This window comes from Sabethes cyaneus, chromosome 1, assembly GCF_943734655.1.
Source record: "Sabethes cyaneus chromosome 1, idSabCyanKW18_F2, whole genome shotgun sequence".
In the NCBI taxonomy this organism is placed as follows: domain Eukaryota; kingdom Metazoa; phylum Arthropoda; class Insecta; order Diptera; family Culicidae; genus Sabethes; species Sabethes cyaneus.
The window spans coordinates 61630721-61683998 of record NC_071353.1 but is presented as its reverse complement, the minus strand read 5'-3'; the positions used below and the strand labels follow the sequence as shown (position 1 = coordinate 61683998).

General features: G+C 39.1%; 2 protein-coding genes across 2 annotated transcripts in view; one reads left to right on the top strand and one right to left on the bottom strand.

Annotated features, from left to right (window-relative positions):
• Positions 1–1748: 1748 nt before the first annotated feature.
• On the bottom strand, positions 1749–38398 carry LOC128735896 (protein Peter pan). Its single transcript, XM_053830377.1, has 3 exons — positions 37950–38398; positions 2862–3041; positions 1749–2793 (listed from the first exon to the last, which is right to left on the bottom strand). The coding sequence occupies exons 1-3, from the start codon at positions 38283–38285 to the stop codon at positions 1849–1851; spliced, it is 1461 nt and encodes a 486-aa protein (XP_053686352.1). The 5' UTR covers positions 38286–38398; the 3' UTR covers positions 1749–1848.
• Positions 38399–50699: 12301 nt separating this feature from the next.
• Positions 50700–53278, top strand: part of LOC128740528 (WD repeat-containing protein 36) — a 3256-nt gene continuing 677 nt past the window's right edge. The window contains exons 1-2 of the mRNA XM_053836076.1: positions 50700–52379; positions 52793–53278. The exon at positions 52793–53278 is cut by the window's right edge and continues 677 nt beyond it. Of these exons, the coding sequence (XP_053692051.1) occupies positions 50834–52379; positions 52793–53278 (2032 nt within the window). The 5' untranslated portion in view covers positions 50700–50833. The remainder of the gene's footprint in view (positions 52380–52792) is intronic.

Genomic DNA, 53278 nt, shown 5'->3' with positions numbered 1-53278 from the left:
CGACGTAGTCGGATACCGAAGATTCCCCTGCGGATGCGCTGGTGCTATCACTGTCGGTTGTGACACTGTGGTGTAGAGTGGGAGAGGTGGTAAATTAAAGGTCACTCCTGCTGAGTTACCGAACGATGGTTGATAACGAGAAACAGGCACTGGCAATCCACTACCGTACAAGTCATGATCGAGGTACACGTCACTCGGAACGCAACTTCTTTAAACTGGTTGCGTAACCGCCGGTGGGAAAGAATGTTGATCCTGGAAAGGACGCTGCGGCTGGCATGGCACTTCTGGATATTGTCTGCTAGAAACTTTCTGATGATTCGACACCATTACCGGTTCTTGTGTAACTTTGTCGTACACCGGTAGGGGCGTTTCATCCAAAGGTTCTTGTAATTCCCGGCCCATTTGGTCTGTTCGTTCAAGCCATCTTCTCCATCCATCTTCTCGACACTTCCAATAGTCTCTAGATCGGAATCGCTCATTTCCAACATTTCCTTTTCTAACGCCAACCGCTCTTCCAGCTGTTTCCTTTCTAACGCTTGTCTCGCTTCTAACGCTTTTGTCTGCTGTTCACGGAGCTTCGCTGAACGTTTTGATTGCTTCGACGATGCCACGGAAGCCCTGTCACCTTTACCGATATTAACACCATCTGCCGCTGAACTCGCTAACGGCACGGAATCTCGTCGATCTTCTATCGATGGTACCGGAACAGTACATTTCGCACCTACCTCTACTGACTGCTGTCGTAGTTTTGGAGTCGCGCCCAATCCACTACTCTGCAGATTTTGGAGTTCACTGGGTTTACTTGTAGCACCTCTCGCTTGCATACTTTGCTGCTGCAACTGCAACTTCGCTTATATAATCGAAAACTACTGAACCGATCGGCGTGAAAATTTGCAGCTCCCATACAAATGCGAATACAGAAATTTGTGTTTCATTTGTATGGGAGCCCCCCCTCTTAATGGGGGGAGGGGTTTCTAACCATTATAAGAACCTTCCCTAGTCCCAACAATCCCTACATGCAAATTTTCACGCCGATCGGTTCAGTAGTTTTCGATTCTATAAGGAACATACGGACAGATAGACAACCAGACAGAAATCCATTTTTATAGGTATAGATGATACACTGGAGTTCAAAATTTCTTTTAACTTCATCGAAGTAGAGTGACTATATATAGAGTTGCGACAATGTCAAAATTGGAATGATAATTGATGATGTCATTCCAATCAAGCAGACGACCAATCCAACGCGAATGCAGGAAAGAGAAAGAAAATACGCATTGCATACTTTTGGGATGACACGTCGCCACTCTGTATATAGTCACTCTACATCGAAGCTGCAATAATTTCAATTTGGAATACTTAGGCATACAGGTACACTATAATCTCTTTTATGTCCATTCATTTTACGTGATTTGTTCATACACTTTTAAAAATTTGAATTGACGTCCTCTTTGAATTTACATCCTCTCTTTCACGTCCAAAATTTGAATTTATGTCCTCGCCAAATACCATGAGGTGATTTCAGCAAATTCGAAATAATATTTTTTTCTTCCGTCCAAAATACGAATTAACGACCTCTTTTTCTGCGACCGATTTTTTTATGTACCCTCAATAATTAACGTAAAACGAGATTCAAGAACGAGAAACGAGAAGTGTAGTTTAAATCGGAATGTAATTAACATGATTGTGGCGTAGAATGAGCGTTGACTGAGTAGGTATATATTATGGTATACTAAACATAATGGTTAGTCATTTTATTGAGAAAAATAATCCAATTTTCGTTCAACAGTGATATTTATCATAAATGAATTTATGTCTATATATTTTACCAAATATATCAATTAAAGCTTATGCTTTCCTTTTACCTGTTTTAAATTTAGATTTTACAGCACCAGTTTTCTCCTTTTTCCGTCCAGTATAGTTAAACTTTTCTTTGTAATGTTTCAGCAAATGTTTACCAGGTTTCTTCGCTTTGTTAACCTTTTGTTTTCTATCTTTTGGATGACCACTTCGATAATGCTGTTCTGATTCGTCTTCGTTATATTTATTCCCTTTGTCCATCCGTGGTTTTTTTGGTTTTAATGAAAATTGGCAGGCCTTTGGAATAAATGGCCTTTTTCGAGTACCGCTTTGTCCTTCAAAAAGTTCTTTGTCAGGAGCTTCTCCGACTGCCTCTTGATAGTACCGGCTATCATCTTCTTCTGATTCGTTACCAATAGCTTCTTCAGCATCTTTGAGCAATTGTCGATCATGATCAGTAAGCTTTCCACCCGATGTCTTTGCCTTATGTTCGATCTTTTCCGCTTCTTTCTTTTTCTTATTTTTCTCTTGTTGTAATTTACGTTGTTCCTTAAGGCGTTTTTTCATTGCTCGTTTTTTACGTACCTCCTCTACCTCAACCGCGCTTTTCTCGATATAATCATGGTATAGTACTTCTCCGGTTAACAAATCTTCTTCGATTTTCATGAGTCGCATTGTTAAGCGAGGGCCAATTTCCTGAAGTCTCAAGGAGGATTTATTATCTGCTAAATTACCGCGGCGCAAATTTTGTGGTAAAACAACATGCGTCTCATTATCATCGAATTCCGAATCAGACAGCAAATAACCTTTCTCAACAAAGTCAGCGATGTCTTCGAATTTGGCCATGTTTGGTATGTTACGAGTAACCACTTTCTTAACGCCTTTGTTGAGGTTAACAGGAACTACAGTGACTGCATAATGGCGAAGATCAATCAGTTTTGAGACAGGATTATATGATAGCAGAACACAGCGCTTAAGCGAAGCTAATTTAACCTGTATTAAAAATATATGAGCAATTGTTAAAAAAGTTTTTATAAAGTTTTGTTGCAATCATGCCTTACAGTGGATAGATTGATCGGAGGAAACATATTTTGAAACGTAGATGCCATTAGCTTAAGATGGTTCCCTTCTCCACTAAAACTGTTTAGAATAACCAAAGGTGCTGTTTGAAAACTCTCTGCATCTACAAACTGCTTTTTAGAGAGACTGATAACATCCTTGGCCAAAGTATATTGGGTGACCTGAAAAGTAGAGTTAACAGATAATAGACAATTTTTAATTTTTTTGTTGTTGGACTATAACTTAGAGGAAGTTATGGCAGACATTGAATATGAAAAGTCTAAAATTCAATTCTCTTGATACTTCCTACATTCGAAAAAGCTTTTTATTTAAATTTTATCTTTTTTGGCTATTGGCGTCTGACTCCTCACTGATTCTTTACTGCTCGGGAAAAATAAAAAACCTGTTTTTTTTTTTGAATAAGTTTAAAATTATTATTTTTTATAAACCGGTACTAAGCCGTCCAGGCATTCCGGAGTTATGGCGGAACATACATTTATACCCTCGTTTCTCGTTCCACGTTGGTTGTTGAACAAGGGCTGCTATACGCACTTCGACGCAAATTAGGAATTCGATACTATTTATAAGTAAGTCAAATCAATCCCAGGTACTCAAAAATATCATTGTTTATTCCTATTTCAACCAATCAAATGGCATCAAAATTATTTTCTAGTACCAATGAAGTACCCAAAATATATAATCTATTCAAAAAATATAACCTGTAATAAATCTATGTATTAAAGAAAGAAAAATTAATAATCTATCATTGTTTTTTTATCGGTGCGGTTAAAAAGAATTGAATAAGTCCGGAAGATTTCATTTCTGAGAATGAAGTGCCGATTATTAAAGAAACATTTAAATTTGCGATAACTTGAGAACGGCTGGAATTAAGAAAAAAGTTTATATGTGAAAATTTATTCAAAATTATGCGTAGAATTTAATTTTGTTTGAGTTTTACAAAAAAAAAATTGGATACTTTTGAAAAATTTGTCTAACTTAAAAATTAAAAAATTACAAGGTATACAGACCTAAGGGTTGTACGAAAGGGTGACGTAGGACTATAACATCATTAGATCAAAGACTAATGTAAACTGCATTGTCATATGTATTTTTATAAGAGAATCTGTGAGTGCCATTGTTTAAGTGAATGTTTAAAAGAGGAGAGCGAAATATTCAGATTCAATTCTTCATTGGTGGCAATGGTGGCTTTGAAAATACGTGGACGGGAGTTCATAAGTACAACGCCTGCAACCATTGAGACATAGAGATTTCTTTTAAAAATCACTTGTATGCATCATAAAGATTGAAACCGTAATGAATGACCAGCCCACAGTTTATTGTATTAAATATGATTATGCGTAGCTTGACATGTTTCAATCATCTTACTTTAACTCGCTTGTGGCCTTTAAAAGTTACAAATAACATTGAAGCCAAAGCACGTTCATCGCAAATATGACGTGCCATTCGAATGTCCTTCTCTTTTGACATGAATGGCAACAGGCACGTAAGTTAGCGGCGTTGATTCACTGTCTTTTGCTTCGAGAAGGTTTTACTAGTTTACTTTCACAGCTATCGCTTGTTACAAATCAGAAAATATGGCACATACGCAAAAATTTCTATTTATTTGTATGAGAATCCTTATCCTCCTACCGCAGGGGTGAGGGGTCTCAAACCAAAATCCAAACTCAAAAACCCCCACATGCCAAATTTGGTTCCATTTCCTTAAAATTAGTTCTCGAGTTATGAGAAAATTTGTGTTTCATTTGTGTAGGAATCGCTCCTGTAAAAAGACAGATGAATCTCAGTACACCATAGAAAAAAATCCTGCCGCCGTCTAAAACCCCCAAATTTGTTGAGGAAATTTGTTTTTCATTTGTATGGTAGCCCCCCCCCCCCCTCTTAGAAGAGGAAGGGGTCTAAGTACACCATAGAAAAAATTCCTACCTTCTAAAAGCCCTACATGCCCAATTTGTGTTTCATTTGTATGGGAGCCCCCCCTCCATAAAATTGCTGGTCATTTTTATCTCTCCAACGACATATAAATTGTTCAGTGTCGTTCAGTAGTTATTAATATTACCATTTGAAATCTTTCATCCAAATGTTACACTTCTATTTTCGTTTTTACAAAGTGCTACCCAGTCCCAGTATAGTAAACATAGACGTAGTCCTACGTCAAAAAAAAAATTGAAAGAATGTCCATCGATAACTCTTCACCAGATTTTGGGGCATAATTTAAGCTATTTTTTTAAAAAATATGCAAATCGGAGAGAAAGGCTTTGAGATAATTGACATTTTATTATTTTTATTATAAAAAGTTTGTTTTGTTTAACCCTCTAGTTCCCAACCCTGCCAATTGGCGGGCTTCAGCAAAATCGTTGTAAATCTACTATGCTTATTCGTTTTATGTTGAGATCCACCCATATCTTCTCATTATAGTCTAATCTAACTATTCGAGTGGTTTGTTTGTTTTATTACGTTAATTTGAAACAGATATTTCGTGCAAAACTTGAAAAATGCCAGAAAACTGAGAAAAAAATTATTTTGCTCTGCAGAGTGAAATTCAAATTGTTGTAAATTGCTTATTTCTTGGAATAAACAAACAAAAAAATTATTGGTGAGTAGCTGATAAGTTGTACTTCATGGTAAAAAAGGAAATTTGCGATAAAAAGTTTAGGAACTGGTCGAGTTTTATCAAGGAACTGACCCCGCCAATTGGCGGGGTTGGGCAGTAACGTCAACTTTTTTTTGGTAATTTGACAATGTGTTGTTTTCGTTGTATTTATTGATTTTTTTCGAGTTTAAGCTTCAAATTATTGTTATAGGCCTTGTTAACTTCTTTTATATGCCTTGAAAAATACACAAGCATGCAGTGGCATCAATATGAAAGGGGAATTTAGAGGACTTATCACCTAATTTTCAGTGCGCCTTTTTGACGAACTGCAATATAACGCTTTATAGCTATATCACAAAACATTTTTGCATTTTATGGTATTTGAAAATCATAACCCTATAACCAAGAAACAGATTCATTGAAACCCGGCGAATTTTACTGCTTAACGACAAAATCTTGATAAGCAAGACAATATTATTCAAAATGGGATCTATCATAGACCATTTTAAAACCGCAAATTTTAGTCTATACCGCTTAATCAGTTTGTGTTAATGAACAAATTGAATGAATTACCAGTCGATAAACGATTATAGTGAACAAATGTGTACTACAAAAATGTAAAACCCAATTTATCAAATAAACCACATAAATGAGGATTTAAGTTTCATGTACTATCAGACTCTAAAGGTTTTTCAAAGGTTACAGTTTCAAAGCATATTATGATGTAGGCAATCCTGACTTGGGAGCAGCTACTAATGTTGTTGTTCGCCTTTCTAAAATTTTGCCAGATTTTAAAAATCATATTTTTCGATTATTATTACACGACATTACCATTGATTTTATATCTCAACTCGAGAGGAACGAGAGGAATATACGACTGGGTACTATTCGGAGTAATAGAATCCCCAAAAGCAAGCTGCTTACTGATAAGGACATCAATAGGCAAGATCGTGGTCATTCTGCTGAATTCATTGCCAAATTTGAAAATACAACTGTTTCTGTGTCTGTTTGGAAAGATTCGCTTCCCACGGGCAATGACTATAGACAACGATGAACTAGAAGCGGTTGATGAGTTCATATATTTGGGATCTCTGGTCACCGCCGACAATGTTACGGGTAAGGAGATTCAATGATGCATTCAAGCTGGAAGTCAAGTCTAGTTTTCCTCCGCAAGACACTTCGATTAACCCCTCTAGGGTCTACTTCATTTTTAGCACTGCAAAATTCACTAAAATGGCCGTAACTTTTTTATCTTTCAATATTTTTTCACCAAATTTGGGAGTTTTTCCGGAAATATTTTCTATTTTCATAATATCTATAGATAATAGCCATATATCTTATGGTCCCGGAGTTATTCCGGAGTTCCTTGGGCGACCGTGAGATAAAGTTGCCAAATATTTAAAACTTGTTTGAAATCTGTTGATTTTTGTAAACATATCATCGACTGTGGACATATCAGTTACTTTGCCGCAGTTATGAGGTGCGCGCAATCCGAATCCGGGGGGACATTATAAATCCGGAACCGGTTCCCATAAAGGGACATTTCAGCATCAGTAAATTATGTCGTGTCGCATATCAAAAAACATCAGCACTCGACAAAATAGCGATTGGCGATAATCTCATGTCTCTCAGAGGCCGTATGACCGGTTCCGGGCCCGGGGAGGGTTTCTTTTCTGATTCAAGCACGGAACGGATTTTCGAAGGAACTTGTCCGGGACCTGGAATCGGCCATATGGTCAAAAATTTCAGTTGAAGCTCATTATAACTAGTTTCATAAATACTAGCACTGTTATAGATGTTCTATTTTGCAACTTTTTTGCGCCCAGGTGCCCAACCCCGCCAATTGGCGGGTTACGAATTTTTATAAATAATCAAACTATTCCTGAACTTAGTAACTAGAGAATTTTTTTTCCATTATTCTGGCCACGAAATGAGCATTTTAAAATTTTTTCAAGCAAATCAAAAATTTGGGCACTAGAGGGTTAAGTGCAATTTTTTCTTGAAAATGGGTATTTTCAAGAAATTAATTTCTTACAACTTTTCCTTTAACGTCATTTTGATCAAATAAGTAGTTTTCAAGATATGATTTTTTGAAAATAAGTAATCTCATTCCTAAATACGCCCTTTTGAAAAGTTGCTCTTGACGAAAAAATCAAGTTTAGTGAAAAATGCATTCTTGCGTGGTATTCCACATATCTGGAATATTTCATTCCTTAAAATGATTTTATCCGTAAATACGTCTGATTTAGCTAAAGCTATAGGTCGAAACTACTCAAGATGTCCTTGTGTACGAACTCAAATTTTGGGTAAAAAATTCAACCAATTTTCGCTATTTGCTACTGATAATTGAATTATTCTCTGTGACAAATAAAGCACTTTCAAGTTCCTACTACCAATTTTTGGGTTGAAAAAAATCTGAGGGGTTGTGCACAAGACACGACCGCATAGCTGACGTAGGACTACGTAAGTCTCTTTGTAGCGATAGTAGGATGTATCCATGTATGTAATAATACGATTCTTTATGTATAGAAACTACATACACGACGTTTATCAAAGTAGTAACATTGTATACGTTCAATCCTCCATCGATTTTGGAGTTATATCCATGAATTGATTGAACCTATTTTATTAAAACGAATCGAAGTCACACTAAACCAAACAGTAAATAAATTATCATGATCTGTTTCTACGTTGAATAGTGCTTTTCCTCTGGTAATCGGTAGACGGTACGCGCGAGTTTTCAAAAAGCTGAAAACGTTGCGCAATACTTTTCTGTAGTTTACAAAAGATGAACACTGATAATGAAGCATTTACAAGCTGCAGACGTTTTGAAAGTGGCAGAAAATGTCGCTCGTGACCAAAAAACTTATTCCCGTCATTTGTTGGTCGTCCGCAACGGCGAAAATGGTATTATGGTATTAACTGGGCAAGAAAATATAATAAACTCTTAAATCGTTGTGTGATCCTTAAAAGGACCCATTGTTTGATTATCATAACTCTAGCTTGCAATAAACTTGCACTAACGCACCTAACGTAATTCTCTTTTTGGTAAATTGGAGTACCGATAACCGCTAACCAGGCGCGGCTTGTTGCAACGAACCAGTAGGAACGTCTCAGCAGCTATGCGATCGATGAAGCCGTTCGTGTATGGTCATGAGTCACGATGAAATACCAGTCCAGGCCAGGTGGCCAAGTGACATGGATGGCATAATTCTGGTCTCAGCATACTTTATTTTCTTCAGCAGCCGATGAACACGACCAACTGACGACGATGTGCACGGTAAGGCAAACAATGTTTGAAATACAACCTCTAAAATTATGCCACGGATGTGACTTGAAAGCTGCCTACCCGATGTGTCGCCAACGAAAGCCGCTGACCGAATGAAGATGCGCAGTAAAAGGCATAGCAGCCAAAGCCCTATCGTTCACTAGCGGATTCGCGTTGACGGCATTAAACGATCTCTTGCACTCTCATAGAAATGCCCGTATGTACGTGTGGGTGAAAATCTGCCAGAATGTTTCGATCTCTTGCGCTCTTTAAGAAATTCCTATTCCGCTTCACCCCTATAGTAAACTTTTGGAGGTGGCAGCAGCTTACGTTCGTCAACGCGAATAAGTCGATGGATTCTTCGGTTTGTTGGCGCTTGGTTTCGCTTGGTAAATTTTGATGTCTTCGTTGCCTTATCCGGGGAAGCAGCAACAGCTGAAGCTCAACAATTTTTGATCGGACGTAAATTAAATACAATCATAAGGAAGCTTAAGCCAAAGCTCATATCGTATATATTTCTATCATCCGTGCTAGGAAAGCACTGACGAGGGGAATATGAAAATAATTCAATTTTTCAATGACGCGTATTAAAAATCAATAGTTTTTTATATTTTGAATATTTTCCAAATCGATTTTCCGATCAATTGGTGTAAATATCTTGGAAATCTATTGAAAATTGACTGAATTATAAACCGAAACATGAAAGCGCATTTCCACTTTGATGACGTCATTTCCAACAATCAATCACGAAGCGAGAGTTCTGGTAAAACATACTTTTCTTCAGTCAATTCTTAGAAAATTTTCCAATCGATTGGTGTAAGAATATTGAAAATCGATTCGGGAAACCACTAAGCTTCAAAACCTGACCACTTTTCGAGAAAGATTTTTTGGAATTATCCCGTATACCAGCTACCTTCCTGGAAAACGTAAAACGTAGTCTTACGTCAAAACTACTCAAAATCTGAGTTTGTACACTTTAAGGGCATTTTGAGTTTTAGCTAAATTCAACCAATTTATGGATAAACTCATTTAAGACTGTAGAGAATTCAGGTTAGACATGAAGCATGACAACTTTCATTGACTTTTTGAACTTGAAAAGCAGTTTTGACTCTTAGATTTGTATAATAATTAATAATTCTGTTTGTTTTTTTTTTCTAATTTCTAATTCAAGCACTTATCCGCGAATTATCCTTCCGGCTCAATTATCACAAGTCAGACGTACCTACATACAGTCATCAGAAAAAGGATTCGGATGGCAGCGCAAAAAAATTTCTTCCGATAATATTACTTAGTATTTGTGCAAAAAATGGTAACACATATTTTTTAAAACAATGTTTAACTAAAGCATATTTAGAAGCATGGCAATAATTAGGGGAAAACCTTGTCGTTTTGAGGGTGGTGGAGTTCATATAGTTTGAATTGCTTAAAAATGCGGTCAACAGTCAGTCGGACAGTTAACTATTAGTAGAAATATATGTCCTTTCTCGCATAGCTACTCCCTTGTAGAGCCTGACTCTACTTGATGATAGCGTTGGCACAATTATACGGCACCCATCGCTTACAATTGATCAGCAGAAGCAGGCTAAGCATTGTGAGTGATGGCCAAGCTGTGCAGCCAGCAACACAGGAAGAGGCTAAGAAGGCAATCGGTGAACTGAAAAAACGTTAAGGCTGTTGGGAAGAACGGTATCCCGGTTGAACTTCTAAAAGCAGGGTGCGAGCGGCTGTACGAAGCAATGCACCGAATTATTGTCAAGATCTGGAAAGAAGCACAAATGCTAGAGTGGTTGGATGGCCTCATTTGCCCTATTTTTAAAAAAAGGACATTGACTCAAGTGTAAAATCTATCGAGACATTACATTGCTCAATTCTGCCTATAAGGTGCTTTCCTGTATCCTGTATGTATTTTCTGTAGACTGAGACCGTTAACGGAGTTCTTCGTCGACGAGTACAAAGCTGGTTTTTGTGAGGGTCGCTCCACGTTGGATCAGATGTTTACCCTGCGTCAGTTACTAGGTTAGTTCCGAGAGTACAACTTGCAGACTCATTATCTGTTTGTGGATTTTAAGGCGGCGTACGATTCAATTAAACGAAATGAGTTGTGGCAAATAATGCTAGCACATGGCTTTCCGACTAAATACGCTAATTCGTGCGATGCTAGATGAGTCCAAATCATGCGTCAGAATAGAGGGCAAGAACTGAGCCGCTTTCATGACGTTGGATAGACTGAAGCAAGGGGATGCACTATCTTACCTGCTATTGAATATTGACTTGGAAGGCAGGCTTCATTTTCGGTTTTTTGCTAAGTAGATGCTCACTTGACTACAGTGCACGGTGGTCCGGATTCGAAAAAATGCGAACATTAGCAATTGGGTAAAAAATGCGTAATTTTTCAAGGGTGGTGTCTTCGGAGAAGTTTAATAAAATATAGCGCATCTTTCTGCACTATTAGGGTGACCGTGAATTCACCTATTAGGGTGATATGAACTTGTGTTTAATTTAAAAAAATTCTCCAAAAAGTTGCAGAACATACTAAAATAAGCAACTTTGCTGAATATAGTAACTATCTATCTCTAACCGGTTGCGAAATATAATGATGTATTAAAAAGGAGCACTTAAAAATCAATTATGCTCGATAACTTTGCACACGATTTTTGACGTAGGACTACGTCTTACGGCAAGTTTTGAGATAGGGTGTCATTCCAAAAAATCGAAAAATGCGAGCGTCACGCAAAATGAAAGGTTTTGAGCGCTAATAGCTCAGCGGTTTTCCGTTCGATTTTCAATATTCTTACACCAATCGATCGGAAAATCTTCTAAGAATTAACCCAAATGAAGAAAAGTATGGATTCTTGATGTTGAACTATTGAAAAATTGAAAATCATGAACCTATGTTTTACCAGAATTCTCGCTTCGTGATTGGTTGGAAGATTCTTTACGATGATCTAAACCTATACCAATTTGATATCTGTGCTTGGAAAGTAAGCCAAAACAAGTGACAAAGTTTCCTCATTTCAACAAGATTTCTTAACACCGCGGTTCAACCTAGACCATTTTGATATCCTTGCTTGGGAAGTATGTCAGAGAGAGTGACAAAGCCCCCTCGTGCCAACAGATTTCTTACGAACGCGATTAAACCTAGTCCAATCTGATGTCTGTGTTAGGGAAGTGTGCCAGAAAAAATGACACAAGCTCGTTGTCCCAACAGATCGCAAATTCTTTACTGCGTGACGATTAAACCTCGGCGAATTTGATATCTGTGTTGGAAAAATGTGCTACAGCTGTACTGTTCGGTTATAATACGACTCTGTATGAATACGCATGCTTGCCGTTTCATTAGAAGTGTAGTGAAAAGATGTGCTGTTGATAAAATAGGATTGAATTGGTACAATCCCTTCAACGTGGGATGGATAATAAAAACAAACTTTAATTTCAGTAAGGTAGCAGGAAAGCAATAGTTTGTGTTCTTGATTTTGTTAAATTGTTTTCAAATGCAATGCAATGTTACTACTTTGATAAATGTTACATACAACGCATGTAACATGTATATATGTTGCATATAGCATGTATATATGTTGCATATAGCATGTATACATGAAGAATCGAATGATTACAAGCATGAATACATGCTACTATCACTACAAAGAGACTTACGTAGTCCTGCGTCACCTATATATGCGGTCGTGTCTTGTACACAACCCCTATGATTTTTTATTGCTTTCAAGGGTTCTCAAAGTTATTCAGTATGCTAAAATACACATTTTCTCTGTAGACTGTTTGTCGCTAGGACACATAATAAGTTTATAAAATAAATGAAAAAAATTGCAATACTCAAAAAAAATTTAATTTCGGGCAACTTCGCGCAAACCAGACAACCATTAGATGAAAGTACTATATTTTATCTATAAGAAAAAAATTCCATCAGGAGATCTCAGAAAAAATCAATTGAAAAATGTGTTATTTCTTGCTAAAATTTGCATCACTAAGATGCATATTTCATCTTAACTCATGAAATATGCATCTTAGTGCATCTTCAGAGAAAATATGTATATTAGCATACTGAATAACTTTGTAGAACATTTGAAAGCAATGAAAACCCAATTTAATCCACCCAAAGGAACCTTTGTTATACCATCTTATTTGTAATTTGATATGCGCATTTAGACGTCAAATAGCAAATCAGTTTGTCTCGATTATTTTTTATTAGAGTGAAGTTTTGTTTATATGTTAGATACCACGAAAGGATTCATTTTCCATTAAACATAATATTTTTTGCCAAGAGTAACTTTTCAAATGGACGTACCGAAGACACACCTAAATCTGCGCACCGCATATTTTCATTAAAAATCATAGCATTCTCAAATGTATAGATCTTTATACACATATTTTCTTATATATGTTAATTAAGATAAAAATTTGGGTGAATCGGACAGCTTTGACTGAAATGTGGGGTGCGCAGAATTAAGTGCATTTACGGTATTTAGAAATGAGATTACTATTAGAAATCTTAAGTTTGGTGCCGGATAATCCTCCCCACGATTAATGATAGTACCTCCTTTTTGAAGAAAAGACTCGGTTTGTCAAACTCTTTTATTTACTTTTACTTATAGGTATATCTGGAAATAGATTTAGAAAGAAACTGTTTTCACATTTTCACATGTCAATTCCAATTCCAATCAAATATAATAGAATCAAAAATTGCTTTTTTAGCGTTTTGACCTGGAAATTCTCATATAGAAATCGATATGTCTTCGGGGTTTAATTCAATTGTTTGTTAACGCTGTGCTAGTGATCATTTGATCAACCATATGAAACCTAGTCAATAGGATCGTTGCAACTGGTCCTGCAATCGTCCTGTACTCTAGCAGCTGACTGCGAAGCCTGTCGTATGGAAACAGAAGGTCAAGTTTCGATAACGGAATGTAGCACCTAGTAGGAAGGTAGGTAGGATGAAACCTAGCGATAAACACTCTTCAGAGTGTATTTTAACGTAATCAATAACTTTGTAGAATATTTGATAATTATAAAAAAATCGTGAGCAAAGTTTTTGAGCAGAATTGAGCTTAAAGTGGTTTCCTTAAACAAATCATTTCACAACCAGTAAGAGACAGATAGTTACAATATGCAACAATGCTGCTTATTTTAGCGTGTTCTACAATTTTTATGAAGACACTGGACGCATTCAAAACAATAAAAACATTATCACCCTATTAGGCGGATTCACGGATCCTAATAGTTACGCTTTTATCGCATTTTTGAGTTTTGGTCCCCCTGATTCACATCAGTAAAGTTTTCTTGAATAAATTTCATCAATTATTAATACATATCTTTTGACGGGTAAAACTAAATTCTTATGAAATTTTGCAATGCTATATTAGCAGTATTAAAACCTCTCGTTTAGTACTAAAATATAGAGGTCAGTCCCGGCGTAGTGGTTAGCAATCACGCCTCTCACGCCGAGGACCTGGTTTTCATAAAAAATCTTGCAATGGAGTTTACAGCTCCTTTGTTTTGGCTTTTTAACTTATCACTGGAATCCGGAATCTTTCCAAAAATATGGAAAAGCTCTTTTCTAGTACCTGTCTTTAAATCAGGTAGGAAATCTGACGTACGTAATTATCGTGGTATTGTCATAATCTCTTGCATTCCAAAACTTTTCGAAGCAATTATTAATGAAAAATTATTCCTGCAAATTAAAAACAGAATTACAGAAATGCAACACGGTTTCTTCAAAGGACGCTCGACTACGACAAATTTACTGGAATTTATTGACTATTCATTGAATGCAATGGATAATGGAAACCATGTAGAAGCACTTTATACGGACTTTAGCAAAGCATTTGATCGCATTGACATACCAATGCTGCTTTTCAAATTGCAAAAAATTGGAATTCAACCAGGGATCCTGAAATGGCTTGAATCGTATTTATCTAATCGCCAACAAATAATTAAATTTAACGGAAAGAACTCGAATCCAATTCAAGTCACTTCTGGGGTCCCTCAAGGCTCTCATTTGGGACCTCTTCTTTTCATTTTGTATGTAAACGACATTTCCTTCATTCTCAAGAAACTTAAAGTGCTAATATATGCCGATGACATGAAGCTCTTTTTGGAAGTAAAAAATGAAGGGTTGGCAAATGAGTGAACATGTGCAAATATATCACCTCTGTTTTCTAACTCCTATCTCTACCTCCACGAGGTGCCGGCTGGGGTACGGTAGCCAAAGTTGCGCACCTGGTGGTACGCAACCTTGGTTGTCGTATGCAGACAGAGAAGGTGGAACACTCGCCGTGTGGTTTCCGGCTACCTAATCATGCAGTTCGGCGCAGGTTTTTCGGAGGGCGCGGCTGCGGGGTGTGGGCACACCGGGAGAGAGTTATTTTCTCAGCTGGCTTAGCACAGAGAGAGAGAGACTCTAAATCGGTCTGTTTTACACAATCTGCAGTTAGGCCCTTTGGCGGTTGGTGCCGAATTGTACGTTTGGGCAAAAATTGAGCCACGGGACCTGATCCTGCCGGGAGTCGGCAAATCAGGAGCCCCTAAGTCAAGGTCTACCTCCGTGCCGATGACTGAATGGCTGGAGGGGTGAAAACATGCCAGTCGCGAACGGAGTGCTTTGGGCATCTTGCCCCTACTGTGCCATGCGGGGCTCTGGTACGGTCGATCTTTGTTGTCCCTTGCGTTTCGTGGGAACAGCATAGTAGTCCTGCCCAATTTCCCTTATGGGTTTTACGCCAAGTGCGTTCTGGCCAATATAATTGGCTTCGCTTACAATTTGCTGTCTGATCTGTGTTGGAGATTGTTTGTGCATATACTCCGCTAGTCAAATAGTTAGGGTCGCACAAATAAATCTTCAACACAAACGGGCAGCAAATTTGTATTTATGCGAAAAACTTTTTAATGGCTCTGTCACCATCGCATTGGTTCAGGAGCCATATTTTCGCAAGGGGTACTTTCATTCGACGGATATTGGAAACCAGAACTTTGCTGCTTTCAGCAAAACTGGTATGACAAATCCTCGTTTGATGCCCAGGGCATGCATATTGTTGCATAGGTCAATAAGTGCATGCCTTATCTCTGAGTTGACTACTCGAGATATTTGTGCAGTCACAGTAGAACTCGTCGTGGATGATGTCCATAGGCGCTATGTCTACTGTTCTGCATACTTACCACACGATGAACCGTCTCCCAGCGACGATTTCAGAAATGTGGTGAGATACTGCCAATCTAATGGGCTTCCGCTCATTGTAGGCAGTGATGCCAATGCCCATCACATCATTTGGGGCAGCTCGGATATCAATCCGAGAGGCTCTGATTTGATGGAATATTTGAGTAGTACCAACCTTGGAATACTCAACATTGGCAATTGTCCAACTTTCATACGAGCTGGTAGAGAGGAAGTGTTAGATATAACACTCTGCTCTAACAGGATCAGTCATGAGTTGGCACAATGGCATGTTTCAAATGAGACACCAATATCTGATCATTGCTTTATATATTTTGATCATTTGGGTGTCTCCTTGAACGCTGCAACATTTCGCAATCCGAGATTTTCTGACTGGGAACTCTTTGAGGAGGAACTGGCGACGAAATTTCAAGGATTCGAACCGACGATTGAGTCATCGATCGACTTGGATGTGGCTGTAGATGTCACAACATCTTTTATTGCGGAATCTTTTGAAGTAGCTTGCCCGCTAAAAACTATTAAAACGACTAGAGGAACACCATGGTGGAACTCTCATCTCGCGGAACTAAAGAAACGATGCAGGAGAGCCTGGAATAGACGTCGGAGGGATGGCGTGGAGCCTTTCAAGCAGGCCCGGAAAGCCTATGCAAAGGCTCTACGGTCTTCAGCACGCACGAGCTGGCACAGGTTCTGTAGCAACGTTTCCAGTTTCGGCGAGGCAAGTCGGCTTAATAAAATACTGTCAAAATCGAAAGATTATCAGGTTAATAACATTCGAAGTTCGAACGGTGAATACTGTTCGAATGACAATGAAATCCTGGAATGTCTCTTTTATAGTCACTTTCCGGGCTGTGTGGAACCTGAAGTTCGAAACGATCCAGAAATCGTTTTAGGTGGCTTAGACTCATGGGCTTTTGCTCGGAGACTTGTCACAACTGAAGCGATTGAGTGGGCCGTGAACAGCTTCTCTCCATACAAATCTCCTGGAACAGATGGAATATATCCTATTCTACTGCAGAAAGGATTCAAGTACTTCAAACACATTCTGAGAAGGATGTTTGTGTGTAGTATTGCTATTGGGTACATCCCAACTCAATGGCGTGAAATAACCATTAAGTTCATTCCTAAAGGTGGACGCGCGACATACGAGCAAGCAAAAAGTTTTAGACCAATCAGTCTAACGTCATTCTTGCTTAAATCACTTGAGCGGATTGTTGATCACCACATCCGCGAAACAAGCTTAGTAGAAGTTCCTCTTCATTCAGCACAACATGCTTATCAAAGTGGCAAATCTACAACCACTTTATTACATGATGTGGTGGATAAAATTGAGGTTGCTTTTTCACAAAAGGAATCTTGCTTAGGAACTTTTTTGGATATTGAAGGCGCGTTTGATAACGTATCTTTCGCTTCCATTTTGGAGGCTGCTCGTTATCATAATGTGCCTTCAATAATCATAAAGTGGATAGAACAAATGCTTAGTAACCGATTGCTTTTTTCGTCCTTACGGCAAGCAAGCATTTGGAAGCAAAGTGTTTGTGGATGTCCACAAGGTGGCGTTCTCTCGCCTCTTTTATGGAACCTTGTGGCGGACGGCCTATTGAGGAAACTCAATGGTCTAGGCTATCCGTCATATGGTTTTGCGGATGACTATCTCATCCTAGTAGTTGGAAAGTGCATAAGCACATTATTTGACTTAATGCAGCAGGCACTACGTGTCGTAGAAACGTGGTGCCGAGAAACTGCACTTTCGGTAAATCCGAGCAAAACATCTATCGTCTTATTTTCAAGACGTAGAAATACCAATGGAGCTCGCGCTCTGCGCTTTTACGATTCGGATGTTGATGTTGTGAACGAAGTGAAGTACGTGGGGTTGATTCTCAACTCCAAGCTTGACTGGTCCACAAATATTGACTTCCGAATTAAAAAAGCGTGCATGGCCTTTGGGCAATGTAGACGAGCAATTGGCAACTCTTGGGGGCTTAAACCCAAATACATACACTGGTTATACACGGTCGTTGTCAGACCAATACTGGCGTATGGTTGTCTTGTATGGTGGCAGAGAGGGGAAGTTGTGACTGTCCAGACAAAGCTAAACCATCTTCAAAGGATGTGTTTAATGGCAATGTCTGGTGCATTTACTACAACTCCTACTGCCGCCCTAGAAGCTATTTTCAATATTAAACCTCTACACTTCCACCTGAAGCAAGAGGCACTAATATGTGCTTATCGACTACACGCGATTGGCCTTTGGCAGTCTGTGGACGGTTCCACTGGTCATACTCGATTGTGGTCGCAAATTGTTGCTGAGGACAAGTTTGCCCTTGCTCCTAGCGATGTAACGCTCATGCGTACTTTCCCGTATAGGACTTTCTCAAGTGACTTTCCTCCTAGAGAGGATTGGATGTCAGGCTACATGGAAAGGAAAATTTCTGACTATGTAGTCTGTTATACCGATGGTTCCTTGTACGAAGGTCGCGCGGGTGCTGGTGTTTACTGCCGTGAGCTAGAATTGGAGGAATCCTATTCGTTGGGTAGTTACTGCACCGTTTTTCAAGCTGAAATCTTTGCAATTATGTGCGGAGCTCAGTTTGCACTTCAGAAAGAACTGATAGGCAAGATTATCTACTTCTGTTCTGACAGTCAAGCCGCTATAAAAGCCCTTTGTGCGGCTAATTCTAAATCTAAAACAGTCATCGCCTGCCACACCCAATTAGAAGAACTAAGCATTCTAAATGCCGTTCATCTGGTTTGGGTTCCTGGCCATTCTGGTATAACCGGAAATGAATGGGCTGATGAACTAGCAAGATCTGGAGCAGAAAAGTCGGTTTTCGGACCGGAACCTGCTTTACCAATTGCGGCATGTTGGATAAAACAAAAGATTCGATCTTGGTTTTCATCTGAACATGTACGTTATTGGGAAAATCTTGAAACTTGTCGTCAAACGAAAAGTTTCATTGTTAAGCCTTGTGAGAAGGTTGCGAAATTTCTTTTGCAACACTCAAAGGTAAATTGCAGTATTCTTGTCAGATCACTGACTGGTCACTGCAGACTAAATTATCATATGGCTACGATTCAGCGAGCTGAATCGTTTCATTGTAATTTATGTGAATCCGACTACGGTACACCATATCACGTAATTTGCAACTGTCCTGCAGTAGCACAATTGCGTCATAGGATCTTTGGATCCTACGTCTTAAATGAATCGGATTTTAGGAAACTAAAATTACGAGACATTTTGATGTTCCTTACCGAAAGCGGTATTGAGCTATAAGCTCTTATTTATCATGAGTATACCCCCCAGGGGGTGTACTTTTGATAAGTTAACTACCAAGGATTGCAGTATCCCTTCGGGGGTACAAAAATCTCTCGGTATATATATGTTTGTGTTTGTCCAAATTCCTCATCCACCCCTTCCTATTCCTCCTGTTTTCCTTCCCGTCCTCATCAGGTAAATGATGACACGGGCAAGATGGGCAAGGCACAAATCTTCCACATGATTGTGAGGAACGTGCTGCTCGAGCCAAAGATGCTGATACCTGATACCTGATTATCTAATCGCCAACAAATAATTAAATTTAACGGAAAGAACTCGAATCCAATTCAAGTCACTTCTGGGGTCCCTCAAGGCTCTCATTTGGGACCTCTTCTTTTCATTTTGTATGTAAACGACATTTCCTTCATTCTCAAGAAACTTAAAGTGCTAATATATGCCGATGACATGAAGCTCTTTTTGGAAGTAAAAAATGAAGAAGACATCAATGTATTCCAGAATGAAATACACATATTCTACACATGGTGTAAAAAAGCCTATTAGAACTCAATGTAAAAAAATGCAATCTAATAACATTTACCAGAAAAAGAACTACACCAGAACTCTCAATCAGATTAGGAAATCAAACAGTAGAAAAATGTGAAAAAGTTAGGGATTTAGGAATTATCTTAGACTCCAAGCTAAATTTTATCGACCATTATAACGCAATAATACTCAAGGCAAATAACATGCTAGGTTTCATTAAACGTTTTAGCTACAATTTTTTGGATCCATACACAATCAAAACATTATACATTGCCTATGTAAGGTCAATACTGGAATACTGCAGCATTGTATGGTCACTGTTTTCCATCACGCACGAAGAGAGAATAGAATCAGTACAAAAACAATTTCTCTTATATGCCCTTCGTAAATTAGCACGCACGCACGCTGCATGCTTATAAATATACAATCATTAAAAGAGCGTCGTAAATATGCAATGGTCTTATTTGTAAACGATATCGTTTCGCAGCATATTGACTCAGCAACACTTTTATCAAAACTGAACTTTTATACACCTACTCGGCAACTTCGTAATCGAAATTTATTTGCCATAAGCCATTATCGTACAAATTATGCAAAATTCGGTCCATTAAATCGTATGATGGCCTCGTACAATCAATACTGCGAAACCATTGACTTTACAATGTCTCGGCATAGACTTAAACATCACTTTCAGTCAACACGTAATCGTAACGCGTAGCGAACGATACAAAAGAATAAGTACACTTTTTAATCTTCATTTAATTATAAGACTTTTATATGAGAAAATTGTATATATTATACTAGTCTACATCGGTTGACGAAATAAATAAACAAATCCCAACTGGTTAAAGTGACTATAATCTAAACAAAAAAAAGTACTAAACTAATTGAAACTAGTTAAATTATCTTGGTTAAAATCATTATAATTTATTGTTAATTTTGATGTGTTGTACACGATTGCTCATAACTTTCAAATTAAACGTCCAATCAAAAAACAAATCAATAGTGATCTATCCAAGGGGTCGGCACTCAGCACATTGTGCCGCGGCACTCCAGAGATATCAAGCGGCACATCTCCGGTTCAATTTTACATATGAAATGGGAGCACTGTGAGTTGTCAAAATCCTACGGGGTGAAGTGGCTGCCAAATTCATACATTTTCGATGTCCCAGGCATAGGTACCAAACTGTTAATTTTGATAGGAACCAAAAAATTTGTTGGAAATTCCCCTTTACCGAGGACCATTTGAAAGTTGCTCTCTTCACTCCTACATGAGAAAGAGATAGCAACACACCATGCCCTTGTCAAAATCATCTCGCACGGTTGCCAGATCTATCAGATTATAACGAATTTAATAAATCTTGCAGTTCGGCACTTTCGGTACAGCATCGGCACAGTTCGGCTCGTTTCAAGTCGCCTAACATAAAAATGGCTGTGCCGAGTGACCGACCCCTTGGATCTATCCGGTTATATTACTTTTCAAATGAGACTAAAAGCGTTTAAATCGGTTTAGCCATCTCTGAGAAACAGGCGTTCATTTGAACCTAGTCACAACTGGTTTTTCAAGGGTAACTTTTAAACTGCTTGTTTGTTTTCAATAAAACTTGGTTAAAAGTTTACTAATAGCAAGAGCTTTCATTTGGTACTAAGATCGTTGAAATCGATTGTGTGGTTTCGGAGAAAATCGTGACACGTAATTTTCACATTTTTGCTTATAACTTTTGAACGAAAAGTCGGACCACGAAACAATTCAATAGTAATATAGGTACTAGGCAATAATATCTTTAAAACAAAAGTAAAACTAAACGAATCAGCTCAGCCATCTCCGAGAAATAGGCTTTAGAAAATCTAAGCATCACACACACATACACATACACACACACACACACGCACACACACACATACACACACATACATCCATACATACATACACATACATACATACATACACACACATACATACACACACACATTGCTCAGTTCGTCGGACCTGATCGATTGGTATATGTGACTCGGCCCTCCGGGCCTCCGATCAATATCGTGTTGTTCCACCAATTTCTAAACCTTTGTTATATAGTATAACAAAGGTAAAACGTGTGCAATGTTATTGAGCATAACTGATTTTTAAGCGTTCCTTTTTAGCACATCATTATATGTATTTCGCAACCGGTTAGAGATAGATACACACTTAAAAAAAAGTACCGAGTTCGGTAAATTATCGTAAATTTTACCGAACTCTGAGCAGCAGAACGTTCAGTAAAAATTTTTTATGATGCCAAACATTACTAATGATCCGTAAACGTCGATTGGCACCATCGAATTTTACCGAACGTTCGGCTGCTCAGAGTTCGGTAAAAGAAATTTAGTGTGTAGTTACTATATTCAGCAAAGTTGCTTATTTTAGTATGTTCTGCAACTTTTTGGAGAATTTGTTTTTAATTCATTTAAAAAAACATAAGTTCGCACCCTGATAGGTAAATTTACGGTCATATTTTATTATTTTATACGGCTATATTTTATTATTAAACTTTCAAAGACACTTGAGCAGAGGGTAGAGAATTCGCAAATTGAATATACATTACCAAGCATCAGCAAGCAGCTTTATCTCGAGTAAAATGAATGGTTCAATTCGCCACATCGAATGAGCCGCATACATTCACGCTTCATAGCATCGCGGAATATACGATTATCGTATACAACGCAAAAGTGCGAAGTCAAACGTTTTGTTGCTTCAAAAGCCACTAACACTACTTTAAACTATTCTCTATTCACGGTAATACTATTTAGGAGACTTTCTGGCATTCTCTGGTATATTATATCCATTAAATCGGCCGCGTTCGAAGTTCAATATTCAATATGTTCATGAGGGACGTTCATCAATTCAAATGTTCATTTTTTCGTGAGTTTTCCAACCACTGCACTTGAGGCGTAGTAACTTATAGGCAAATAACTCATTTTTACGCTATAGTAGGCTGACCAGACGTCCCGGATTGTGCGGGACTGTCCCGGATTTGGATGGCTTGTCCCGGATTACCAAGCGTCCCGGAAAGTGACCCGCATTGATTAATTTTTAATCGTGCCAGTTGAATGTTGAAACGCTCATAGGAACGCTACAGATGAGTTTTAAGGGGTTTTCAAGAAGTATCCTATTTATGAATTATTGTTGAAACAAGTGCATTCAACTGAAAAATTTATGTATATTTTGTATTAATTCGCGTCTAAATAACTTTGTTATACCGTGGACAGTCGTTCTGGCGACCTTAAATATGCTGCACTTGTATGAATTGACCGTCCTGCTGTTTGGTATAGTTTAGGCGTGTTTTGATTTAGTTGGGAATTACAAACGGCGAATATTTCGTTCTCCTATCAAACTTTTATCAGAATTATCGAGAAAACGAATATGGAACACGCTAAATCAGAACAAACAAATTTTTAATTGGCACGTCGTGCAAATTAGCAGAGTCCAAATTAAAAAATGTTGAGAATTAATACGGTCAAGCGAACGGAGGTCCATATGGTATACTATAGTAGAAGCAATTTTTCAAATAAGTCATTCAATATGTCCTGCAGTCGGTCGTCGTCAGCATAACGTTGGAGTGGTTCGTGCTGTTTTAAACAATCATCACCATATAATTTGATGTTGAGCCTCTCGACGCCAGTTTCCCAGGCGTCTTAGAAGTTTAAAGTCGTTTTCGACCAGGTCGAGACCTCTGGCACGTATGTCCCCCTTGTCGCCCGGCATCCTTACGTGTCCGGCTCACCGTAGCCTACTGACGTTCGTCAAATGTACGATGGGAATCTCCCCAAGCAATGCCTCATGATTTATACGCATTCGCCACTCTCCGCTTTCACTTTGTACTCCACCGAATATTGTCCGCAGCACATGCCACTCAAAAACAGCAAGGGTGCGTATATTCTCTGTGAATAGCATCACAGATTCAAGTCCGTAAAGAACTACTGGTCTAATAAGGGTTTTGTACATAGTCAGTTTCATACGGCGTCATATGCTTCTTGATCGTAGCGTTTTGCAAAGAACAAATTAAGCCCGCTTTCCCGCGTGCATGCAGTGCTGGATCTTTTGACTAGTGTTGTTGTCCGTTGTCACCCGTTATCCCAACTATGCGAACTCACTACCACTGCTAGTGTGACGCCGTACCGGGCTGCCGTTCGTCGGAGTCGCGCACTTGTCAACTAGAATCTTTTCTTTTCATGTATTTGGCCTTCGATGCATTTATTTTTAACCTAAAATCCTCGCTTTCAGTCTGGGGTAGATTGCCTCTGCCGTCCCGCAATCGTCCAAAAATCTGGTCACTTTACGCTATATTATTACCTATCTATACCTATAAAGAAGGATTTCTGTCTGTCTGTCTGTCTGTCCGTATGTTCCTTATAGAATCGAAAACTACTGAACCAATCGGCATGAAAATATGCATGTAGAGGTTTTTTGGGGCCAGAAAAGGTTTTAGTGATGGTTAGAAACCCCTCCCCCCACTAATAGGGGGGGCTCCCATACAAATGAAACACAAATTTCTGCATAACTCGACAACTAATCAAGCAAATAGAACAAAATTTGGCATGTGGGTGTTTTCGGTGACAAGAATTTATTCTATGGTAAATTGAGACCCCTCCCCTCTTTATAAGGGGAATTATAACTCCTCTCCTCTTTAAAAGGGGGGGCTTCCATACAAATTTCCTCACAACTCGAGAACTAATCAAGCAAATGGAATCAAATTTGGCATGTGAAGGTTTTCGAGTGCAAGAATATTTTCTATAGTAAATTAGGACCCCTCCCCACTTTAATAGGGGGGGGGGGCTCCTGTACCAAAGAAACACAATTTTCCTCATAACTCGAGAAGTAATAGAGCAAATGGAACCAAATTTGGCATGTGGGTGTTTTTGGAGACAAAATTTTTTTCTATGATGAATTGGGACCCCTCCCCGTTTTAGGAGGGGAGATCCTATACACATGAAATACAAATTTCCTCATAACTGAAGAACTAATCAAGCAAATGGAACAAAATTTGGCATGTGAAAGTTTTCGAGGGCAAGAATATTTTCTATGGTAAATTAGGAACCCTCCCCACTTTAAGAGGGGGGGGCTCCTATACAAACGAAATACAAATTTCCTCATAATTCGAGAACTAATCAAGCAAATGGAACCAAATTTGACACGTAGGTGTTTTTGGAGACAAAAATTTTTTCTATGATGAACTGGGACCCCTCCTCACTTTAGGAGGGGGGGCTCCTATACAAATAAAATACAAATTTCCTCATAACTCGAGAGCTAATCAAGTAAATTAAACCAAATTTGACATGTGAAAGTTTTCGAGGGCAAAAATATTTTCTATGATGAATTAAGACCCCTCCCAACTTTAAGAGGGGGGGCTCCTATACAAACGAAATACAAATTTCCTCATAACTCGAGAACTAATCAAGCAAATGGAACCAAATTTGGCATGTGGGTGTTTTTGGAGACAAAAATTTTTTCTATGATGAATTGGGACCCCTACCCACTTTAGGAGGGGGGGCTCCTATACAAATGAAATACAAATTTCCTCATAACTCGAACTAATCAAGCAAATAGAACCAAATTTGGCATGTGGAGGTTTCTGGAGGGAAAAATATTTTCTATGGTGAATTAGGACCCCTCCCAACTTTAAGAGGGGGTGCTTCTACACAAATTAAATACAAATTTCCTCATAATTCGAGAACTAATCAAGCAAATGGAACCATATTTGGCATGTGGGTGTTTTTGGAGGCAACCATTTTTTCTGTGATGAATTAGGACCCCTTACCTTTTTAAGAGGGGGGCTCTCATACAAACGAAATACAAATTTCCTCATAACTCTAGAACTAATCAAGCAAATGGAACCAAATTTATCATGTGAGTGTTTTTGTAGGCAAGAATATTTTCTATGGTATATTTTCTATGGATTTCCCCACTTTAAGACGGGGGGGCTCCTATACAAATGAAAAACAAATTTCCTCTTATCTCGAGAACTAATCAATCAAATGGAACCAAATTAGGCATGTGGGAGTTTTAGATGGCAGAAATTTTTTCTATGGTGAATTACGACCCCTTCCCCTTTTATGAGGGGAGCTCCCATACAAATGAAATTCAAATTTCCTTATAACTTGAGAACTAATCAAGCAAATGGAACCAAATTTGGCATGTGGGAGATTTTGGAGTCTTGAGAATTTATTTTACGATAGTTAGAGACCTCTCACCCCTGTGGTAGGGGGATATGGACTCATACAAATAAAACAGAAATTTTTGCGAAACTCAAAAACTAATCGAACTCGAGAAATTCGAGACTCTTCCATAAAACATTAGTCAATACAAGACCACTGTTCCGGGACGGAACCAAACTTTCTGAAGCAGTCAACTATTTTTTGTTAACGACGCTCAAACTGTAATATTTATTTTGGTTAATATACAGATTTTCTTAAACTCTACTTCACTTACAATAAAGTGGTTTCTTCTCCCACTTGCAACTTCCTTTTGTTTCGCTTTAATCGCACTTAATCCTATTTTGTAATTATAATTTTAATTCAGTTTACATTTCAGATCATTCTTTGGTATTTTAAACTTACGGTTTATTTAGGAATTGTTTAGTTGCCCAACTTCGGTTCAGCTACCCTAACGTCGGATTTATGTATTTCTCCCGCTTCGTTTGGTATTTTGCTGTTGCTATCGGAAAGTCTCCGGTTAATTTGCATGGTTTTGATTAACTACATTTCTTACTTACAATCTAAATTCCTATACTTTTGGAACTTTTGGCGAGAATTTTCCTTTTCAGGTTTGCACCGCGATTCACCGTTTCTGCAGGTAAGTAAATACAATGGTAAGTATCTTTCTTCGACTTTCATCACTAAATAGCTGTTTCTTTTCACTATCTTCTACTTACAGGCTTCCAAACAGAATTACGGAACGATTTTGTCCCTCCTACAACCAAGCGCAACACTATTTTATTCGAAAAAGGCTTTGAAAACTTTTACTTTCGGCAAACTACACTTTGTTTACTTTTAGTAGTAATCTAGCTAATTCACGATGGCGATTTTATGCTCCACTTCTAGTCTATATTGCTTTACTACTACCACTACATCTACACCTACTCCGTCCTCTCGTTTATTTACATCGTCTCTCTATCCCTTTCGTATCATCAGTACTCATTTGACGTACCGCAGCGCAGTGTTGCCAGAAATGCTTCTGCGGTGTTGCAACACCCCCGCCCGTAACATCCGGTACTTCCGGAAATCCGGATTTACTGAACCTCTAACACCGCCAAGGTCACCACACCACGTCTTTGAATCTTACGGTCTGCAGTTCTTACGTCCACCTGTCGTACTCTTCCATCTGATCCCTTGATCACTGCCTCCACGATGCCACGCTTCCAGCTCTTCCGGTTTTTACCGTCGACCACGAACACTAAGTCGCCCTCTTTTAGCGGTTTCTGGTCGTCGAACCACTTTGATCGGCTGTTGATGGTCGGCAGGTACTCCTTGATCCATCTAGCCCACATTTTGTCAGCGAGATACTGCGATCGCTGGTAGTCATTTCGCAGTACCTCCGCAAGTTCCGTTGGCCCACCTTCCGTGTTTGTATCGGCACAGGTCACTGTTCCCCTGAGAAAGTGATTTGGGGTCAGCGCCTCCGTTTCTGTCGAATCTTGCGGCAAGTAGGTCAGCGGACGCATATTTATCATTTCGGCCGCTTCCGCAAGGATTGTCGCCAGAATCTCGTCCGTCAGCTTCCTTCCATCATCCAGTGCTCGCATTGCTGTCTTCACCGATCGCACCATGCGTTCCCAGATGCCGCCCATATGCGGCGTTCCAGGAGGATTGAAGTGCCAGGCGGTAGAGGGACTGGCCATACTTTCAGCACATTGTTGATTGATGCTCGCCATCCGGATCATTTCGTTGTTTGCACCCTGGAAACACGTAGCATTGTCGGAATATATATGACTTGGCGCCCCGAACTTGTTACGGAAACGAGTGATGGCCATCCGACAAGACTCCGTCGTCAAACTATGCACAACTTCCAGGTGCACTGCTCTCACGGCTAAACAGGTGAATACGGCCACCCAACGCTTCTCCTTTCGCCGTCCGACTACTACTTCCACCGGGCCCAGATAATCGATACCTACGGAGCTGAAAGGCCGTCGATTCGGCGTAACCCGATCAACTGGCAATGGAGACATCCTCGGCGATCTTGGAAGGCATTTATGCACTTTGCACCATATGCACTTGTCAGCTACCTTCTGAATCTCCACACGCAGATTTGGAATTTGAAACCGCTGTCTCATTTCGTTGAAAACCGTCTCGGAGTTTGCGTGCCCGAACTCCTCATGGTAGTGTTGAATCAACCGCTGTGTGATCTCGTGCGATCGCGATAGGATGACCGGGTACTTTTTGTCGAATGGGAGTTCCTCGGAATTCGCTAGCCTCCCGTCCATACGCAACACGCCTTCGTCGTCTATCACTGGTGAACACTTGTAGATGCGGCTATTCTTCTTGACCTTCTCTAACGACTGCCCAGGTTGGCGTTGCAAATTGTTCGTGAGAATGCTCATCTCATCCGGAAAATTGTCCCACTGCACATGACGCCACAGGTTTTTTTCTGCTCGCTTGAGTTCATCTTGCTTGAGGGGAGTTTGCAAAGTTCCAGCTGATGAACCTGCCGTATCTTTCGCCGCCGCTTTCACGAGTATTCGATACTGTTTCGTCGTAGCTCGTGTCGTTAAAGTCGACTCGCCACGTCGTTTACGACGGCAATTGTCGATGAAGCGCACCACCGTAGCCGTCACTCGTAGAAGTCTTGTCCACGAAGAAATTGCTTCTACATTCACCACTTCGTGGAACAAAACTGCCCCTCGTACTTCTTCCTCCGTTCCTTCAACAATCGACTCTTTCGATGGCCACGTATCTTCTGGCCGGTACAGGAATTCCGGTCCTTTGAACCATACGCCATCGCTTTGAAGCGGCGGGCCTTGTCCCCACTTCGTCAGTACGTCCGCTATGTTGAGTTTCGTCGGTATCCATCGCCAATCTGACACCTTAGTGAGCTCTAGGATTTCTCCAACGCGGAATGCTACGAATTGCTTGTAGCGATGTTGATCGGAATTGATCCAGCTACAAACTGTACGAGAATCTGTCGAGAAGACGGTGCGAGAGATGTCGTACGCATGGTTTTCCAAAACCGACTGACTCAAGCGGGCCCCGAGAACCGCGCCCATTAACTCTAGACGAGGGATTGATTGCCGCTTTATCGCTGCAACCTTCGCTCGCGACATCATCAGATTGCAATGTACCATGCCCCTCACCACCGCTCGTAGGTACGCCACGCATCCGTACGTATGTTCGCTGGCATCAGTAAAGATGTGCACTTCCAATGACTCGACTTCAGCGCGCTTCGCATCGCCGATGTAGCAACGTGGAATTCGTATGGCTTCCACTTCTGGCAACAGCTCGGTCCACTGCTTCCACAACTCCCAGCACTTGGTATCGATCTCCTGATCCCAATCGCAGCTGGAACGCCACAGGTGTTGGATGATGATTTTGCCGTGGATGGTGAATGGTGACAACAAACCGAGCGGATCGAAGAACCCCATTACGCAGCTTGCTACAATCCGTTTTGTCGGCCTCTTTTCTTCGAACAGGTACGGAAGTAACCCTTCGCGGTGCGTCGTGGAGAATGCGAATTCATCTGTGTTCGGATCCCAGATCACTCCTAGAACTCGCTCCTTCGACGTTTGTTTGTTCTGGTTAAAGTGTACTGGTGCGACTGGTTTCGTCTCTCCCAGACTCTGGAGCACTTCTGGCGAGTTAGACACCCAGTTCCGGATTTCGAAGCCTCCCTTTCGGTGTACCAGACGCACCTCTCGCGCCAGCTTTACTGCTTCTTCGACGGATTCAACGCTGTCGAAATAGTCGTCTACGTAGTGCCGTTTAATGATGGCCGCGGCTGCTTCCGGGTATCGACCAGCGAATTCGTCTGCGTTTTTATTTTTTACAAATTGGGCCGAACATGGGGAACATGTCGACCCAAAGGTTGCTACGTCCATGACGTAGATACTCGGTGGATCGTTTGGATCCTTCCTATAGAGAAACCGCTGCTTTTGTCTGTCCTCGACGCGAATCTTCATCTGGTGGAACATTTCCTTCACATCTCCGCCGAAAGCGAGTCGCCATTCTCGGAACCCACATAGAACCTTTACCAACGGTACAAGCATGTCTGGCCCTTTCAGCAGCAGCGAGTTCAGCGAAACTCCTAACACAGTGGCTGCGGCATCCCACACCAAGGTACACTATCAGGTTTTTTCGGGTTTTGTACCACATTGAGTGGCAGATACCAGACCTCGTCGGGTGAAAATCCGGACAGCTCTTCCACTGTAGCCAAATGAGCGTACCCCTTCTCCTGATACTCGTCGATTTGCCTATTCACGTTATTCTGCAGCTCCGGGTTCTTCTGTAGTCGCTTTTCCAGTTGCTTCATTCTCTTGACAGCCATGGGATAACTGTCCGGGAATCGGGGTTCATCTGATTTGAACAGTAGGCCGGTTTCGAAACGGTCACCTATTCGTTTGGTTGTCCGCTCGAGGATCTCCCGGGCTCGTCTGTCCTCCGATGATTCCTGTGGTATCTCTACCACCGACTGTTCCAGAGCGTAGTGGCTTTTGAGGAGCTCATGTAGGTCCTCGTTCGTTATGGCTTGGTGATGGCCGATGAAGTTGCCAGTTCCAACCGTAGTAGAGTGCCGTGGGCCGTATACGGTCCACCCAAGTTTGCAGCGAACCGCAATAGGTTCAACTGGTGCCCCTACCTTGGCTTCTATCGGAGCAAACGAGTGGATATTGTTCAATCCGATTAACAATTCCGGCTGACCGTCGTATGACTCGATTGGCAGGTCCCGCATATGAGGATATTGCGCGGCAAGGTCCTGGACATCCAGTCTTTGATGGGGAAGCATCAACTTTCCAACCGTCCGGACACTGTGCAGTAACAGCTTACCGTTGGTACCGCCACTGACTCCCGACGCCCAAACATTCATTCGCCGAGATTCCCTTTCCTCGCGTGTGACATCGGCCGTCCACCTAATCGTCAGTCGCTCTTGTACACCAACGACACCTAGTCGGTCGGCTAGCTTCCGCTTCAACAGCGTTACAGAGGCACCCTCGTCAAGGAATGCCAGTACTGTGATCGAGGTTCCACCGCAGTGAAGCTGTACCGGTACCATCCGAAACATAGCAGTACAATTAGATCGGATGTGTGCACTTAAGCCGACTGTGTTTCCGACGGGATGCATTAGAGAGTTGTGGTGCTCCCTACAATCTCCGATACTACAGCGAATTTTGAACCTACAGGTACCGCTGTGCTCGTTGAGGCAGACGTGGCACAGTTTATCACGGGTCACTATCTTCAAAAGATCCGCGTACGACAGCTTCTTGAAATCGGCACAATGACGAAGACGGTGTTCTGTGTTTTGGCACATTTTGCATGGCTTCAACCTTTTTTGATCGCTGGGACTGGGCGCTGGACTCTCCTCTGCATGGCAGTACAGCGCACCCTTTTCCTTCGGTTTTTTCTTTGCGAATGACGACGACCCAGTTTTGGACTGGTACGCTGGCATGAGATTTACGTCGACATCTGCCTCACAGGCATCTTCGACAATCTCCATAAGGAAATCCGTCAGAGTGCGAAGTGTCGGCTCTCCTTTGGTCTTCCGGTAGCGCACCCACTCTCGTTTTTCCCGATCAGGAAGCTTGGCGACCAAAGACTTGATAAGCAACGGGTTGATGAGATGTTGCCGAAGATCCGCGGCTTCTAAGTGTCCGCAGAGTTGTTCCACGGCATTCCCGAAAGGAACGAAACTACGCAGGTTATCTGGCTTAGGTGGCTCCAGTTGGTTAACTTTGTCCAGAAGACTCTGTAGTAGTTGTTCTGGACGACCGTAATGGCGACGCAGCTTCTCGATAACTCTCGGAATCGACTCAGGGAGGAGTAGTTGACCGGCTACCAATTCGAGAGCTTCGCCTTCGAGTGATTCCTGCAATCTCATTAGGTTCTCGTGGTTCATATAGCCACAGGTCTCGTTTGACGTTTTGTAGGCCGCATAGAAAAGAGGCCATTGCGAAGGTTTGCCAGAGCTTCGGAAATTTAAAGGTCAACCCCTTTCTCGCAGCTAGCTGAGCCTTTGTCGGTCCTACCCGCTTTTGACTCACTGCTTTCCCACTTTTCTTCTTTCCCGGTTTGCTCTTCACCGACGGACTGGACATTTCAGACTCTTTGTCCTCCTCTTCATCGTCTTTCGCTATCAGCATCTTCCTCGTCCTCGGTTTCACTCTGCTCCCCGTCCTCTTCACTGTCCGCACCGTCTGCACCACCGTTCTCGAATTCTTCGGCAAGCTTCTTTACGTTTGCTTTGGTCAGCTTCAACGACTTGTTTCCTGCACCGGACGATCGTGCTTTACCTTCATCGGCCTTCTTCGGCGTGGATTTCGGCACCTTGCTTGTCGACAACTTCACCAACTCTTTATCCAGATCCGCCATCTTCTTTTCGAACGCCCTTTGATTCGCTTTCATTCGATCGATCTGCTCTTGCTTTTTCCGAAGCATCTCCTCCTGGAACACCATCTGCTGTTCTTCTTCTTCGGCGCGCATTTTCAACTCCATTTCCATCTTCTTCTGTTCAAACGCGCGCTGCAACTGTTTCTCCTTCCTCTTTAGCGTTATTTCCGCCTCTAGCTCCTGAAGCTGTTTCTTCTGCTTCTCTTCCAGTGCTTTCACCCTCGCATCTACGAGAGGATCCCTTCTTCGATTTGTCCGACTCTTCGGTTGTTTTCCGACTTCGAGACGACTTCTTGGCATCCTTCATCTGCTGGGCTTTCTCCTGACAATCCTTGTTTTGACAGTACCACTTTTTCGGGGCATGCTCTACCTGGATTTCCACACAACGGCAATGGAACCAGAGGAAGCATCCATCGCATCCGATCATCGGCTCGTCGCATGTCGATGGACCGCATATTTCACATGGAGTTTGCGTCAAGTCGACGCTCTTCTCCGTTTCACTTTCGATGTCGGAAGGCATTTCGTGGGGAAGGTCCTTACTTCTCACTGTACACCTCACGTGTCACTTTATTTTTGAGAATGTTCCGGGACGGAACCAAACTTTCTGAAGCAGTCAACTATTTTTGTTAACGACGCTCAAACTGTAATATTTATTTTGGTTAATATACAGATTTTCTTAAACTCTACTTCACTTACAATAAAGTGGTTTCTTCTCCCACTTGCAACTTCCTTTTGTTTCGCTTTAATCGCACTTAATCCTATTTTGTAATTATAATTTTAATTCAGTTTACATTTCAGATCATTCTTTGGTATTTTAAACTTACGGTTTATTTAGGAATTGTTTAGTTGCCCAACTTCGGTTCAGCTACCCTAACGTCGGATTTATGTATTTCTCCCGCTTCGTTTGGTATTTTGCTGTTGCTATCGGAAAGTCTCCGGTTAATTTGCATGGTTTTGATTAACTACATTTCTTACTTACAATCTAAATTCCTATACTTTTGGAACTTTTGGCGAGAATTTTCCTTTTCAGGTTTGCACCGCGATTCACCGTTTCTGCAGGTAAGTAAATACAATGGTAAGTATCTTTCTTCGACTTTCATCACTAAATAGCTGTTTCTTTTCACTATCTTCTACTTACAGGCTCCCAAACAGAATTACGGAACGATTTTGTCCCTCCTACAACCAAGCGCAACACTATTTTATTCGAAAAAGGCTTTGAAAACTTTTACTTTCGGCAAACTACACTTTGTTTACTTTTAGTAGTAATCTAGCTAATTCACGATGGCGATTTTATGCTCCACTTCTAGTCTATATTGCTTTACTACTACCACTACATCTACACCTACTCCGTCCTCTCGTTTATTTACATCGTCTCTCTATCCCTTTCGTATCATCAGTACTCATTTGACGTACCGCAGCGCAGTGTTGCCAGAAATGTTTCTGCGGTGTTGCAACAACCACAAAAACTATCTATAGTAACACTAGATCATTCAGGACGAGACGGTCGCGAGTGTTGCCGGTGACCCGCCGTCGGAAGCGCCGCCCACTGGGGGGCTTGCAAAACTCGAGATTGTGACAAAGATCATCCGAGATTCATGATTTATGTACAACACAGGTTAATTTGTGGCAATACGAAGTTTGTCGGGTCAGCTAGTAGCCAAATATTGTGATTTTAGTGGTTTCATTAAAGTGATACAAATTTTCGTTTATTTAGCATTTAGCGTTCAAAAAGGTATGGTTTCTTCAGCAAAGTTGTAGAACACATTAAAATCAACAACATTGCTAAATACTGTAACTCGCTATCTCTTTTGCTTTTAACGAGCTATAAAAAATTTTATCAAAAAATAACACATTTTTCAATCGATTTTTTCCTTTAGAGATCTCCTGATAGAAATATTTTTTTTATAGATAAAATATAGTACATATTTTCACTTAATGGTTATCTGGTTTGCGCGAAGTTGCCCGAAATTGAATAGCGAAATTTTCGCTAATATAAATTTATCGATTAGCGTTTAGTGAGCACGGTATCCTATGCTTAGTTTTTTTTTACATTTCAAGTGTTGTACCTTTCGAGCAACTTCTTCAATAGGCATAAAAACCCTTTTCACTTTATAAACATTATTACAGTACCTGAGGCACCTTCCAGTGAGTGAAGCTCTTTTAAGTTTGCTGAAATCCTATGCTTATGCTTTGCGTTTAGCGATTAGCGAGCTAACATTTTCGGTTGGCGGATTAGCGGTTAGCGGTGCCCACACTTTGAAAAAATCTTGTAATTTTAAGTCTTCTGACATGCACGTAAATGGAACATCGCAAATCATACAAAACTACGTGTTATTTCACTTAAAGGCTTGTTTATTACGTTTACTTTGATGTAAAATATATATATCTTTAAAACCGTTCTAGGCTGTTTACGTTTTATTAAATGGAAAAATATAACGGATGTCAGTTTACGTCGAATGTGAGATTCATTTTTTCGTTCTGTGCAGCACTGTGTAGTGCAATTTGTGGCAGTCCTACGAAAGTTTGCCGGGTAAGCTAGTTTTAAATAATTCTGTTTACGAAAATGCGTGCCCAGTTAGATTCGGGGTGCGATACTGGCCTTAACTAGCCTTTGTCGTATGTTCGAATCTCGACTGGGCTATGCCGCTATAGAATCAATAATAGGATCTTTGCACTAGCCCCGTAATTTTCCTGTACTCTAATAAACGACAGCGAAGTCTGTCGATAAAGAAGGGTCAAGGTCAAGGACGTTTATATCCATGGCTTTGCTTTTTTGTTTATGCAAATGCATTCAATATGTTTAATAGACAGAAAAAATGGAGTGAAAAAAATTTCATGAGCAAAATTTAAATTGCTTTCGCAATTTAGAAAGTCGGTAATGACGATGTCAATTGACAGTTCTGATCATCAAGCGAAATCGATAACTCCGTGGACGCACTTTTTAGAAATTTTCTATAATAACTTATCTTGATTTATATGATTAATATTTAGCAAAAGTGTACCTTTGCCACTTTGTTTATTCTTATGAAAAGCATTTGTGCCATAAAAAGCTTTTGATTGGTCATTTATAGTTGTAAATAAAAAATAAACAGAAAGGGTGTTTGTCAAATGCGCCATTTTTTTCCTACCTTAGCACAAACGCTTAAGAAACACTCAACTATGTTTTATATTTTTTACGCGTAAAAGTGCTTTTTTGTTATAACATCTTAGAAAACTGTTAAAACTCAAGCGTGTAGGGCCCTATAGCTCTGCATATTAGCATTGATAGGAGGAAATGCTTATCAACTTAGGGACTACATATATTGGCTTGGTTCATTATGCCTGATTTTTGTTTTCAGGTATAATAAATTCAAATTTGTCACGAGGTTTTCGAGTCAATTTAAATCTTGCATGTGCATAGTATTTTTGGATATAAATTGGTAAATTATGATTGATTGTGTAGTACCGTTACTATTATACTAAATTTAAAAAAAATTAATGTGATCTTCGTTTTCGTGGTACTGGCTTTACAAGAAAATTTTCGAATATCTAGGTTAGTCTCATACTTACATCTCAAGCTTCTTTATACACTTTTTTAAGATTTTCGAATTATCGCGGGTTCTTATGACAATTTTGGAGTTAACACGGTTTTTTATGACCATTTTTGAATTAACGCGGTTTATTTACATCATCGAATTGACGCGGTTTTTTCTGCGATTTTTGAATTTGAGCGGTTTTTCGACGACTTTTAATCAACCCGGTCTATTTTGTTACGATTTTTGAATTAACGCGGTTTGTTTTTACAACATATTTTGTATTACGGTTTTTTGTAAATATTATAGGACAAGGGTGAACAGAATCATCACGCTATGGGAAATGAATGATGCGCGGTAGAAAGGTTAAAATAGTAATGCGCATAAAAAAACCAAGAAAGCGAGGGTAAGAAGTCAGACACGGACAAAAAAGGAGACGACTGATTACGATGACTGTGACATGACAATTCACCGACAAAAGCTCGAGCTTAACTCAGGCAAATTAAGTCCTCTTGGTCCGAGGAACGGCGTTCAATTGACCCGCTATGGTTAGTTCGGCTGGCTTAGTTTGTATGGTTAACTCGCGAGTCGAACCGAGAACCAATTAGCAATACGCTGCAGCACATCAACTCGCTAAAAGAACATCTTCGAAAACTGTTAAAACTTAAGTATTATTAATATATTGTACACGTTATTCGAACTCTAAAAGCTTTTTAGCTTATATCTGGACAAAAATGTTTTGCGTCAAATTAGGCCCTTAGTGTTTCTTATTATTTCAGAGTAAGATATAACAAGTATATTAACTCTTCTGACACTAAAAATCTTGTAAGTCACCAAAAAAGGTATTGGTTTAACAGTTTACCGTCTCATTAGGTGTTACAGAGGTCACAGTTCGTCGGAAGAAGCTGCAGAAAACACTTTCTCAGGGCAAACATATGGTTTTAGCGTTGGATAGGAGGTCCTATAAATTGTAAATGACTTGTTTGGTTATGGGTAAAATCAAATTCCCCAAACGGGCAGGGCAATCAAAAATATTGGTTTAGGCTAAATTAGGATACTTTTTTCGTTTGTGTGGCCGATCAAATCCTGCAGTTTCCGGTAAGCGGTTAATTTAGTTTTTCCTGCGACACCCTGAATCTTGACACTTTCCTAGCTGTCGTTCAAAACAGTGTACACAGCTGTTTTATAAAAGTCATTTCCAGAATTTTCATTGTTAAACACAAATTACGTTAAACACAAAATTTTCAAGTGCGTCAAATAAGGAACATTTCGCGTCAAATAAGGCGCGTTCCAAAATTCATGCGTCAATTTAGGAACCCCGAGCGTCTCACAAAAACTTGACAAAATATGAAGAATTCAATGCATATTACCTGTTTGTTTATTTATTTTTTATATATTCTTTGCTAACTATTACTGTGCAAAACCTTGACTTTATTGGCCAAACCGTCATTTTGTAATTAATGTTTCAAATTGAAAATTTCTTAACTGCGTCAAATTTGGTGCTTCAACGGATAAGATAAGAGGTTTGGGGACTGCGTCAAACAGGATTCAAATATTTCTAATTTGTTTGTTATTTTTTTAAATAATTTGTTATAGGTACGATAGTTTACAACTTTGCATCGGGTCATGAATTTATTATACAGCTAAATACAAGCACTTTTATTGTATACCTATACTATATACTCTATACTCATTATACTATAGTATTCTATACTCATTCTGCATTCCGACAGATCTTAAGTTCACTTGCGTTAATTCGAACGAGTTGTTTCGCCGAATTCATTTTGCTGGCAAAATAAAAAATACTATACACATTCGTTTGACATACTGATCCGTCGGAATGTGGAATAAGGCTAAACCAACCTCGTGTTTTTGTCTTGACCTTTATAATGTCAGGCAATAAATTATTGAAGCAATGCTTAATTAAGTATGTGTACCACTCCTCTTTACCCAAGCTGGGAGATCCACTGATCGAGCCAGTTAAAACCCGATTCGATCTGAACTATTCCTCACAGGTCTTGTAGATGGAAGATATTGTTAAACTTTTAAAGCACAGCGGACTGGATCCAGATCGATCCAGAGGAACGGTACTCATACCCAAAATAAGGCTGCTAGTCTGCATGGTTTGCAGGAGAATAGTTGCTTACCTTGAAAGTTAGGGTTGGTCCCTTCGGCATCCGTATAACTTTAAACGATAAAGTTTGCGGTGTTAATGAGAAGATACACATGTGGGATACATGAAAAAATCCAGACAAATGAACGAAATCCTTTATTTTGTTAACTCGCCGCTCACGTAGCGACGTAGCTGTGAAAGGTTCCATAATGTGACGGAAATCCCTTGACAATGCGGTAACAGACGAACATTTGTCTCCTCGATGGATTACAAAAGTATGAGGAGCATTTTTTAGCGCGGTCGGTTCCTCCAATACCGGAGTAACACTCTTTACTTTACTTTTTCTACTGCGACTACCTTTTTTCCTCATTGTGTTTAGGGGTTTAGCACAGATTTTGTTTGACTACAAATTTTAATACTTAGGCAATTATTAAATAAATTTTATAACGTTACAATTAACTTCTAAACACGTTCCAATCACCCATTCACGTATCAGTACATATCACGCTTACCCACTTACGCAGTGACAATTGAATTGACAATTGACTTCAGAGATGCCATATTTTCTAAAAAAATTTCTGCAACTGCTCGAAAACCGAAAAAATCGAGCAGTTTTCCGGCTACTCGAATTTTCTGGTTTAAAAACAGGGGCTTGCGATGGGTGCCATGTTTTTGTTGCCAACATCTCAGCACATCTCGACCAAGGTTGGCAGCAAATTTACCTGTCAGACGGGCGCTTTTCTTGCAATAGCGCCGCCTTCGTTAAGTCGACTGTCAAACACCGTTCGTTAAGATAGGGATAGCACCCCGCTGTTTAAAAATAATCTGCGAAAATCTGCACACTTTTTTAGGAAGTCTGTGAAAGTTTAAAGAGCTTCGAACAAAAATCTGCACCAAAACAATAAAAGTCAGAAAAACTGCAAATATCTGCAAATTTATAATGATCTGCAAGACCGCTCCAAAAATCTGGAATTTGCAGACAAATCTGCATGTCTGGTATCCCTGATTGACTTGACAATCAGAGAAGCAGAGATGCCATATTTTCTAAAAAAAAGTCTGCAGCTGCTCGAAACCCAAAAAATACGAGCAGTTTTCCGACTACTTGAATTTTCTGTACTATAAGAAAACTTTTCGTATAGTTTCTATCGTTTCTATGTGCCCCACAAATACCCCCGCTTAAGCGGGGTACGCTGCTGAAAAGAAAACAGCTCAAGAAAAAATCTTATTTACCGAAGAAATTTTGACAACTCCAATGCAAGCAAGCTTTAGGAAAAAGTCGGATGCCTGGCAGAAATCGAAGAGATTCAATATGGCGCCGGCAGAATTTGACATTCAGAACCGGTTCGTCTTCTTCGTTTTTCGCTCGATTTTCTTTATGTCAAAAATGACATTTTAAAACGGGAGATACGTGCTTCACACGATGCTGCCTAATGTTGCAGTTCAGCATTACAGGTAAGAAAATAATATTCAACCTGTTGTAAAAGCCTCACGAAACATTTTAAAATGGTCGATTCCAATAACGTGCGTGCTCCGTGCATTCTTTTTGTTTTCAGACCAAAGGCGCCGCTCATCTGGTTTCAGCTTCTGAAATGCACCGAAAACTAACAAAAATAAGCTGAACGTAAGAATGAACAATAAAGTAGTGTAAAATGCGCAAATGTATATATTTATTATTGATGACAGCTTTTTTTATCAAAAAGTTACGCAAAAAACACAAACCGGTTGAATCGGTTTCGGTATCGGTTCTGTTCGACATGGATAACAGAAATCGAACAGAAATCTGGTAGACAAAACCGTTTGGCAAAATTTCTGCCAGAATCGGTTGTTGCATTTCTGCTAGTTTTCACGGGTGACGGCGGCCAGAAATCCGGCAGAATCCCAAGTAACAATTTCAGGCTGATCAAACGCTTTTATAGCTGATTTTATTCAACCTGTAACTGAATTATGGTTTAGGTTTAGAAATAAAAACCTTTTTTCAGCCCCTAAACATCTAAATCTGGTGATTTTATCAAGCTTCAGACTTGTTAAAAGCCGCTTTCGAAGCTGCGATGAAGCTTAATAGAGTTTTTTGCGCGCTTTTAAATAACCAATTTGCGCAATGCTGTCAATTCTATTTTTAGAACGAGAAATAGTTTTGCAGCATGCTTTTCCAGCCGCTTAATCAACGATTCATCAACCTTTATGCAGCCAAAAAAAACCTATTTTTAAATTTAAAAAAATGGAACGCGTCATTTTTATTTTGCCGTGAACATTGTCGAGCGCGATATTTTTAATTTCGAATAACTTTAATTCGTATAAGTAAGCTAACTAATTAAAAATGCATGTCTTTTTTCCGGGAATTGAACCCGCCATCTTTTGATCCATAAGCACTCACCGTATGATCCGCCCCATTTGCATCTGCAGAACAGACAGTGAAAATATCTTTACACCTGAAGCCTAGCCCGCCTAGCATGAAGCAGTCGATAATGTCAATAACTGACAAACTTTTGCTGTCAGCCGAATTGCGAAATTCTATGATCTGACAGTATGTGTGCTGTGAGCCGAAAGAAAACTTGGTAGAAGTTTATAAAGCCACTTTAACACCCTTAAGCAGCCTTCAAGTAGTTTGAAAGCTGCGAGTCTAATGAAAGCTCCCACTCTACACTTTAACACCTTTAAGCAGCCGTAAAACGGTTTGATGTTTATGGCTGTTTAGAAGCAGATTGTTAAGCAAAAAAAATCCGCTATTAAGCTTTTTTATCAGCTTTTAGGAGAGAACTGGTTTGAAAAACTTAAAGTAGCTTGCACATCGCTTATTTAAACACCATTTGAGCGCTTACTTTATGCAGCTTTGATCGCTTTAAACCAACCCGTAAACAGCCATTGCTCTTGCAATTCAGCTATCATTGTTACTTGGGATGTCTGGCAGAAAAAGTTTTTCGCTGCCAGATTTTTGTTCGATTTCTGCCGGACACGCCTAAGCGGGCCATCGGCAGGCAACCATGTTTTCGCCGCCTACATCTCGTGTGTGCGAAAATGAGATAGCATTTCATCACTTCGTTTCACTCGACTGCCAGTAGCTTAATTTGCGCCCGCTGTCAAATTTTGAGCCCAGTACATGCTGTCGCTGACGTTCACTGCAGCTCGATATAGAGATGTCGATGGGGTGTGCCAAACAGTTGAAGATAGAACCAACAAAAGGGCGAATGTCGCAAGCGTAAACAAACCGAGTGAGAGTTGATTTTCCTATGCTGCTCCAGCAAAATATAACTCTCACTCGTTTGGTTTACATCTGCGGCATTCGCCCTTTTGTTAATTCTATCTAGAGTTATCAATTATGTGCACGCGAAAAATTTGCACATACTATTTATTGTCAATTGCAAGGAAAATTGTACCATCCAAAGTGCGATATCGCTCATAAAAGTGCTATTTTGCATTAAATCGTTTCGGTATCTTCGGCGCACTTATTGGTTGGAAGATAACGAAAAAGTGCGCCGAAGATACCGAAACGATTTAATGCAAAATAGCATTTTTATGAGCGATATCGCACTTTGGATGATACAATTTTCCTTGCAATTGACAATATTCATTTGCGTAAAATTTTTATGTGTATTTCCGGGAGGATTGTGTTCTGTTTACATGCGGCTCATGATAATTATATGGAATTTTATATAGGCGAATTCGAGCAAAACTAAGAGCAACCGTTCGCTACCTGGTTTTGATTATTGGAGCTACAAAAAAGTGCAATTGGGTCCTAAAGCCCTATGTCGTTTTTAGCTTGAATCGATGAGGTTAGGGTTAGGAACACATATTTTGATATTCAATTTTTATATTTTTAGGCTATTGCCGTTAAAAACCTTTTTTTTTTAATTTTGTGAAATTTTAAACAAAAAATAAACATTTGGGCAACCTTATATAGACAAACTATAGTTGTGCATGGTTGTGTCAAGCGGTGTCTAGAAAACACGGATTATAAAAAGAAACCATAGTGTGTCTTGAAATGTCACGGAAAACTTTTTGTTTACCTTCACGTTCATGTGATAGTGTGTCAAAAAGTCAAAAGTTGCAAAGTCAGGAAATGGCTTGGCAATCGCGACCTAAAACATTTTCTGAGTTTACAGCTCATTTTCCGGTTTCCGGAGTTTGAGAAAGACGCTCGTTAGTTAGCATAATCTGATAAAGCCAAGAGATGACATGAACAACGTTTGAACTATTGGTTATAGCATCTCAGTTTAATTAAGGCCTTTGTCAAAATCAGAAATAAGCGTAGTGACTGCACTTGGTCACAGCGTGGATGGCTTCAGTTTTCGGATGCAACACCCGCCATCGAGATGCGACCGTGTTTGGTTAGAAACGCACAGAAATTTTTGGTCTGCCGTTCACCCTACTGCTGATTCACATCGGAGTAACAGAACATACCAATCTGATTGATAATACGGTGCCAGTTTCGGTTGGCGTTTTTTTTTCATACTGTTCTGCGGGGTCGATTGTACCGAGATTATACCCACGTAACCAATAAGCATTTCCAATGCAATTTAAAAGCAAGCCAATAAGCATTTAAGTTGCCTTAAATGCTACTTAAATGCTATTTTGGCAAAATATGCGGCTACTTTACTGCTAGCCCTCTTATAGTGCTGACAATGCTTATTTGCAGCTAGTTACCAACAAGAAGAATTTAAATAGAATTGTGGATGCCAATTTACAACAGTTATGCAGTCAAAAAGCTGATAAACAACAACCTGCAGTATAAAACGCCAGGGATGCTAATAAACGGCTGATTTACTGCTTATTTCAATGCTTGTTGGTTACCTGGGTACTGTTGGCCATCAGTTTGACATCGTTTAGTCATTCTTAGCGCAAACTAGATTTGGACAAAGTCTAGCACCGTGAATCGATGGATTGGAATACATTGCCCGAATCAAAACTTTTATCCGATAACTACTGTTTTACCTGACTCACTGCGAATATGCGTCCCGCATAATCAAAAACTATTGATAAAACGGTGGGTATTATAAATGTATTGTATGATCAACAGTTACTGTTCCTGATAAAGTTTTATATCATTTGCTATCATTCAAGTTCATATAGGTTTAACGATTGGCGTATGATACTGTATACAGTTAGTACTAAATAAATAGTAAGAACGAAATTCTGACCATTGAGTGAAAAGTTAGGTTGAATGATTTTTCTGTGTACATATAAATGGGTTACATTATTTTACTGTGTACCCACAGAAACGAACGAAAAAGCGATAAACTGTTATTCATTGCTTCGCTGTTAGACTTCCGCCCTCTACACTAACCGTCACCGTCATTTCTGATTGCCGGTTAGAATCTTTGAGTGAAGATTATATCATCGTGAAAATGCTAGTGAGTATTGTTTAAAAATTGGATTGCCATAATTTAATTGAAATATTTTATCTGCAGATCGAGCAACTATTAAGCGACGAACATGTTCTTAAGTTTTGCCTTAAAGAGATCGCAGCATGCCGCGTATACTATACTATCCGCTTTCATTTGGAGTGTCCAAGGTGATATCGGCGAGGAAGTCAAAAGTACGTATAGTGGTGACACGGTGACCTGCCAGGATTTAGTTACGCTGCACAGTTATCCATGAAGCTACCATGGTGGATGGTTACAAACGGAGGCGTGAGTGAAAATGCGCAAAATCGCAAGCGCCTGAGCATTACGAAATAATTGAAATTATATTTCATATCATTTATGAGCTAATAAACGAACTATATAATATGGCTAAATTATTTTCCATTGTTGAAACAATATTTATAGCATAAAATAGCATACACCAACGATTTCCAGTATAATCCCTTAACCATATCAAAACCATTACACGAAAGATACATGCACCATTAGTAACAATATAAATACTATTGTCCCTGTCATTCAATGTGAATCGTTTGTTTCCGAAAAACCATAATAATACTATATATGTAATAGTTTTAGTACAATTTCACTGACTGTATGTCCACCATACCAAGTATGGTATCGCCAAAAAATTGTTCGCGAAAATCAGCATTTTTGTATGGTAACCATACCTAACGACTAGTTCATACAATGGTTATTTCTCAAGTTACCATTTACCACATAGTCAAAACCATTGCTGAGTATAGTCTGCATATGGTTATCTGATTATATAGCAAATGGTACACTTGATTCACCAAATGGTTAGAAAACTATATGGAAAATCGTTGGCATATGGTATTTGACTATGCGGGGTATTATTGAAATAAAACGTAACCATACGTTTTATTCGTTTATAACGCATATGCAGTTAAAATCGATAACAAACGATTGTTTATAAGTTGTGCTTTTGTTATTGCATTTAATTTGTAAAAAGTTGCATATATAACAATTTAGTTTCACAATACAATTATTGCGTACTACTGGCACATGAAATATAACGTTTAAGTACGTTATTTTTAGTGATCAAAATTAACGATATTTTCGATACAAGGGCGATATTTTTCGAAACCTTTCGAACCAACACGATCCCGCGAATACAACGCATATTCGCAGTGAGTCAGGTAACACAGTAGTACAAATTTGATGTCCCACTTCCTCACGACCAGCAAAACGCAGACAAGCACAAGAGACAATTGCGAAGCTGTAACTGTCAAAACGATCAGCTGCTCTAATGTCAAACCAGAGTTGCCAGTGAGAAAAAGTTATCATTGTTGCCAGAAACGTGGTATTTTCGTTATGTCAAGGAAGATCTCTAATGTCAAGGGAGAATAAATTACAATATTTTTGTTTTTTAATTTTTTAGTGCTCTGCATCTTTTTAAAAAAGAAAAAACTATACTCTGGTAGTCATAATGGGAAGCTTTATCGTTCCTTCTAAAAAAATCATCTTTTTATCACAAATTTTAGGACCCAATTCCCAAAATGCTTGCTGGCACCTACATGGAACTCGACTTTAAATGTAATATTTTATTGAATTACCAACAGTGCACGGAGAGAAAACTTCAGTAAATTCTATCAAAATTTGGGTTATTTCAAACAAATTCTCAGTTTGATTTAGTCACAAACATACATTTGGTTCATATTAACTATGAATGCTATTTAAAATAAATGTATTTTTTTCATCGTTACAAACCAGCAGCTCAATTTATTTTAATGAGAATAATTAGATAAAATTAACTAATTCTCATCTATTACTTCGAACAAAATGATGGTTATTTCAAACAAAGCGTTTTCTTTGCTATAAGCAAAGCTTTATTTAGCATAAACATCTCAATTGTTTGAATCAAATCAATTATTTGGTGATATTTATCATATTTTATTTTCACGGAGCGAAAAAACTCCAGTTTGTTTCAAACAAAATGATTGTTGTTTTAAGCCTCAATAAAATATTTTTATAACAACCTGAAAATATTGTTGTTTTCAAACGAGATTCTGTTTGAATCAAGTAAATAACAGTTTTGAATTAAAAGTAAAGTATTTTCAAATTTGAAGTTGACATTGATGTAACAATAAATATTTTCATTTCAATCATACATTTCAGTTTGAAACAAAACGAAATTTTTGTTTGTGCGTAAAACAACCATAAATATGGTTGAAACTACATTTTTATTCTCCGTGTTGGTTATTTCAACTAAAATTTCATTTGTTGCAATATATTTTATTTTTATTAATTTGTAGTATAAATTATGAAAATTTAATGAAAATGATATCTGCAATAAAAAAAACACATTGATAATTCGCAGAATCCTCACCGAACTGATCTTCAAAACTGTGAAATAGATTCCTTACGTTACTAATGAAATGGGCCATTGTTGCTACATCACGCTGTAAAGAGTTTGCTGCAAGAAAAATTCACTTCGGTTAAAAAAAATATTCAAAAATAAGTAATGATCATTACTTCTGGGTGGACGGATTAGTAGATTTCAGTTTCAATGCACTTACACGTTTTCAACAATACTTTTCAGTAGCATAAAGATGTTTAATTACGCCAAACAACTTAACCACACCTGTATTTTGCTACAAACGAACCTGGCTTGTAAGAAAGAGAAGCAGATAGATTATGATTTATTATCAACTCTGACAGAGTAGCACCAACGTTCAATAACTGCGATAATTTGTTTTCAACTATTTAACGTTTTAATTTATTTTAACCAAAATATCGGGTTGCATGGTGTACAAGCATAATAAAGTGTTAAATTAAACCAAACTGTTTGTTTATTTGTTTTAAAGCGCAGTTAGGGGTTATTCAAGACATTATAAAACAAATAATGTTTTGTTTAAACCAAGCAAACAAGCGGCATAGCCGATTGAAATAAACTAAATTTTAGGTAATTGCAAACAAAATTTAAGTTTTTAATAATATAGAAGTTCCATCTTGATTTAAATATTAATATGAGTTACTAATATACTGAAACAATAATTTGGAACCACAAAAAGTTAGTTCAAAACAGTAACAATTTTCGTTTGTTCAACAACTAAATTAATGTTTGAAACAACCTTGTTCGATTATCCTCCGTGTGGGAATGATGCAAATGGATAATAAAGGTAAGAAAAAGCATTACCTTTCATTTGATATATATTGTTACTGCTTCGGGAGATTCTTACAGCTTCGCAAGTGTATTTATGTTTACGAACTGATAGGTTATATGTTTGGTTCTTGGCGCAGATGATGCTAATCACGAAAATAAATCTGTTAGCATTTGAAAACACATTGGAAAACAGTGCAGACTGAAAATAGTTGGTGATTCTTTATCCCGGATATGTAAACTTTACAGCTGACTCTATGTACTTTTGTTTCATGCGGTACAAAATCAAACATTAACATTTTTCTGCCATAAAGTTAATTAATTCGAATATTTTCACTTACCTTAACGTAGATAAACTAATTTCTTCCAATATTTCGCTATCTAAAATCCTGACAATTGAAAGGATTAATCAAAAACTGCATTTTATTTCAGCTTTTTTAAAAAAATATATGGAGTTTGACAGCGATTTTACTTTTCATCACTTTTTTTATGCAGCGCCTCTAAGCAGTAGAATCAATATATATAGAATGCCAGTGTCGCTGTTTTACTACAGGACTCATTGTGTTAAACATGGTGCTAACAATCTGTATCAAGTCTGTGAATCGGGAACTTCATTGTCAAAGATGCTCGTTGTTATTTATCTGTTCTTTATCTGTGTGCTGGTTGGTGCTGTCATCAGTGCGCTCATCGCTGTGTTTTCATGGTTTTCAACGTTCTTTTTTTTTCGTCCGAATGAATTGAATTCCACAACTGCGCCCTTTTGCATCGATTTTTTCAGAAATTTGCAACAAGCGAAGTTTGCAATCACATTACTTGGCAGCCATATTTGAAATTTTAAACTGGTTGTCAAAGTTTGACAATGAGATTCCCCTTTTGATGAATCTCAGGCACACACACATATGCATATATAATGTAAATACATTATCTGAACATGTGTGATGTTTACCACGCGCACTGCAGCGACACTGGCATTCTATATATATATTGATTATACTCTCTAAGCGGGCGATAGCTTGTCAAAAACGCCTATGGAAATTTACTATTAGTTATATGCAGAATATTTTGAGTGTGGCTTAAAAATAATCTGTGAAAATCTGCACACTTTTTTAGGAAGTCTGTGAAAGTTTAAAGAGGTTCGAACAAAAAACTGCAACAAAGCAATAAAAGTCATAAAAACTGGAAATATCTGCAAATTTATAATGATAATGAGAGAAGTGAAGTGAAACCACAGATAACAGACATCCAAGCTAGAACAAAAAGCTTCGTAAACCGTGTGTAAAATGACTCTAGCGACATCTAACTGCTTATTGCCACTTGCATTCTCTTAAGTGATTGAAGCGCCCGCTTGCGATACCTGCAGCTGGTGTTGGGCAGAGCTGCCAGATATCCCGCTTTTTTCAGCTTACCACATATTGTACACATATATTATAAATACGGCATGGTTAAAAGATATGTTTATATTAGAAATCAATATAATTCCAAATAGATGAAACAGAATGCACAAAATCATTGTTTCCGTGATTCGGCGTTAAAATTCGATAAAGAATAATTCTTTTAAAAAATATCTGGCAGCTCTGCAAAGTGTTGCTGATATTTTGAGGTTTGTTCATGACAAAAAAGGAAGGAAATATTTTTTCCTTTTGTTTATCTTCCCGTTTAAGATTTCGTGCAAGTGCGAGCAGGCTCTTCCGCGAAACTAAAAAAGGATGTTCAATTCTTTTCGCACTCACACGAAATCTCATTGTGGATTGGCAATGCGTGCGTGATGTCAAAAGTAAAATATTTCCTTCTGTTTTTTTTCTCGCTAAAAAGCTAAACATCGATGATTCGCGGTTTTGCTGATGTTGTTCAGGCGTGAGAAAAAAAGAGGGAAGTATATTTTTGATTTTTTCGTTACTCACACGTTGACAGTTCGTTACGAGGTTTCCTGTAAGTGCGAGCAGCCACGAAATCTCTTTTACTGCTTTCAACGCGAATTCGTGACTACAAAAGTGAATGAAATTTTCAAGCCTGTTCGCACTTACACGAAAACCCATGCCGAATTGTCAAAACTTGTGGGAAAACAATAGCAAAAATACTTCCTTCTCTTTTTTTCTTACAAAAACCAAACAAATATCAGCAACTTCGTAGTCTCGAATATGTATACAAGAGATCGTGAAGGGTGTAGCATCGTAGTCGCGAATGTGTACCTTATGGGGTTTCGTGTATGAGCGAGCGGGTGTCGATTTCTTTTAATATACACTAGGGCCCCCAGCTATATAGGATTTTGTGTTAGTGTGAGCAGGCTTCAAATTGCTTTTGCGCTCATGTCTTCGAATGAACATTTTAGGTGATCATGGAACATGACAAAGCAGGTATAATTTAATTGTTAACCTGTTTATTGCACGCTTCGTGCTGCTACAGCCGCTGCTGCTACCCTCCAAAAAAGGAGGGAAAGCTGAATTGGTACAAAACCGGTTTTTATCCAAAACCTCTGGCAGTAATCGAACAGAAATCCGGCAGAAAACCCGAGGCGAAATTTTTGCCCGAATCGGATGTCATTTCTGCTAGTTTTCACGGATGACTGCGGCCAGAAACCCGGCAGAATGTCTGGCAGAAAAAGTTTTTCGCTGCCAGATTTTTGTTCGATTTCTGCCGGACGCGCCTAAGCTTTTTACGCGCTTAATGGTGGCCGCTATAAATTGTGTTCGTAATATGCGAACAATCTTTTTGACAACTCTGCATACATCAAATCTGGCACTTTTCTCTTGCAACCGTACCATGCTCTTTCTTTCGTTTACGCCAAAGAAGGAGAGCAAAAATGTGCGATATGCGTAAACAAAACTATTGCTCTCCTTCTTTTGCGTAAACGAAAGAAAAAGCAACACTGCCGTACAGGAGAAGAGTGCCCGCAGTTTTGATGGATGCAGAGTTGTCAAAAAGATTGTTCGCATATTACGAACACAATTTATAGCGGCCACCATTAAGCGCGTAAAAAGCTTAGGCGCGTCCGGCAGAAATCGAACAAAAATCTGGCAGCGAAAAACTTTTTCTGCCAGACATTCTGCCGGGTTTCTGGCCGCAGTCATCCGTGAAAACTAGCAGAAATGACATCCGATTCGGGCAAAAATTTCGCCTCGGGTTTTCTGCCGGATTTCTGTTCGATTACTGCCAGAGGTTTTGGATAAAAACCGGTTTTGTACCAATTCAGCTTTCCCTCCTTTTTTGGAGGGTAGCAGCAGCGGCTGTAGCAGCACGAAGCGTGCAATAAACAGGTTAACAATTAAATTATACCTGCTTTGTCATGTTCCATATTATTCTCTTACCTTTTGCCCGAAACTGCAAAATTGATGAACCCAAGGATGAACCGCTTCTCCAGCCTCAAAGTGTCACATTTGACATAAAGAGAATCGGGCGAAAAATGAAGACTGGTTCTGTTCGATTTCTGCCAGGCATCCGAAATTTTCGTAAACGGGTAGGCGGGCCTGTGCCAGCCAGTCGTTTTTTATTCGGGTTTCAACGGTTACGGTTACTAGAGTGACTATATACCGAATGGTGACATGTCATCCCAAAAGTATGCAATGCTCTACTGTGTTACCTGACTCACTGCGAATATGTGTATTATTCAAATAAAACGTAACCATACGTTTTATTCGTTAATAACGATAACAAACGATTTTTTATAAGTTGTGCTTTTGTTATTGCATTTAATTTGTAAAAAGTTGCTTAACCCTTTATAAGGCCGTGGCAATTATTTTGCCACCAACGAAAAATATTTGTATTGCGTCTATAATGACATCAATATAATTATAGAGGCAAAATAAAAAATTTTTGTTGGTGGCAACATAGTTGCCACTGCCTTATAAAGGGTTTTAAATAATAATTCAGTTTTACAATACAATTATTGCGTACTACTGGCACATGAAATATAACGTTTAAGTACGTTATTTTTAGTGGTCAAAATTAACGATATTTTTCGAAACCTTTCGAACCAACACGATCCCGCGAATACAACGCATATTCGCAGTGAGTCAGGTAACACAGTAGCAATGCTTATTTTCTTTCTCTTTCCTGCAAACGCGTTGGATTGGTCGTCTGCTCGATTGGAATGACACTGACAGATAATTATCATTCCAATTTTAACATTATTGTCGCCACTCTATATAGTCACTCTAATGGTTACGAGAAATAAAAATCGAGCACTGATGTTCGAGTAGAGTAGTGGTAAATATTTTTTGTAATATGGCAGCTCTGATTGTATGCACGTGTTTTGGTTTATATGTCCTATAGGTTTATTTATATGTTCCTTTTAACCGGTTTAACTAAAAATCTGAAAAAGGTGTTTCGAAATCGATTAAAATATCCAATGCGAAGTTTAGAGATTGTGTGCCATTCATTAATAATATATTCATATAATTGATTGTTCTAAAAAATAACAGCAATATAAATCTTAGAATGCGCGGAAGTGTGATCTTTCAACCAAGCCGAAGCCTGGGATATGTCAGTAATCATATCCCGGCGTATGTACGATACATTGAAAAGCGTAATGAGAACATCATAACAACCTGTGTCGGTAAATCTTTTCATGTCTATGCTGCAAATAGCTTCCGGTTAGTGCGAGTTAGTGGATTGCATCCAGAAGAAATTTCTTGTATTGCTGCAGATGGTTTTTTAACGTACATTGCCGCTGGCAATGTAATCTATGGTTGGCGCTCTAGTAACCAACTGCGAAAAACCTATAGAGGACATGTAAAACGAGTTCATTTATTACTTCCTTTCGGGAAACATTTGTTATCTATTGATGAAGCCAATTTGCTTAAAATTTGGTTCATAGGAACAGAAGAAGTTTACCTCGAAATTCCTTTTAACGAGAAGTACTTCAATATATCAGCGCTTATGCACCCGGCCGCATATAAAAACAAAGTGTTACTTGGAAGTACACAGGGAGGATTGCAACTATGGAACATCGAGAAAGCTAAGTTGGTACATGCATTTAAAGACGTCGGTAGTCAGATTTCTGTACTGGAACAGGCACCAGCCATTGACGTAGCAGCTGTTGGTTTGAAAAATGGCAGAATTATCCTGTTAAACTTAAAATATGAACAAACCGTAATTGAATTGAGTCAAGATTGGGGGCCCATAACTGGAATCACGTTTCGCACTGATGGTCCTAATGATGATCATTATATCATGATCACTTCAAGTACAAATGGACAGGCCACGATTTGGAATCTAAAAGAACATTCAATTGTTTCCACGCTCCAAGTTCACGACGATTCTGTGACAACTCTTAAATGTTTTGCAAATGAGCCATTGTTGCTAACCACTTCTGCAGATAATTCCATGAAGTTATGGATATTTGACTTACCAGATGGAGGAGCTAGACTACTAAGAGTTCGTGAGGGTCATGGAGCACCACCAACATGTATAAGATATCATGGATCCTCAGGGCAGTTTATTTTATCGTCTGGTGAAGATTCCTCTTTACGTATATTCAACACCATGTCTGAAACGTTGAATAAGAGTTTAGGAAAAGCTAGTTACAATCGAAAGGCTTCAAAAAAGTACCGTAAAAAAGAAGATCCTTTTCAAATGCCACCGATCTGTTTTTTCACTTCCGAAACTACACGCGATAAAGACTGGGATAGTATCGCAGCTGCACATTATGGATTAGTACAAGTGACAACTTGGTCTTTTGATAAATGTCGCATGGGTGAACTCAAACTTGTACCTGAGATGTTCCAAAGTAAAAATCGTAGCGATTTTGGAGTATCTGTGACAGCCATTTGCTTGAGTTATTGTGGTAACTTTGTCACTATCGGTTATTCGAGTGGTCACTTAGAGCGATTCAATGTTCAGAGCGGGATTCACCGAGCCAGCTATGGTAAACCACCAGCACATGAAGGAGCTGTGCGTGGTGTCGCTATGGATAATCTTAATCAATTCGTAGTATCTGGAGGAGCAGATGGAATAATAAAATGGTGGCACTTCAAGCATAATGGTATGAATGATTAGTACTTATTTTGTAGATGTAGTAGGTAGATATAGAAGAGGTCTCTGCACAGTCTCTTTGAACCTCATAAAAACATAGCTTACTTTCCTTTCCTCAAACAAAACAGTCTTAAGGGCTTTTTAAAAAAGCAGACTTAGGTGTCTTTAAGACTTGAGCCTTCTCTATCGACAGACTTTGTAGCCGTTTTCAATAGGAATACAAAACAATTTTGGTAATACAGCGTTTTTATTGACCATAGCATAGCACCGCCCATCCAGGATTTGACCATACGACGAATCGTGCCTTGAATGGGCGCAACCGAGAAGTTTTTTAAGTAACCAAATAAAATAACATAAAATTTATTAAATTTCACTGCTTCAGATTAATATTGATTATTACTTGTTCTTTGCTCTATTTTTCAGTCAACCAAGTTGTACACCAACTTCAACTTAATGAGCCAATATCCCTATTCAACACGCACCGCGAAGGAGCAATGATTTCTGTAGCATTGGAGGATTTTTCGATATCAATTGTGGACGTTGATAGTCGCATTGTTGTGCGTACGTTTGAAAGTCATAAAAGTCCGATTACAGATATGTGTTTCTCGCCAGATAATCGTTGGCTTTTGTCGGCCAGCAAAGATTGTACCATTAAAGTCTGGGATATACCATCTGCCTATTTGATAGATCATTTTAGGACGCCAAAAATTTGTACTTCGCTGACATTTTCTCCATGTGGAGATTTTCTGGCAACGGCATTCGTTGACTGTAAAGAAATCTATTTATGGACGAATAAAACACTCTTTTCGCATGTTCCGATGCATGCTATAAACACGAAGATCGATGCTCCTCCGCTGGATTTATGTTTAGCTATGGGTAATGAAAACAAGCTTATAGAAAATGTACATG

Bases quoted from the DNA above. Each gene is read 5' to 3' on its own strand.
- LOC128735896 (XM_053830377.1), bottom strand. From the start codon at position 38,285: ATGAGGAAAAAAGGTAGTCGCAGTAGAAAAAGTAAAGTAAAGAGTGTT. The intron at 3,042-37,949 runs GTAAGCAACTAT...TCTACTTTTCAG, and splicing joins GACCAACCCTAACTTTCAAG to GTCACCCAATATACTTTGGC. The intron at 2,794-2,861 runs GTAAGGCATGAT...TTTTTAATACAG, and splicing joins CTCCGATCAATCTATCCACT to GTTAAATTAGCTTCGCTTAA.